At 40.5% G+C, this 72089-nt stretch overlaps 2 protein-coding genes across 5 annotated transcripts; both read left to right on the top strand.

Annotated features, from left to right (window-relative positions):
• Nucleotides 1-13472: 13472 nt before the first annotated feature.
• On the top strand, nucleotides 13473-25635 carry LOC308546952 (short-chain dehydrogenase/reductase family 16C member 6-like; the record flags this gene model as incomplete). The annotated part of the gene is made up of 6 exons (XM_081116494.1): nucleotides 13473-13793; nucleotides 15486-15617; nucleotides 20176-20275; nucleotides 20736-20880; nucleotides 24931-25056; nucleotides 25506-25635. The coding sequence occupies 6 exons, from the start codon at nucleotides 13473-13475 to the stop codon at nucleotides 25633-25635; spliced, it is 954 nt and encodes a 317-aa protein (XP_080972620.1).
• A 10942-nt stretch (nucleotides 25636-36577) lies between these two features.
• Nucleotides 36578-55005, top strand: SDR16C5 (short chain dehydrogenase/reductase family 16C member 5). 4 transcript variants are annotated; one of them, XM_081117021.1, is made up of 7 exons: nucleotides 36578-37212; nucleotides 40951-41297; nucleotides 45497-45628; nucleotides 47756-47855; nucleotides 49872-50016; nucleotides 50802-50927; nucleotides 53886-55005. In XM_081117021.1, the coding sequence occupies exons 2-7, from the start codon at nucleotides 40965-40967 to the stop codon at nucleotides 53974-53976; spliced, it is 927 nt and encodes a 308-aa protein (XP_080973147.1). In that variant the 5' UTR covers nucleotides 36578-37212; nucleotides 40951-40964; the 3' UTR covers nucleotides 53977-55005. The 4 variants fall into 4 exon arrangements, with proteins under 4 accessions (XP_080973147.1, XP_080973148.1, XP_080973150.1 ...); XM_081117022.1 differs by having other exon boundaries at nucleotides 36732-37212; nucleotides 50828-50927; XM_081117024.1 differs by lacking the exon at nucleotides 49872-50016 and having other exon boundaries at nucleotides 36732-37212; nucleotides 50828-50927.
• Nucleotides 55006-72089: the final 17084 nt, after the last annotated feature.

Here is a 72089-nt window from a genome sequence, read left to right as displayed (position 1 = left end):
TAAGATTGAAAATGTTTGCAGGAATATTGGATACCATTGCAGGTAAAATATTAACACAAGAAAGTAAACAAACCTTATATCATTGATATTGATTTTATGTAAGACAAGGAGGTAAAAGGAATTTGGGAATAATGTTCCTTATTAGCTCAGTCAATGAACCGATCCACCAAGTCAACCTTTCATCTAGTACATTAGAACTAAAAATTCAGTATGAAAATATGTGAGGCTTATATATTACAATTTATATCCTAGTCTCTCATTTCTTAAGAGATATTTTGACATTTGTTCAACTTTAAAAGTTCAGAAAGGAGTTCCTGTCCAGAGCTAGAAAATAATATGTACTAAAATGGTCTCAAACGTGTAGGAAAGAGTTAAACATGAGCAACACCATCTGCCACATAAAGACTCATTAACATAATAGCTACATTGAAAATATGCTTCCAAAAGGGAGAATCTGGGGGAGGGTGTAAAAATTCTTAAAAGAATACCCAAAAAAGGTAGAAAAGTCACTCTTTCTAGGACTTAGGTCTTCTCAGGTGTGTCCGTCCAGAAGTTATTTCTTCACCCAGTCAGGATAGATAGGGTGGGAATAAAAACATATAACCCACAGAAGGCAGTGAGAGCCATCAACCAATGAAGAACCCGGGCTACGGGAATCAAAAGTGCTGACCAAACCAGTGACAGGTTGAGCAGATGAGTCAACACAGGGCAAAACTAATTACACCCACTTGTTTCTTTAACAAGTGGTACTTACTGGCCATTCTTCTAGGTCTTGCCTACTTAAAAAGGTATTCAAAGTGGCAATACTAAGTCATGAGACCAAAATCCAGCTTGCTTAGCAAACACTGGGGGAGGGAGGTCAAGGGAGGGCCAGAAGTTAGCCATTTTGAGGAAGCATTCAAGCTTCACCCGAACAGATGGCCACAGTTGCCTCTTAAGTGACCAGGTTTTGTACAGGCTTGTGAGTGACTCTCTGATAAATCGCCTCTGTGCTGAATAATTTTCACTTCCCCTCCATCTTCTCCGCTTTGCTCTGTGCCCCAGTGGGTTACCTAAATGGTTTGCATCAGTGGGATGCACTGATCTCTGGCTTCTTGTTGGGTTTCCCTGAGCAGAAGCACCAGAGGATCAGAGTAAGTGGTGGATTATTTATGCCTCCAGCTTCCTCCCTCCAGGGTTCGACAGGTTAACTGGACCCATAGATGAAAAGGCCTCAGATTCCACAGGGCAGCCCTTCGCATGCTGCCTCTCTACCTTCAATTTGGGTAATTCTCCCGCCTTTACCCCCTTAGTCCTGGAGTGGCAAAGCCTCCTGCTGTTTCCAGCCACTGGATTACTGCACAAGTCTCTAAATAGTCTCTTTATTTAACTCCACTTGAATTATCTTAATTTGCGTGTTTCCTGCTGGGGTCCTAATCATATAGTTGCTGGTACCTATCATGCAATAATGAGAAAATAGAAATCCCTAATACACAGAAGTAAATAAAATATAATAAAATAAAATAATAAAATAAAATGGAAGTGATATATTAAGGAAGGAAGGAAGGAAGGAAGGAAGGAAGGAAGGAAGGAAGGAAGGAAGGAAGGAAGGAAGGAAGGAAGGCCCTTATGTAAATACAAAGCCTGGTATTCTGACCAGGGAGAGCTCCTTTTAAAATTTTGCTAAAATGGGTCAGATGTACATTTCTATTGTCAACTAAAAATATTTCTTGAAAATGAGTTTTATTTAATCTCTGCTACCACTGTTAGTTTAGTCTAACTAGTTCAAGAAAAATACATTTGTTATAATTAATCTTGTACCTATTTTGTTATAAGAATTTTAAAAATTATTTGTGCTATTATAAAAATTTCACAGCAGCCTAAAATATTAATCATTCTATCAAGTGTTCTGTCACTATAACAGCAAATGCTATTTCTTCATGTTCAGCTTCATCTGACTATTGAACTATAATCTGATTGTCACACTTAGAACAAAAGGCCAAATAACTTCAAAAGATCCATCACTGTCCTACAATTTCATTTCAGAATCACAATTGACATATTTCAGTATACTACAGAAGGTAAAAGGAAACCACATAGCTACATAAACTAAACTTTTCTTTAGTATAAGAAACTTTCCAAGTGTTTAATTTTAAATCTATTGTCATTTTTCCTCCATTTGAAAAAAAGAATTTGGTTTTATGTTCTTTATGGATGACATAAATCCTGATTTTCTCATTAATCAATTAATAAATAGCTGTTGAATTATCATATGAAAAATACTACATGGTAACAAAGCACATGCATCTTATTAGGTAACATCTATTTTAGATTCTTTAATTATACTGCATTTTTTCTCCATCCCAGATAATCTAAATTAAATATTTTTGCTTAATCAGTTGTCTTCTATTTGTCTCTCACTAAACTGAAGAAAAAAAATAATCCTTGCTTTGTCATAGCTATATCCTAGGAGCTTATCATACCTGTCTCAACAAAATAGGTATATGAAAAAATATTTGTTGAATAAATAAATAGCTTACAAATGAGTTGGAAGGACAACACACATTTAGAGTTATTTACCAACATAAGGGACAAATGATGGGATCAGACAATAATTCAGAAAACAGTGGTGTCATGTGCACCGTATAAAAGAGATGGAATCGGAGCTGTGATTGAACAGAGAACACCAGGATGTGGTGTTGGAGTGGGGCAGAAGGGGGTGCTAGGAAGGGAATCTGGCCTGGGTCTCATGTACTTGAGTCTTACATATATTCAGTCATAGAAATCTACCAAGAAGATTATGCTCGTTACAGAACACATCGACTGAACAGCACCATCAATTAATATGTTTTAAATAAATCTAGTAGGTATGTCATACTCAAAATTATATTTCAGTGTGTCTTCTGGGTTAAAAATATAACTCATTAATACACTATCTAAAGCTACATTTTGATTCAGGTATGGGATCGCACATAGACATCACCCCAGTTGTTGAGAGTGGTTAGTATCTAGTAAGGGTTGAGAGACCATGTCAGAGTTTAGTAGATACTGGATAACAATATCTGTCGTGGTGTGGGATGGAGAATGGCTGCAAGTGATCCTTGATTTAGATTAAAGATACACCTTTGAAGGTAAGGACTATTGGTAAGTCATTCAATCTAATAGGAAACCACAAAAGGCAGGAACATGGCAGAAATGCTCACTATTACTATTTAACGCTGTCCTGGAGGCGTCAGTCAATGCATTTGACAAGAGAAATCAGAAGTGTGAGGGTTGAAAAAGAGGAGATAAAACTATGTCTATTTATAGGTAATACAAATGCAAGAATATCAATTGAAAAGCTACTGTCAGAAAATTCAGTAATAGGATATAATATTAACATGGAGAAAGTAATACCCTAATATACATAAAAACAACTAGTGAGAAGAGAATACAGCACTAACCGATATCTGTTGCTCACCTTTTTATGGCACACGGGAAAACTCATAGGCCGGCAAGTCCATGTGAATGATGCTAGTGGGATGTCAAACGTGAGGTCGCCTTACTGAAGGTGACACCACAGCGTGGAAGGAGCTCGACTGCTGGACTGCTGAGCCAACTCACAGGCTCGCCTGACTCACACTAGTCTTTGCATGAGTGACAGACAAGCCTTGGTGTATTTTGTAACTGAGCTTTAGGGCCTTACTTTTTATCCTAGCACAGCTTAATTTTCTACATGAGGTGTTTTTAAAAACGATTAAAACATGAGGAATCCATATTAGGAAACTTACAAATATTGCCAAGAGACACAAAATTAGGCCTGAGCATCAAGAAAAACGTACCAGGTTTGTAGATCAGAAGTTCAAACATCTTGAAGGTGTCAGTCCTTCCTATGTTAAAGTATAAGTTTGATCCCAATAAAAACACCAACCAGGTATCTTTCTGGAATTAAACAAGTTGATTCTAAATTTTATATGAAAAAAAAAAAGCAATTAACAAAATAGTGGAAAAGAAGAGCAAATATTGAGGAGTGGGCCTACAAGACAATAAACTAAAATATAAAGCCTCAATATTCAAAATATTATAGATAAACCAAGAGTTTGCCACACCAAAATATGCCTTTTGGGATATTTATTTTAAGCTGGTTGTTAAGGAACAAAAGAAGAAAAAAACCTTTGCTCTCCCTACTGACTGAGTGAAAGGAATTTAGATAGAAGAACTGCTCCAGGTAGGGAGATACCATCACAGATAACTATAGCTTAATACAAGCTAGTGTGTGACAGACTGGGAGGAACCTAGCAAGGCCCATCTATCTGTTCAAAGTCTTTTATGTGTCCCACTGTTAAAGGTGGACCAGCAAAAATTTATTTTCCAAACATTTGCTTTTCCAACTCATGTGAATCGCCTTCTGCCCATTTAAGTTGAAGTCCCAAACCACAACCCCTCTTTCTCATTAGCTCCAGAATGACATATATGCCTTAACTGCCCAATCTGTCCTTGGGTCTCATTTTGTATTACACCCCTGAATGTGCATTTACACAATAAACTTTGGACATTTTTTCCTGTTACTCTTTCTCTGTTAACTTGATTATTAGACCAACTAGGACAATGAATAAAGTAGGAAGAAAATAATTTTTTAAGCCCCCACAGACTGTATGTCAAGAAAACCAAATGAAGGCAGATCTTTATAGAAGAAAACAAGCTGTCGACATAGAAGGAGTGATCAAATTAGAAAATCATCATTCAGTGACACCTAATGAGATTACTGACTCATACAAGGATCATGTCTGTCTTAAATATATTAAGTGTGTGTTCACTGCTCATAAATGGGAAAATGTCACTGTCTAATGAAGTAACCAGATGCTCATTACACTAATCTAGCAATCTCAGCATTACAATCTGAATTAATCACATATTTAAATTTCCTGATGTGATGTAAATGATACATTACTGATTATTTGACTAAATATAAATGTTGACCATGTATACTTAAGCTTTTATATCTAACTTTCAGTTTATAAGAAATATAGACGTTAGAAGAACAACCTAAATTGCACCATGAAGAAGCAACCAGAAACATTTAAAGATGTTACAACCTATAGCACAGCACCTGAGCCTCTTCAACATGCCAATGACAGGAGCTTAAAAATAGAGGAGTTTATAGATGGGACATGATCACTACAATTTTAGGTGCTCCCCTATATTTTTAAAATTCCCTTGCTGTTAGGTTGGGACCATGTAGCCAGTTCTGGCCAAAGGCCTATGAGTGTGTGTCAATCCTGGGCCAAGGCAGTGGCCTTCCTCCATTCCTCTTTTGCAGGCCACCATCCAGATCCAGATGGCCAAACGCAAGGTGGTAGAGAGCCACCCAACTTTTGCTGACTTAAGCAAGTGAAATGTCAGACTTTATCAGCTGCAATACCTAGCATTAATGATTCTTCACCAACTGTGCTAGCTAAAAGGGACTCAAGCGCAAAGCAACAGATGTACGCATGCTTCTGAATTGGATCTCAATTTTGATAAACTGCTAAAACCGATACTTGCAAGTCAATTGGAGAAATTCAATTATAGATCGGGTGTAAAATTTTGACATACAAAGTTGGAGGTTGTTAACTTAAAAACCAAGTTACAAAACACTTTGTAGTAGGATTGTTACGTGTGTATTGAGTGTGTGTGTGTATGTGAGAGAGAGAGAGAGATAATACACATGTCTACATTTATAATACATGGAAGTGTTAACAGTGGGAAATTTTGGGTGTTAAGGATATAGTCGTTTTATTTTATCAGCTTTGCTAATCCACAATGAACAAATAATTGCTTTCCTAAAAGCAGCTTACATTAAAAAATGTTATTTTTTCATTGAAAAAAAAAAATTACTGCCAGACTGAGGCATTATGCTTGGTCACAAGTATGAGTAAGATCTAGTTAAGCTAAGTTTTGGTTAAAGAAAGAACAAATTTGAGAACAGAACAGAGCTAAGCCTGAGAAAAATGCCAGGGGAAAAAAATCCCAAGAAGCCCTGCTGTTGCTAAAATGGCTTAATTTCAGAAGCAGCCTTTTCTCAGGGCCATTACAGTCTTCCCAGTGGCCTCTCCTAACCCATTAGGCAGGTCTTCCGAGGCTTTAAAAGGTTCTAAACCCGTTCTATCTCTGTTACCCATGTGCTACGATCATATGCAGTGATTGAAGATTTTAAATGTGACTGCTGCAACTGAAAACTGAACTTCTTATTTTTTACTTAATTTTATGTAGATTGAAATTTAAATAGCCATTGTTGTAGATCCCAACCCCTCCCTGATGGAGGACACTGGACTCTAACCCAGCCACTGAAAGCCCACTGTGTGGGGTGGAAAGACAGCAGGAGTTCTCAGGGATGGAGGCTCCTCTTCCACAGGGGACAGACTCAGTGGATTTAGACTTATCCCCTCTGGAAACTTTTCTGCCCTTCGATGTTTAGCATCCCTACCCTAGGGCTAGGGCAAGAGTCCTCATAATGAGGCTTTGATAATATTGCTTATAGGATTTTCCTCATTTGTAATCTCTCCTTGTAATGATACCGTTATAGTAGCCTGGTTATTATTAACAGGAAAGGAATAAAGGGAAGACTAGATAATATAAGCATGCCATTTATACAGCTTTGCCAGGAAGCTGCAATTAACATTCTCCAAGTCTGTTCCCCACGGATCTCTGGAGGAAGGGACTAGACAATAGACGCATATCCAGTAAGGTCTGGGTGACAGTGGGAAGGTGCTTATCTGTCAGTCACACCTGGGAACAAGTCAGTGGCCAGAATAGGCACAGTCACTGCAAGGGACGGAAGATTTGATATTTAAGCTCCTGAACAAAGGAGCCACCTTCCCCCTACTGTTGGAGCCTGACTCCTGTTGCAGGGGGCATGCTCCCCTGCATTCACCCACGTGGCCCACAGCCATATGGGACCCACACAATGAACTAATGGACGTGATTAGTTTAATGCTGTACTGGACTCAGTTTCACCATGGAACAGACACTTTGGATACCTGCCTTACTTTTGGCTCTGCTGGACCCACAGCTGCACATTTTCCAGGACTGGTTTAAAGACAATGGGACTTTACAATCCGAGAAATGTAACTCCACACCAATAAAAATCATTCACTCTCCTGTGTGAGTCTTAAAAAATTCATTTTTCTCAAGATATCACAAGAACCACCCCACTCTCACTAGTATCAAGGAAATTGGACCCACTGATTTCTCTGGCAACAGTAAGGCCTTGCTTCTGTAATATCATTTTCCAGTAACAACTGAAAGGTAACAGTTAAAGCTGAGAGGCATCCTCCCTTCTGCCCTCTGAGTCACCAGCCTTGGCTCACTGCTACTCCCTGAGCCCAGCAGCTGGACCAGAAGCCTCGCTCAAGGCAGTATTCCTGCGTGGGCGATTCCACGCCTCCAGGGTTATTGTTCAAGCCAAGGAAGAGGAAAGATTGCTTCCCCATCTAATTCAGGGCTTTGAGTTGCAAAATAGGCCTTTGAGGGCTGATGTCTTTTTTTTTTTTTTTAATTTTATTTTTGTTTAAAATATTACAGATGTCCCTTTTTTTCCCCAATGACCTGTTCCACCCCATCCCATCCCCCTCCCCAGTCCCTCTCCCCACCATTGTCCATGTCCTTGGGTTGTGCAGATATGCATATAAATTCTTTGGTTACTCTCTCCCCCTCCACCCACCGCCCTCCTCCATCCCTCTGACATTCGTCAGTCTCATCTATGTTTCCATGTCATTGAATCTATTCTGTTCATCAGTTTATTAAGTTCTTTAGATTCCACGTATAAGCGAGATCATGTGATGTTTGTCTTTCGCTGCCTGGCTTATTTCATTTAGCATAATATTCTCCAGGTCCATCCATGCTGTCCCAAAGGGTAAGAAATCCTTCTTCTTTACAGCTGCGTAGTATTCCACGGTGTAAATGTCCCACAGCTTTTTATCCACTCATCTACTGATGGGCACTTGGACTGTTTCCAGATCTTAGCTATTGTAAACTGTGCTGCTATGAACATTGGGGTACGTAAACTCAAAATGGATAAAAGACTTAAATGTAAGTCATGAAACCATAAAAATCCGGAAGAAAACATAGGCAGTAAAGTCACAGACATCCCACGTAGTGGAATTTTCACTAATACATCTCCTAGGGCAAGAGAAACAAAAGAAAAAATAAACATATGGGACTACATCAAACTAAAAAGCTTCTGCACAACAGAAGAAAACAGCCTCAAAATACAAAGGAACCCCACGGTCTGGGAAAACATATTTGCCAAGGATGAATCTGAGAAGGGGCTAATTTCCAAAGTGTACAAAGAACTCATAGCACTCAGCAAGAGAAAGACAAACAACCCAATCAAGAAATGGGCAAAGGACCTGAATAGACACTTCTCCAAAGAGGACATACAGATGGCCAAGAGACACATGAGAAAATGCTCAATGTTGCTAATCATCAGAAAGATGCAAATTAAAACCACAATGAGGTATCACTTCACACCTGTCAGAATGGCTCCATCAACAAATCAACAAACGACATGTGCTGGTGAGGGTGTGGAGACAGGGGAACCCTGGTGCACTGCTGGTGGGAATGCAGACTGGTGCAGCCACTATGGAAAACAGGATGGACTTTCCTCAAAAAATTAAAAATGAAGCTGCCTTTTGACCCAGTGATCCCACTTCTAGGAATATAGTCTAAGAATCCTGAAACATAAATCAGAAAGAATATATGAAGGCTGATTTCTTGAGACATGAACTCAGGGGTAAAAGTTTGAGCTTCTCAAAATTGAGCCTGGAGGACTTTGCATAAAAAAGAAGCTTAGGGTGATGCAAGGACAGTAAGCCCACTACAGGGCAGGACATGACAGCTACTTTTTGAGGAAAAGACTACAGCAGCTCGGAGAAGACAGTGAGTCAGGAAACCGCTGATGGGCAACAGGAGAGTGACAAGCGTGACCTGGCCCCTGGGATGGGGAGTGCAGAACCTAGGAGAGAAACTAGCAGGAGACAGGGTGGGTGATGCTCACAAAAATAAAGAGAGGAGGTGCATCCACAGCAAAAGCTGTGGAGACACTTACCCACGGGGGGACCTATGCCCCTGCAGTGCCTTGGTGCTGCCCAAAGATGTGAGGCAGGGTACAGTATTTGAATTGACAATTCTGTTAATCAAAAATCTCCACGGCCAAAAGTTTTTCTAAAAGAAAGGGTTTATTGAGCCATATGCTATCCAGAAAAAGGTCCAGGTCCTGGGACATGCACTCTGGGCTAGATGCAAACATGTCCCCCCATCTGAGGGCAGATGGGCCTCTTTGATGCAAACAGTTTGGGGAAGAAAAATGTAAGTTGTTTTGTAAGAACTAGTTCTGGGATAGGTGCAGAGTCCATAAGGAACAGGGAATGGTATGGGTGCGCTCCCCTGGGGTCTTAAAGGCTGGGCATTTAGGGGAGGTCTTAAGGGATGATCTGAATAGAATATTCATCCACTTTATGCTGATGTACCAAAATGAGGTTATTTCTTTTAACTTCAGCTGTCCTTGGGTGTGGTTGGCAAATGGCACTATTGGAATTCTGCTGTCTCCCTGAGAAGGGTGATTTAAGCTATTTACCCTCTGGTTGGGAAGGAGAAGTGCAAACCATTTACTCTTACATGTCCCTGGCTTAAGGAAGACAGGATTTACTGGGTGGCTGCAAAATTGTTTGGCATCTAGATTTTCTTGATGGCTACAAACTGCTGTTTAACATCTCAGTTTCCCTATTTCGCTCATCCTGGCTTACCTGCCTGTCTCAACACCATGAGAAAAGTAAGTCAGACAAATAAAGAATATAGAGCATTCTATAAGACACCTTGCCTGGGCATTTTAAACAGTGACGTACTTTTTTTTTTAATGTTTTTGAGATGGACAAAGCTATTCTAGGCAGAACGTTATTAAAGAGATATAACAGTCAAATAAAATACATGAAACTTGATTGGACCTTTGGGACAAATGGGGAAATTTGGATATGGATTAATATTAGATGGTATTATAGAGCTACTGTTAATTTTATTGGATATGGTACTTTTCTTTTGGTTATGTATGATAACTTCCTTCTTCAAAAGTGAGTGCTGGGTACATGCAGTGTGTCAAATCTACAAACTTACTTTTAAGTGGTACTCCAAAAGAAAGGAGAAAATAGAAAGTAAATATGGTGAAATGTGAACAATTTTGTTTGGTCTAAGCATAGGTCCCTCGAACACTTGTGTACTATTTCTTCAAGTTCTATTGTGTTGGAAATTTTTCATAATAAAACTTTGAGGAAAATAATGTATCCCAGTCATCAAGTTTAGATGGGTCAGCAACCAAGTTTCACATTTTCCTAACTGAGCTAAAAATAAAAAATAAAAGTATTTCTGTTCTCATGTAGATTTCAGTATACCCACAGGAGGGCTGACGGTAATGGCAGCTTTATGCCTGTAAATTACTTTACACACCTGCTTCACAGTCACACCTTTACTCCAGGCCAGTGTGGGTGTTGAAAATACAGGATTCATTTCACATGTCGCAGTAATGTTGGGTGAAAGCCACGAACTTTTCATGGCTGACACCCACAGAGATAACTTAAGATGTGGGAGGACACATGGAACTGAAATCATACAAAAGCCAGCTTCTAGCAACCAGCATGACCTATTTGCTTCATCCCGTCTGAGGACTCTTGAGCCCTGGGAGTGCAACATTTCTGAAGGTAAGATTGAGAGTGAAAGGCAAGAAGGGGCAGGGGGGAGGAGACATGCTTGTGGGTCCCACTGGGCACCGGTGAACGCATGGATTTGGCCTAGAGGCAGGGACCTGCACTCACCAACAGCTCACAAGAAGAATGGGACTGAGGTAAACTCCTGAGCAAACTACTCTCCCAAGGTCTCCTCAGCAATCCCACAGTTGAGGAAAGCTCTAAAAAGCAGAAAAAAGCCTTCTGACTGGCTGCAAACTCAATGTCATTATCAGAGTTTCTTGTGCCAATGATAGAAATCAAAATTTGCAATTTACGAAGTGCATTATTATATTTGTTGTTTTGATATTTTTAACATTCCTAAGAGTCAGATATTTCTACAACACGCTCACAGCCATCCTTTAACCTGAAGTGCACAGGGCACGCTTGCAAATGAAAGGAGGTCCTTGTGATTTGAAGCCCAGTGTACTCAGGGTTCTTCATGTGTAGTGGTCAACAGAGCAGGAGTTCAGGAATCCCACTTCTGCCTAAGTACTGTGCACCCCTTGACAAATTTTGTACCTACCTGAATCTCATACTTACCCCACAGGGCAATTTTGAGGATTAAATAAAACAAGGCATGGAAGTCACGTCCTTCAATTGAGTACTTAATAAATGCTTGCTTAATAATGCATAGTGATGTTTTTCTACCTGCCTGGTTTCCATAACTGCCCAAGAACCCACCTGGGAGCCATGTCTTTTCTGGCCAGCACTTTCTATATCCAGGGCTTACATGTACCTTTCTCCTCTGTTCCACAATTGAATGCTTTCAGCAGCCTGAGCCATAAGTCTCTTAATTCAGGGAACCTTTAAACAATGAATGGCTGGGGAAATATCAAACTCCTGTCCTCAGAATAGTCCCAAAATGGAACAATGTATTGCTAAAATTTAATAATTTTTATAGAAAGCTACTTAAATTTCTTTCAAGATAAATCATCTCCTTTGAGAATAAACATTCTCTATAAAAAAAAAAGAGGAAATTCACAGTCTTCTCTTGTTCTTCACATAAAAAGCCTAAAACCCTAAATACCTTCTCCACCACACTTGTATTTATTTTTAATAGATGATAAGATATCATTTGTTTTCATAAAGACAATACACTACATGTTGCCAGGATTGTGCTTGAGCCAGAAACATGTACATAAGCTTGGAGAAGAGAGTGAATTTTCCATCACTTGATGTCTTTTTTACAAACTGGAAATGTGCATTAACTCTTAATGGAAGTCCCTAAAATTTTCCAAGGAGAATACCATTAAGGATATGGTCAATATTCTTTTTTCTTTTTTTTTTTAATATGTATAATTTTTATTTTTGTTTAAAGTGGTTAATATTTTTAATGAATCCAAATAAATTCATGAAAGAGATCTGTAATGCCCTTTTTCCTTGCTCTGTCCTGGAGTCACGTTTCCCCAGGATTTTTCTTCCCTCCTGAAATCCAGTTAAATATTTATAATGGTGTTCTGGCAATAATACTCTTTTTCTATCTATCTCAGTTAGGATTCCTGGCAGGTCAGGACTAACAGCAAGATGAAGGCAGCCTGGGTCCTTTGGTGTCTTCACTTTAGTCTTCAGGACGTCTCAAAATTAACTCCTGACTAATATGAAATACATAATGCAAAGATCATTCTTTTTATCAGACTCACTGTTTGCCTTTTTTCTTTCTTTCTTTTTGCTATATATCTTAGCATTTGAGAGCTTTGAAAGTGAAGTCACCATGTGGGTTCAAATTCTATCCTCACTGTTATTAACCTTGTGACCATGGGCTAGTTTGCTTAGCTTCTTAGTAACTCTGTTCTTATCTATAGAACAGGGCAAACCTTGCAAGAGTCAAATGCACACAAAGCATTTAGAACCTGCCTGATTTGGAGCAAGTTTCCATATGTATTGCTGTATTATTATTATTATTTCCTCAAGCAGCTGTGGTCTGTTTTAATGTGGGTTCTATGGATATCAGCATCTAATTTCTATATGAAACGATTGTGTAGGAATGTTCAAGTGTAACAGAATATGATTATCGAAAATCAAGGATGTGTCACCAGAAACAAAAAATGCTGTATTATTTTTTGTTAAAGGTAGGTCTGGGAAAAGTACACATTAGCTTCGAGAAAAGCCTATTCTAATGGTAAAGGCCTGGACTACAATCAGGAGACCTCCACCCTTGATCCTAATGTTACTTTGAATAAAGCTATTCAGTACTTCTTGCCTCAGGTCTCCACTATAAAATAGTAATAATCGTACCTGGCTTGACTCTCTCAGAGGCACATTGTAAGGTGAAGACATACAAAAGCTTTTGTTATGTTGTGATGTTATTTTATATTATTGAACATCTGCTGATGAAAAGCAAATTTCTAGTAGATATGAGGTCATCAAATGAGATCATATAATAGAAAAATGACTAGACTGAGAATCCAAAATCTTGGTTTACTAGTCACATAATGTTTGGCAAGTCAAGACTCAAAGGCCCTATGTCTTTAACTATAAAGCTGACCTACCTATAGGTCAGGTTAGATTATGTGTAAGAAAGTGCCCTATAGATTGAAAAGACTCTTGTTAACATAAAATATTTTATACTCATTATTTATATAATTTTAAAATTCAGTGATTTTAGCAGTTGTTAAAATACTTATTTTAGATAATTAATGTCTCAAGGGTAAATCCCCTTGTACTAAATAAGTCATGTATATTGCAATTGTGATAATGTAATGACTTTATTAGTTACTTTTTTTCTTATTAGGACATTCCTTTCTTCAGTGAATCAACATGGATGTAATTTTGGACACCATGATTTTTTGTGGAAAATTTTTATATTATTTTTTAGAAACCGCAGTTTACAAGATAATTCCTAAGAAGAAAAAAGATGTTGCTGGAGAGATTGTACTTATAACAGGAGCTGGAAGTGGAATTGGGAGGCTAATGGCCATAAAATTTGCCAGCCTTGGAGCCATTTTAGTTCTATGGGACATTAATGAAGAAGGCAATATGGAAACATGTAGACTGGCCAAAGAAAAGGGTGGTGAGAAAGTATTTCCCTATAAGTGTGACTGCAGCAACAGGGAAGAGGTCTACAGAGTTGCTGATCAGGTAAGCTAATTGGTGTCCTTAGATTGCATGGCCTGGAAAAAATAATGCTTTTAATACGTGCTTTTACAAAGAAGTGAGGAGAAAAGTTTGTCGTGGACTTCTCCCAAGATCTCTGTGTGCCTCTTGCATGTTAGGAATCTGACTTTGTAGCCTCCACAAAGGAGCATAGAATAAAACAATACACGTGGGAATTTTTTTTTTTTTACACGTGGGAATTTAATGAGCCTTCTGAGTTGTTGCCCACTGAGTTTTTTTTGGCAACTCATTTACCATCAGGGGTTAGCAGAAACTAGGACTAGTCCTGGCTCTGTTGCTCATTGGTTGTGCAATGTTTACCAACTTACCTGCCCTCTCTAGGTCTTGGACAGGATGACAGTGACCATTAGGTTTTTCTTAAATATCCAAGAATATCTTACATCAAAGGTTCCATCTCCTTCTCAGGCCCATGTTCCTTCCCCTCAATTAGTCTAAAACAAAGCACTTGCTCCCTTTGATCCTCTCATCAAGTCAATGGGATGTTCTTCTCTAAAAGTTAGGCTCTCCTGGATGTTTTACTCTGTCTGGCTTCTTCCCAAAGTAAGGGAGTCTGATCCCTCAGCCCAAGGTCAGCTCAGCAATATTAACCTGTCTTTCAAAACTTGTCCAACTTAACTACATCAGGAGCAACATTTACCTACTATCTCCCAATTATATAATTGGGAAGGCTCAACATGAAGCAGTGCATGGCCCAGGACTTAGAAAACCAAGCCAAGGCAGGCAGTGCTTTCTGTTCAAAAACAAAGAAACAGATTGCTGTGTCAGCACAAAAGAACCAGTTCAGGGCAAAAAGTAAGTCTTCAAATGGTTGTTTAAACATGCATCATGCTTTGCCCCTGGGCCAGCTTTATCGTTGTCACCTACAAAGCCATAATTTGAGACAAAACTGTGAAAGAGAGAAAACTAGTCCCTGTGGTGTTTCTGGAACACACTTGCCTGAGTAGGAGGGTGGTATATTGTGGATTGCGCAAGCAGGTGAGGTGGGCAATGCAGAAGGGAAGGCTGAAGGAAAATGCTGTAGCACAGCTGTGGACCTCAGGGAAACATCAGCCACAGGCAGGAATTAGATCTGGGGAGGTCTTTTGGACAGAAGTGCACAGGCTCACAGAGGTCTCTGGGCAGTAGGCCAAACACATCTGTGTTTGGGATGTCTTCGTGCCAAGCACTGGCCAGGCTCTAGGAGGATGGGATATGTTTCTGCTACCCAGCTCACAGAAGAGTCAGGAAGAAGACACGTACAGAAGTAACTATCAGACACATCATGCTGAGGGGAAACCTAACTGCCAACTAAAGGAAGGCATTTGGAAGCATTCAGAAAGACAGAATCAGGCATCACTCATACAACACTCTCAGCAGTAACAACCGCAGGAAAGGGCTAGTAGCATGACAGAAATAGGAAGTAGAGAATAGATGTAATATTAGGTCATCTCTACACAAAAAAGCAAGGCTCTTTAAGCAAAATCGATAAACCACAGTGGTTTTGTTAATATAATTGATCATAAAGTTACTTTAAAATTGCTGGTGTTCCATGTGCAAGATCAAACACTTAGTTTTAAAGAAACTACCTGAATAAAATGAGAAAAAAAATTACCTGGAAAAATAAACATGACAATGTAACACCTCAAATGAATTAATGTTTGCCCTACTTCTGTCCAGGTTAAAGAAGAAGTTGGTGATGTAACCATCCTCATTAACAATGCTGGAGTCGTGACAGGGAAACTGTTTCTCAACACTCCAGATGAAATGGTGGAAAGATCATTTCTTGTAAATGCCTTATCTCATTTCTGGGTAAATCTTCATTCTTTTTTGTTTTCTTTTGTTTATAAGTATGAAAACTCCATGTATTTCCGTAAACAACTATTCATTTATCTGTAAATACTCCTTCTGTGAACTTCCCATTCATAGACTATGGTTCTTTTTCTGTGCTTCCCAAAATGGTAGCCACCAGTCGCCCACAACTATTGAGCACTTGAAATATGGTTGGTGGGACTTAGGAACTAAATTCTTAATTTTGTGTAATTTGATGTATTTAAATGCATACTTAAATAGCTACATAGGCCTAGAGGCTACCATCTTGGACAATATGACTCTAAAGAATGAATAGGAGGCTGAAGGAGATTTGCGTTACCAAGGGCGTTTCCACTGAGAGGGCTTATACTTGAGGCTGTGATAAATGTACACATACCAGCAGGGGTGGGGCATGTAGGAGGCACAGGTGGCTGGAACTGGGCCTTAGCAGTCATGGGGAAGGGAGGGAGAGGCAGGGCCTCAGTCCTCTGTAACTCTGAGGATAGAGCCTTGGAATGGGTTTGTTTTAGCGTCCCAGGCTACCCTTTCTTTCCACTCAATGTTTGTATACTCACTATCTAAGGTCCTCAGAATTAATCCCTTAACCTTCTTTCTTGATCACTGGAAAGCCCCATGGAGCCCAGCAGGCCTTTGTCAACCAATATTTAGTGAGAACCTAGCACAGTGCTTAACACACAATAATTATTGCATAAATATTTGGGAAACCGCTGATATCTTTCCCTCTCCCACCCCACCTAAAATTTCTTTGGGAAGAGGAACTATCATCTTGGCGAATGGAGCTATGGGGTACCCATATCTAATCATACCACAAATATAGAAGCCATCCTTGATTCCTCCATTGCCTTAATGCCAACATCCTTGGCTCTCCCTACCAAACATGCTCAAGTGCACTCATTTTTCTCTTCTGCTGCTAGCCCTGGCCCAAGACATTGTTATCTTTTGCCATCAGCTCAACATGGCCTCCATCCTCCACACTGTGCTTTCTAACCTGTCTTCAGGCAGGAACAAAGTGATCTTTAACCAGTTCATCTCACTCCCCTGCTCCAAATGTTCAGAGCACTTGGAATAACATACAGTTACCTATTACGGCCTGAAGGCCCCCACACGATGTGGCAATATCCTCCCACATCTGTCGCCCACTTCTCGTTTTCTCTACTTTCTGCTCACTTTCTCTACTCCAACGATCCTGAAAAGACCCTGAGCACATCAAGCTCTTATATATCTGAGGGTCTTTGTCAAGCTGTTCTCTCTGACAAGAAGGTGGCTCCTTCTCATCCTTCAGCCCTCATGTAGTCTCTGAACTTTATATTGTGTGTTTTAGTCTGTTTGGCTTAATTCACTTACATAGTTACCAAAAATGTATTAATAAACATATACATTTATTTTGCTTATTAATTTTAATATGCATTAATATATATGATCTGAAACATAAAATATACATATAGCTATGTGACAATATCATGGCTAGCTTTCAATCATAACTTTAAAATATTATTAACTTTATCATCATATTAGAAGATATAGTATATACCATGTTAAGCTTGCCTTCTCAATTCAAGCGTTATAAAAACAAGCAAAAATTGTGCTAGCTTACTCCATACCTGTGTTCCATGAATTTTAATTTTTAAAAAAATTTTACGATAACCAAAGATTTCTCATAAATTTACCCAAATTGATATTATCCTAAAGTCTTAAAGTTACTTAACTTGATATACAGAGTGGCAAAGTCACTAGAAATATTAAAAGGTTGTCAAACAGATGACATGGAAAAATTGTAAAAGACAGTGCAAGTGGAGTAACTAAGTCCAAACAACTGACAGAATTGTCTGAAGTTCAAAAACACCAATCCTTTCTTTTTACAATGAAGTTATCACTTATTGTAATTCAATTTAACTAAACACATATTTATATTCATCATAAACTGAAATATTTTATGGAAACTAACTTATTTGACCCATAACCAATGTGAAAAAAAATTAGGAAGTTCACTAATTAGGCTTTTCCATGAGAAAAGCCAAGTCTTACATCAAATTCAATAAAATAAAGCAAATCTGATGCTTTTTTGCATTACATTCACATGTGATAAAATCAGGGAAAATAGATATAGTTGTTTATCTAAAAAGTCTCATTAGTTCACAGATTTACTTTGATTATGAATAATGTATAAGCCTGGATTGATATATATAATTCCCTATTAAATTCCCTGTTTAAAAACGTGTTTTACAAATTTCATTAATCGCTCACTGAACAATTAATGCCTGTATAGTGAGAACAAATGATGGGTTTCTACGATGAATTCATCTTCTAGAATGTCCTAAAATGTCCTCACTGGTACACAGTGCAACAAACAGAAACAGACCTTGAAATACCTAGTCACTTTTTCTCTGTGAAGGAAAACTTTTCTCAGTTGGACACAGAAAACTGGTACTAGCCTTAGCTCAAACGCAAATAAGCATACAGATACATTTGGAGGAGCTGGGGGCAGGGGGGAGAAGGGACACCTTGAGGGAAAAAACAAACAAAACTGAACTCTTGCAAGTGATTAGATCCCTGTGAGTAGATAACTGCTTACCCTGATCCTTTTACATTTCTCCACTGTTCAGCCATGTGACAGACTGCTATGAGCCACTATTTTCTCTCCCTTTCATCTAGGGAGTTTCATTGCCTCAACTCATGAAATTTCTTATTAAAAGTAACACTGAGCCCTGGCCTGTTTGGCTCAGTGGTTAGAGCATCAGCCTGCAGACCAAAGGGTAGCAGGTTCAATCCCTGGCCCTGTGGGAGGCAACCAGTCACATCGATGTTTCTCTCTCTCCCTTCGCCACCCCCCCCAAAATAAATGGAAAAAATATTCTCGGGTGAGGTTAACCAAAAAAGGTAACACTGACACACACCTTCAAGGCTATTGCTCAGCTTCACCTTAATTGAAAGTTTACAAACTCTCACACGTTTCTAATGATTCTGCACCTGAACCTCCAGTCCTTCAAGTCCCAGCTAACCACTCTGGAGATGCCCTCTGAAGCCCAGGCTGGATTTTTCACACGCTTGTGCTGAAAGACAATAATAACCAGCTCTTGGCATTTCCAACTGGTCTGTAGTAGTGACTGATGTAACAATATTTTTAATTTTTAATTTTTGAAAAAGAGGTCGTCACCACAAGAGAAAGACATATAAAATGTTACAGCACTCGAAGATGAAATGTCAAAAAAGGCCAATTGTCTGCATCTAAGCAGAAACTCAACCAATCAATTCAATAATTCTGGAACAAGGTTAGTCAGACACAAAGACCTTGAAAGCAAAGGTAACATTCTTTGAACTAGTAGCTGCTACCGGCTCTATTGGGTCCTTGTAGGTAAACACATCTCAGCAGACTCTGCAAAACACTTAACACCAAATTCTGACATCATTAAAATTATAAATCTCATAGAAATAGATGGTGAGCATTGTCTGTCAAGGTTTAACTTAATTCATTTATGGGAGAATCAGCAGAATAACACAGCTGGTAAGTTGATGATATGAGGAATTTGAATTTGTATAGTCAATGACAAAGAATGCTGAAATGAGATCACTGAACTCTTACTTCTGGGATTATCTTTTATATTAGACCAAAAAATTATACCTATTAGTTTTCTACAAGTTACAGGATTTTACAGGATTGTGAAACATCTGGGTCCCAATAATTAGTCCAAGTTACGTTGCCAAGAGAGTTAGATAAACCTCAGGCAAGATTATTAGAAAATGTTCTACTATGCTGAAAATCACACAATCATCTCTTTGTTTTATTTCCAAGTTTTGGATTATTGTTTCTAAACAGAGGTTTGATTAAAAAGTCCCAGTATCAGAGGTAACGAGAATGGAGAAGTTCCTTGAGAGAACCTAAGGAGCACAGAGTAAGAGAATTGGAACTTTTTCATGGCATGGTATCTCAGGACACTGAATTAATATCTTAGTTGAAGATGAATAAGTGAACTTTACCAAAATAGCTAAACATATATCTAAGTCATAGTAGACAATTGCAAAGCACTTTATTTACCAGACTGTGTTTTCCTTGCATTGAAATTCACCTCCAAGCAGTTTTTCCCATGCTGTCAATCCATCAGCCTGAAGAGGAATCTTGTTTATTGTAAAGCCAGGAAGGTGAAGGTGATTAAATTTTAATTCAAATTGTGGAAAACAACACAGAAGGGCTCAGCATATTAGAAAAATTAGGTTTTAAGGAGGTTTTTTAAAGAAAATTATAAATGTAAAATGTTGATTTAATTTAATTGGCATAGTTAACTTAAAAGGAAAAACAAGTCAAATAGTATTTCTTATAGATTAACACATAACAAATTTTAAGATCCTTAAGAAAGGTGAGTACATGGTACCAGTGGCTATTTTGCACTGCCACAGGATTTAACACATCATAAGTGTTAAATAAATATTTATTAAGCGAATCTGTAAATTCATCAAATACATAAATACATTCATTTATTTTATTTGCTCAAAAAAATAATAAATGAATGAAATATTGACACAGTATATTTATATCTTCCAGACATGTAAGGCCTTCCTTCCTGCCATGATTAAAGCTGACCATGGTCACTTGGTCTGTATTTCAAGTGCAGCAGGATTAGTTGGCATTAATGGACTATCAGGTGAGTGCTTTATTTAACCATGCATCTTCTTTATATTACCCAGTCCATAGCACCCAGAAATTAGGACTCTTTCAAAGTATAAACCTGCACCAAGGGGAAATCTCTGGTACATTTATCTCTATTTATAACACCAGCATTACTTGCTATTTTCCTGTTTTAAATGGCAGAGATAAGGGGAGATATTTTCTTCTTTAAAAAAAGAGAGAGAGAGAGAGAAGAGTGTGCCTCTTGGCTTATTAGTCTTCTTGGGTTAAGAGAAACTGAAATAATTTCCATCTTGTTTTGAGGTATAGAGTATGGAGATACAGGAGTAGAGTGGCCACACACACACACACACAAACAGTGATGCTTTATCCCCAAGGCTAAATCATAGAAGAGATAAAAGAGTTTCAATTTTTAAAATAATTATAAAAATTAACTTGTCAAATTTTATTACTAACAGCTCTTTACTTTGTTTTAGATTATTGTTCAAGCAAATTTGCAGCTTTTGGCCTTGCAGAGTCTCTCTACTATGAATTAAAACTAATAAACAAAAGTAAAGTTAAAACCACCATTGTTTGCCCATATTTCATCAAAACTGGAATGTTTGATGGTGCTACAACCAAGTAAGTGATCCCTTAAAGTAATCTTTGCTCTTATAATAATCTTCCAGTGTATGTCAATTATTTTTCCATTTTGAAGCTTTGAAGTATGGACAGTAAAACACAAGAAATAATTTGAATGCCTGATTTTGTAGGAGAAAAAAATTCAATATGTATTAAGTTAATGCATTTATTTAATTTAAAGATTTTATGGTTATAAAATTTCTGGTATAGTGAAAACTTAAACCTAAATTGCTAATCAGAATAATATAACAAAAAATTGGTAGTGAGAAGTAGGCCAAAACATTGAGACACCCACGCTTGGAGACAGAGAAAGGCTTATTCAATTTGGCTAAAGTGAGAGGACAGGAGAGCAAGATCTCTCAAATCCATCTCTCTCAAAAAGAGAAAGTATGGAGTTTTTATGGCACTGGGGAGTAAGGGAGGGAGAGTTCCAGAGATCTGAGAGAGAAGCCTGTGTTTCTTGAGTCACAGAGAACACTTTCGTATCAGACTCCCGGGTTTCAGCAGCCAACACAGCTACCTTGAAGACGTCCTTTCCTTCTGCAAAACAAACTCACAAATTCTCCTGGAGGCCCTGAAGTTATCCTCTTGCTTGACAAAGAGATGCCACATTAGCAACTTATGACTGCATTCATCAAAACAGAAGGAGCTGAACAGGAAGATGGGTTACCATGTAAACAAAGGCCTAATTAAGAATTAACTTATTTAATTCTAAAAAATAGTAGGGGCATTCAAATCACAAAGGGCTTGGCTGGGAGCAAACTGGAGAGTAAAGTCAGATATAAAGTCAGATGATGTTAGAAACTATAGGTACGTTTTTCTTCCCAGAGGAACCATTTAACCTCAAAATAAAAAGGGCCTTTCAAAGTGAGAGGGGACAAGCATTCACTTGAGATCAAAGAAGAGCAGGCACTGATTAAGGCAGAAGATCTCATAGTGTTCTGATTAGGGGACAACGCAAAGGGCATTCGTGAGAAGGGGAAGGGGAACATTACATCAATAGGAGGAAGGCGTTTCTATTGGTGCAGAAAACATACCATAGTGATGTTTATTCTAAAGAATGTTTTTAATTTTCAGTCCAGTAGCAATCAGTACAGTAGTCATAATATCTGCTTTCTTGTTGTCTTTCAAACAGTTCCTTGGGACATAAGGCGCCTGTAGGCCTTGTCCGAAGGTTATTTTGCCCTGTTTTAACTTTCCAAAGGTTTGAAGCATGAGATGTGCAAGGCAGGTCCTCTGGGATGGCAGCTTTGGCTCCATTTTAAAGTGGCTCCAGTTTTTATTTTTTTACATTGTTAGCCATTTGCCAGGACTGTTTATCATACACTTCTACTTTTGTTTCATCAAAATTCTTCATAATAAATATTGTTAAATAAAAATAAGAAATCTATATGAGCTGAAGGAATGGCCGTAAAGGAAAAATATGGTATTAATGGGAATAAACTTCTAGAAAATTTGAAAGAAGGGTATCTACTACAGAAATTTAAACAGGAGAGTTAGAAAGCTCTGGAATCAAGCAGATAAGACAGTATATCTGTTCAGAAAGGACAGCCGTAAATGGCAGAAAGAATTTCAAGTGATGAAAGCAAAATGAGATCTTCGCATTTGTGTTACGGAACTAAAGGGGTTTGTCACCTGCGTGAATCAAAGCCCAATCAGATGTGAACAGGATTTTGCAGCCAAAAAGTAAAGGTTTATTTTTAAGGACATAGCACCAAATCTGGAATCACAGGTGAGCTTATACTCAGAGACCTGGCTTCCCCTATGGCTTCTAGGGGGTGGGTTATCTAGGGGGAAAATCATTAATCATGGTGGAGTTCGGGTTGTGATCTCTATTAATTAGCCGATGCTAGGGTAGGGAATAGTTGATTATTGCATCTGGGCCTGATGTCAGCCATGGTGTCACTCTGTCTGGTTTTGTGAGGGTGTGGTCTTTGTGGTCGTTCCCCATTCCTGGGTCTCGAGCTGCACCACAGCTGAGGCCTAGATGTTCCCTAGTTTGACTGAAACTCTGTCTCTGGTCAACAGACCTGAGGCTTTGTTCCTAAAATGATCTGATGGTGACCCTCATTGTCCTGAGGGCTTAATGATTAAGGGAGTGGATGTGCAAGGGATGAGGCAGGGTGCTGGATAAGGCCAGTTTTCATCAAAAGAAAAGAGAAGAGGGAAGGTCGTATCAAAGAAATGAAGTTTCTGTGCAGTTACATTTGCTAAGAATATTTTCTGATAACATGACATTAGCTTCTCCTGAACAGTAAAAATTGTCAAGACTACAGAACGAATGTGACCAGCCAAGAGGAGGTAGTGTGGTAGCCAAGGAAGGCAGTGATGTTAAATGATGACTTGTAAACTTGGAGTTTTTACGTATATAAAAGCTAAAAGCAAAATCTCAGGAAAAGAAAGCTTTACTAGTAATGCTAAAATGGCAGGGGGTGAAAGAAACAATGATGTATAGATTATATTTTTCCATCCTTATTGAGATATAATTGACATGTAACATTGTGTAAATTTAAGATTTACAAACGTATTGATTTGATGCATTTATATATCGCAAAGTGATCACCACCATAGCTTTAGCTGACACCTAATTACAATTTCTTTTTTGTGGTGAGAACATTTAAGATCTACTCCCTTAGCAACATTCAAGTATATAAACCATGCTGTACATTAGATTCCCCAGAACTTGGTAATCTTATAATTGGAAGTTTATACCCTTTAATCAACATCTCCCCATTTCCCCCACCCCCAGCCTCTGTTTCTCTGACTTTGGCTTTTTTAGATTCCACATATAAGTGATATCATACAGTATCCACCCTTCTCTGTCTGATTATTTCACTTTGCATAATGTCATAAGGTTCACCTGAGTTGTCACAAACAGCAAGATTTCCTTCTTTCCCATGGCTGATATATATACCTATACCTCTATCTTTATCTATTCATCAGTTGATAGACAGTTGGCTCTTCCCATATCTTGACTAGTGTAAATAGCACTACAATGAACATGGAAAGCATAGATCTCTATGAGATCCTGATTTTTATTCTTTTGGATATATACCCAGAAATGGGATTCCTGGATCATATGGTAGTTCTATTTTTAATTTTTTGAGGAACCTCCATATAGTTTTCCATAGTGGTTGAACCAATTACAGCCCCACCAGAAGTACACAAGGGCTCCCTTTTTCTCCGCAACCTTTCTAACACTTGTTATCCCTGGTCTTTTTTGTAATAGCCATTCTAACAGCTGTGAGGTGATATCTCATTGTGGTTTTGCTTTGTATTTCCCTAATGATTAGTGATGTTGAGCACTTTTTCATGTACATGTTGGTCGTTTGTATGTTTTCTTTGGAAAACAGTCTTTTAATAAGTGGTAGAGCCCTTTAGGACACAGTTCTAGGGAACTTTTAGGAGTATAAAATATAAAGACTAATTACCAACATTCAATTATGGGTAGCTGATCAGATTTCAAGAATCAGCTGAGATAACAGAATTTCTTAAGGAAGTGCAGTTCAAGTAATAAACATAATATAAAAGTATAAAAATGTCAAAGTCATTTCAACTTAAATAAAAGTATAAAAATGTCAAATCCCATTTCAACTTAAATCAATTTCACCAACATCTAAATTTGCTTAATGTTATAAAATGCTCTGCCTGAAATAGACATATTACACACGCTCAAGATTTTTTTTATTATTATTAAGAAGCAATTTTGCTTTTTAATAATAACAATTACTTGATGTTTAGAGCAAGGAAGAGGGAAGAAAAATACCAAAAATAAAAATAAAAAATCTAAAAGCCATTTCTTTTATAAGTCCAGACTATAATAGAGCAGAAATCAATAAAGGCAGTGATTTCATTCTAGGAAATTAAACATATTATCACTGGTCCCGGTATTGGTCATGAGAGAAAAGACAGGGCAGTTCCTAACATTTATGTTGTTTGAATATTTATAGCTATTGTTATAACTCCATATCAGAAATTTAATAATTAGTGCTCATGATGACAACAAAAAAATAACAGTCTGATTATACAGCTCTTTTATTTTCATTACAGGTATCCATTTCTGTTCCCTCTACTGGAGCAGGAGTATGTGGCCCAAAAAATTATAACTGCTATTTTAGAGGAACAGCTTTACTTAATGCTGCCTAAAATGTTGTATGTTGCATTGCTTTTAAAACAGTAAGTTAACAATGATGTCTCTATCCTTTTGGTTATTTGTGAACAAATTGTCCTCTGTCTTCAAGGAACTAAAGCCATCAATGGTTCTCAGCCTCAGGTGTACACTGGAATCACCTGGGGAACATTTAAAACTGATGCCTGCGCCCTATCCCAAGGAATTCTGCTTTAATCTGTGTGTGTGTTTTCTCGCTTCTGCTACCATTTGTTAGCCTAGTAAGTAAGGATGTAAGAGCCCTTCCACAGAGCTCAGAGAGTATAATACATGGATAAACCGTGGCCTGAGCGTTGGGGTTTTTCCAGGCTCTCAGGACGTAGGATGGTGCGCAGAGCGGTGACACAGCAGGCCTCAGGACAGCATACTTTGTGCAATTCAAAAGTAATCTTTGCAAAGAAATCTCTTTGACGCCTCTAAAAGGATTATGACTTTTTTTTCCTCTGCTTTTTCCTAGAATATCATCTCCAAACATGACAACTGCCTTTGCTGAGTACATTGGCCTGAATACTTGCATGGCCAATTTCAGAGGGAAACAGAAAGCAAATGAAGTTCAGACTGAAACTGAGAAGGAACACCAAAGCTGAAGCCTCAGATGTGATAATAAAATAAAATGTTATGGGAATAGACTATCCAGAACTCCTCCTAATGCTTAAATCATTCCAGGTTACCAAGGATTACTAATACACTTAAAAGTGCCACCTTATGCCCAGGACATGGTTTACACACTCACAATTTTTCTAGCCATTCAAATTATGTATGCAGTTTTTCCTATCATTTTTAAATTTGGTAAGTAATGTATTTATAAAAGCATATTAATGCAACTTGACCCTAATTTAATTTTTTTATTGGTGACACAGATGTCCCTCATTTTCCCCTAATTTAATTTTTAAAGACAGTGTAATACTTTTAGAAAAGGGGTAATTATAAGTAATGATCTTGTAAATCTGTGTTTTAGGCTGATAATTTTTCAACATCAGATTTAAAGAAACATACTAGTTTTGTAATTAAGGAAAATAATGTTTACCTCACAAAGTGTAGGTTTATTGTGTTGCTTATTAATTGCTGCTGGAGTTGGATGATCATATCAGTTCTGTAGGAGGATTGGATCTGCTTATTCAATAAAATAAATCTGTAACTAATCATATTTGCTTGCATCTGAATTTACCAAACAATTCATAACTTCTTTACTGCATAAGAAAAAATAGTACACATTAAACTCCTATTTATATTACAGGTTTGAGAAGGAAACTTATTTTCATAATTAATAAAATATTCCTAACATCGATATACTCGAAAACACAATATAAACTCCCCCTTTTAAAAAAGTGTATACTCATTCGAATGTGCACCACACTTGCCAGCCATTTGGCAAGCATTTCTAACAATGAGTTTGGAATTCATTAGGTTTGGAATGTTCTTGAGTTTCTGGGTTTGGAAAGGTTCTTTAGCTGCAATCACTAAGCATCAATCTAGCTTTGCCTTTGTCTGGTTTAAGAGCTAGTGAGTATGAAGGCCTAAGGGGGGCGAAGAGGAGCATGGCCTGGGCAGAGGGGTGCAATGGGAGACATCTGTAATACTGTCAACAATAAAAATATGTATTAAAAAACACATAAAATAAAAATAATAGCTAGTGAGTAATGGTAAAACCAAAAAATAAAATTTCAAGTAAACTGAAGTATATATTTTGTTACCCAGACTGCACACTCAATACATAAGATCTATCCCATTATTTAGGACATAATATTTTTACATTCAGGCAAAGAAACCATAGTTTTACTTGAGATGAAAAAACTAGAGAAATATTTTTGAATAGAGGAATAAAACATTCTAAAATGAAATATTTTTTAGGAAATGAGTTATCTTTTAACAGGCTTGTTAGTACAAATTTTATAAAATATTGATAACCTCTTTACCTTCCTAAACCAAACATTCAAAGAACTACTGAAATGTTCCTTAACGCCTCCAGAGCATAAACATATTTTGGTCTAAGTTGACAAACTAGCAGTGGCTTTTGAGGGATCATTTATCTCTAAGTAAACTGGTCCACACCCCTTCACTGGGGTATCAGAAGATCTCTCAGCTTTCACTGCACTCGGTCAAGAACGCATCCTGCTCCCTGCAGGTTAGGCCTGCCTCACTTTTCAATTGTCTAGCCTAAGGACCGTCTTTTATTCATTCACTGTTCATTCATTCAACACACATTTCCTGACTGCCTTCTACGTATGGCACTAGAAAGACAGCAGTGAACGAGATGGTCGCTAAGGTCGGTCCAAGACCTTTGTGAGAGCTAGGAGCAACACAAGGGCTTTGATTTGGTTTTGCCCATGTCCTGGTTAATGTTGTAAGTCTGGCTTCTCAGCAGTTGAGCATTAGGTTTACAATGGTTAGAGACCGCATAGTCTGCTCCTCTGTTATCTTTCATGTGTATGAACATATTGTGGGTAAAGGGCTAACAAAACCTTTTGCTTTTCTGTAAGAGAATTTTGTCTTAGATTAACTTCCTAGCTCTGTTCCCCTGGTAACCTGGCAAGAGTCAAATGTCAAATATGTTTCTAGGCAGCATTGCTTATGAGAAAAAGAATCACTAAATGGTAACTTGCATCAGACTGAGAGGAGTTATAAATAAATTTTAAATACTTGATGGGGAGGGATGTCATACTTTGGGCTTCCCTGAGCTGGAGGATCCCAGTAACTGGGCTCTTATAGGCTATGCCCATGGAGTTGTATATAGGCTGTGTAGGGTATGAGGCTTTTAAGCCTAGGCAAGTCCCTCACTTGCTCTCTGTGTGCCTCTTTGCTCCAGAGCTGGCACTTGAGAAGTTTCCTGCATGTCTGTTGAGTGCTGCATGGACACAGGCCAGAAGAATGACAGCACTGCCCACTGGCACCTGTGGCCCCTCACACTTTCTGAGTGGACTCCTGCCCATGGCTGTCTCCTGAGTCTGAATGTTGAGTTGTGCCTAAAGAGATTTATCACTGGGCATTGTTCTTTTTCTTCTTATTGAGGTATCTTTGACTTTCAGAATATATAATAGTTGTCCTTGGCCCGGCCGGGCGTGGCTCAGCAGTTGAGCATCGACCTAAGATCCAGGCGATTGGGGCTCGATTCCCGGTCAGGGCACATGCCCGGGTTGCCGGCTGCAGCCGATCATTGACTCTCCCATCATTGATGTTTCCATCTCTCTCTCTCCCTCTCCTTTCCTCTCTCTGAAATCAATAAAGATATATTTTAAAAAAAAAAAAGTTGTCTGTGTAACTCTGTTTCAAATCTTCACATATCATCATGAAATCTGTTCAATAAAAACAACAAAACTGAATTAATTGTGTCCCAAATTTGCTCATGTCTATTACTTTTCTCCACCAAGTTTTCAAAAAGCACCCCAGTTACTATAACACTTCCTATGTGAAATTTCACCCACCCGCTCACTGTACTTAAAACCCTTCACGGACATGTCAGTTTGGGGATGTGAAGATTCATTTTTGCAACAGAATAAAATTGTAACTGGTAGTTACTCTCATCCTACAACAGTTTTCCAAATCTAATGCAATAACAAATAGTCAAAAATGTTAAAAATTAAAATATGTGAACAGTATTTAATAATGAGTTAGACAGTTTAAAGGCTGAGGAGATAGAAGCTTGTGACGACTCTGAAAGGATCTTCCAAGAGCTTCGGAAAATGAGAGCTCTTTCTTTTGCATAAGTTTTACTTTTTAAAGTAGCCCTTTTCTTTTCCTTGATACTGCAAAGGGAGCATATTTTGGTTTAACAAAAGAACTTTCTAATAATAACAGCTGCGGAGATAAAAATGACTCTTGAAAAATGGAGTTTTCCATTTCTGAAAATCAAAAGAGGCTAAATTACTAAATTATCTGGATCCCTTCCAATCCTGAACATCTATATTTAGGATTCATTCTTGCAATAAATCTTTATTGAGAACCTATGCACAAAGCATAAATTTGTGAAATTACCCAATGTAATTTTGAATAGATTTTGACTCATAAACAGAACTCAGGAAAAGGCTGATAGAGTCTAAAGGTAACTTTGCAGTATTTGGAAGAAAAACAAGGAAAGGTAAGTGGAGAAGCCAAAAAAAAAAAAAAAAATGGAAAAGAATTATTCCTTACGATGAAACATGCTTTTGCTGGAAGAAGTTTTAGAAACTTCTTGGAATGAGGAATGAGCCACCCCTCAACCCAGAGGCAAGTCTGAGAGCAGCAGGTTCTCACAGCCAGGCTCACCACTGGCCTTCGGTTCATGTGGGGGTCCAAGCTTAGGGCGAGATCTGAATCATTTAGGCCATTAGAAGGGTTCTTGAGAGACCACGTGGAGAGAGAAAATTGTGATAAGCTGGTTAGAGAGAGAAGGAACTTTCAGGGCAAGGACAAACCACTGAAATGGGAGCTTTATTGTTTCTCCTGTGTGTTACGTGGCAGGAATTACCTGTTCCATCTATTCACACTGTGTTTCACTTATTCCCCTGTGGAGGTGGCTGTGTCCTGAGTAATGCTGTTAATATAAAGTGTTAAGTACGGCCTTCAAGTGCATTCAGGATGGAAGCAGAGTCAGCCCAGGAAAGCCTCCCTCCCATACCTGGATCACATGGCTGAAAGGGGAAAAAAAATACTGGAGAGGAATCAAAGAAAATGGTAAGGAAAATGCACACTAATTAATTAAAATCAACATTTTATAATACCAATTATTAATAATATTCATCATTGTATTATTAAATATTATAATGATTAAAAATAATAATGATTACTTAAAATAGTCTTAAAAATGAAGAGATGTATCCAGAAGTCACCCCAGGTTCAAATTCAACTCTCAACTTACCAACTTGCTGACCTTCATGCATGTCATTAAAATTAGGTTGGCCTAAACCATTAAGTGTTCTTTCACATTAAAGCTAATTTCCAACCATGACTCTACCATAGTTGATAACTGGATATTCCCTCTATTTTTCGCATTGTTTCTAGCTAGGTGAAACAGGTTTTACAAGTTTTGCAAATTAATAACTATTATCAAATTTATTAATTAAAAATTAATAACTACTGATTATAAAATACTAAAGTGGTAGTTAAAAAAGCAATACAAAAATATTAAAGAAAAGTTGATATGTCAAACTAATGAGCCAAAACAAAGTTAAACTTACTATTATAAAAAAAAATCTGACTTTAATTTGAAAATGAGAGTGTTCACACGCGTTCCTGTGCAAATCTCACTTCTAAATTCTCATTCTAATATAGAATGAGGGCATGAAACCTGAATGGAGCCTATCACCTGGTGAAAGAAGGCCCTTACAGCGTGCACTGTGGCTGGCTCTGTGCTCATGATTCACCTCAGGAGCTATCCATTTCAGAGTCCAGTCATTACCCAAGAGGTTTCCACCGCAGGGTAAAACATGAGTAAGAGTCAGAAAGATGAGAGGTACTCCCACTTTGTGTACAATAGGACAAAGTTGATTATGGGGAAAGGTGAGAAAGAAGAACCAGCAGGCCACAGGCCAGTTTCTGACAGATAGTTTTGGGAAAGAGTGCATGTGGGGTTTAAAGTCTTGGAACATATTCCCTTAAAATTGTCCCACTCTGTGTACCTCCTCAAAGGTCTTCATGTACACCAAACTTGAAAACGGGAATATTCTGAATACAGTAGTCCCCACCTTACCCACGGGGGATATGTTCAACACCCTCAGTGGATGCCTGAGCCTACAAGTAGCACTAAACCCTATATATACTGTTTTTTTCCTATGTATACATTCCTATGATAAAGTTTTATTTATAAATTAGGCACAGTAAGAGATTAATAATAACATAATAAAATAGAACAATTATACAAAGTAATGTGAATGTAGTCTCTCTCTCTTTCAAAATCTTATTGTGCTATATTCACCCTTCTTGTGATAATTGAGATGATACAATACTTTATTAAGTTGAGAATTTTCGCTTTTCCTCTTTGGCAAAGCTGAATTGCCAGCATCACTACTCTTGCACTTTGGGGCCATTTTTAAGTAAAATAAGGGACAAGCACAAGCACTATGATACCAAAACAGTGTATCTGATAACTGAGAGGGCTACTAAGTGACGAATGGGCAGGAACTGTATACAGCATAAAAGGGGTGATTCACATCCTGGCAGGATAGAGCAAGATAACTCCAGATTTCCTCATGCTACTCAGAACCGCAGGCAATTTAAAACTTATAGATTGTTTATTTCTAGAATTTTCCACTTAATATTTTCAAACCACAGTTGGCCACAGGTAACTGAAAATAGGAAGCAAAACCATGGATAAGATGGGATGACAGTGTTATTTCAAAACAAAAAAAAGGAGGCTTTTAAGAATGAAGATGATGACTTCCATTTCTGATTATACGGGGGACTAAAAGTTCAGAGAAAGTTTTCCAGTGTGGATCAAAAAATTCTGGATTTAAAAATTTTTTAATCTTTTAAAATAATTGTCAGAACTGCTCAGAAAAGGACATAGATAATAACAAAGTAAAAATCCTGAGTGTTAAACCTATCTTGTGCTGGTGTTTGTCAGGAGGTTGGGGAGAAAGATGTATCTGCCTATCCTAGGTGCTCTTATACTGGGCAGAATAGACAAAAACATGAGGCCTGTAAAAGCCACTAGGGTGGGCTGGGAAACATCCACATGAACCCAAAGTCCCAGAAAGGTTACACTGCCTGAGGGGTGAACTGGGGAGAGAGGAGTGTGCCCTAGAGATGGACTGTGTTTGGGACTAGAGTTTAACCCATCTGTGTTACCTCCACTTCCCAGTAAATTCAAGCCAAACTGTTAGTTTAAAATCTCCCAGGAGAACTTGCTGGGGTGACGGAATGTACCCCAATAATGCACAACTTATGGTACAACTCTGTAAATTTATTAAATAAAATATAAACTGTACACTCAAAATGGATGAATTTTATAGCATGTAAATTACACCCAGTAAAACTTTATCTAGTGGGAGGTGAGGGGCAGATGGCCTGTCTCGTTCCTCATTCTGATCACATATCCCTTAGCAACTTTTTTTCTAGCTAATACAGATAGTTAATGCCCTTTGCTAGTAGGATTTCCAATGATCAAAGATAGAATCAAAGGAAAAAAGAAATCCAAAAGGAGAAAGGCAAAATAAAAAGAGGAGGAAATTTAACCTGTGCTATGAGACACTGGCTGTGTATGAATTGTCTTCCAAATGATTTAAGCAAGCCTGGCATAACAAACCAGGTCAAATCTCCATAATCTCATTACCATGCCACTCACGCTATGATTGCTCAGAAATGTTTTTTTAAAAGTTCTTAGAGGTGATAATGATCTTGGAATTAAGAGAGGAATAAAAACAAACTTATTACAATATGTCCTTTGGTCCTGTTCCTTGAGAGGGGACTGAGGAGTGTTTGGCTGAGTGACCAGCCCCCTGAGAAATGCTGTACACAGGAATTCCAGTCATGTGCCCAGTGCTATCGCTGCCTTCCCTGGGTCTTACCTTTCTGAAACTTTTGAGTTTCTTTGGTTTATGGTTACTTTGCCCAACAAGGTGGCAGCACAACTGTGGCCTGCCTCCTTCAACTCTTGCATAATTTATTCTTATGTACTGTTTCTCCTACCTTCAGGGGAGTCAGGTATGTTTGTTTCCTCCTGTCACAGCTGACACTGCTTTCCTCCCATCACCGGACAAATAAACGTAGCTTTAAACGCATTCTGTTCTCTGAGAATTTTATAGCCCCTACCAAAATCAAGACACTACTCCAAAATAATACATTTCAGTAAACCTAATACATTTTGAATGTTTTGTAAAGTAATCCCCAAAGACAATATGTTCTTTAAATAAGTGTTTTTAAAACAGAAAGTATGTACATTTTAATCACTATTTTGGGTTTTTTTTATTATTATCTAATAATGCATGACATTAATAAAAAGCCAGTATACAGAAACATCTCTCATAACACAGGAAGCCTCCCTTCATGCACCTCACTCAATTCTGTTGCCCTCCAGGGGTAACCACTGGGAACAGTGTGGTGTGTATGCATCAGATCCATTCCTCTCTGCATTTCCGTCTGTATTTCCCCCCCACACAGATGCACACACAAACAATATAAACATAAATTTAACTTCAATGAAGTAATTCTGTACTATTTTTCACTTAACACACCCTGGAGACCTTTCCCTGTCAGTAAATATAATTCTAAATTCGTCCTTTTTGTGAACTTCATAAAATTCTGTTATATAACTACAACATGGTTAATGGAATAAATGTGCATTTAAGTAGTTTCCATTTTTTTTATTTTTTATTTTTGGCATTGCAGAAAAGCTCCAATGAGAATTCTCTCTGCACAAATGTCAATATTCCTGTGCTGGAGCCCTAGATATGAAAGAGCAGAGTCAAAAGGCTCGATAGCTACAGCCCAACTACCTTCCCTGAAGGATACACCTATTTACACCCCCACTCACAATGCCTGAGAACGCCTGTGTTCCCACACCTCCACCACTCCTGGGTTTATATCGAACTTTTTAATATCTCAGTACCGATGGGTAAGAAAACAAACATCTGCCTGTTCAATTTGTATTTACCTGAAAACCAGTGAAATTTAGCACCTTTTCAGTCATTCGTGTTTATTTGCCTATGAGTTGCCTGTGCATTTCTTCACCCATTCTTCCTATGGCCTCATTCAAACTGGTTTATAGAAATGCCATAAATTATGGGTAATTGCCGATTTCAATTCTTTAGTGAAGATATTTCTTCCTAGTCTGTTGTTCATCATTTTACTTTGCTTATGCTTTTTTTTTTTCTTTTTGCTGTATAGAAGGTGACATTTTTATGTAGTCAAATGAATAATTGCTTGGGGGGGGTCCTTGACTAGCTCCAAATTACAAAATAATTTTCCTACATTTTATTTCAATACTTCCATTGTTTTGTCTTTTTATGTCAAGACTCTTACTCCATCTAGATGCCCCATGTCCTGTTTCCACTCCTTGTGTTTGTTTACTGAATGGGAGTTACTCTGGGCTTCTGTCGGGAAGATTGACCTATTTCTGTAGTGCCTTCCCGGGGTGTGTTTTGGGTTAAGGTATCTTTTGCTCCGGTTTCTGGAAATGGGATCCATCTGCTTACAAACCTCTAGTCATTCCTCACTGGTAGTCCCTTTCTTTCTAGCACTATTATGTTTTTATTCACATTTTTATATCTTCTCTTTCGTTTCAGTGGAATTTTGGAAAAAATAGGATATAAATGCCTATGCTCAGTCTGCCATCTTAAGTGGAAATGTCTTTGTGGGTTCTAAAAAATATTTTTTATGAAATAAAAATATGTACATAATAGACAATTTGGAAAATACAAAAAGGCAAAGAAAAAGAAAAATCAACCAAAATTCTACTATTCGATAATTAAAAATGCTAAAATGTTGGTGAATTCACTTCCAGCATTTCTACTGCAAGTAAATAAAATTGTCATAAAAATGTAGTATCATATTATATAGTTAGTTTTATACTATGCTTTTTAAACTCACATTATTTGCAGAGTATTTTCCTATATCCTTGAAAAACACAATTTCATAAAAAATGGTTGTAGAGCACTATCTGCACATATTTCTTAGACATTAACAATCAATTTATTTTTATTAATATACTTATTTCTAGAAAGAGTAATACATTTCCATGATTTGAAACAGTGAAAAAAATCTCCTTTCCAAGCTCTGACTCCTGGTGACCAGTTTCCCTTCCTGAAGTCAACACGATCCCTAATTATGCTGCAAAGACAAAGTCTCGGAGGTGGAATTGGGCGAGAGGGCATATATCTTTATAGCTCCTGATAAATACTTGCTCCCTGGGAATGTATAATTTACACCATCCCTGTATGAAGCCATCCTCTTTCTTTTAACATTTATCAGTTTGGAAGGCAAGAAATGTTTTCTCTAACTAAGAATGAAGTTTGAGCATCTGTTTCATAATTCGCTAGCCCATTCTGCATCTTCCATCATATATTAATTGTCTATTCCTAGCCTTTACCACAAAGGACCCTTTAAAAATACTTTCTTAGCTTCCAGGATCATAGCCAATCCACTGAGTTTCCCCCATGTCAAGTTAAAGTGAGGCCTTCTCAAGCAACAGGATTCTAGTTCAGTTCCCTTAATCATATCATCAGTGAAACCCCACTGCTTTCCACTCATACTTTGTTTTAATGAGATTTCTAATAATGCTCAAGATTTCTTTCTTGAGGTCTGCTCTGAACTTCTGACCAGAAAGTAGACTGACAGCCCAGGATTTTGCTCAGAGGAGCCATGAAGGTGATGTAAGGCTGGTGTTCTCCAGTGTCCTCCCATCTGATTCTTGCAGGCAGGTTGTACAGCCCGGAGTCTATTACCCAACTTTTCTGTGCCTTAGTCACTTTTCACTCCCAGGTGTTGCTCACCTCCACACCTTGGCCCATGCTGCCTCTGAGGTCTGGAAGGCTCTTCCAGCCCAGCCAAGTGGGCCAGGTGCCCCTCTTCTATGCACAGGAGCACCTGGGGTGCATGGCTATCATCCGCACATGTGCAGTTCATGAATGTTTCCTCCTCCCGCCCCCAAACTCTCTAGCTCCCCAGAGCCATGCACAGAGCCCTACAGAGCAGCACAGCACATGCCACTGGGTGATTATTGCTGATCTGAAACCAGTGCACACACACCTGCCCCACTCGCTGTCCAACGGCATAGCTTCTCAAACGCTTTCCACAGCTGGCCGCAGCTCACCACTGCCTACAGAATACAAGTAACCTCCTAAACACCGAAACGACATTCAGAGGCCCCCTGCACCTATTTTTCCAGGCTTAGACAACCTACGTGCTTCTTCTCACAGCAAAATAAAGAACAAAGTGCAGTCCTCACAGAGCCAGTCCTGGCCAACACTGCTCTCCTCTGAGCCTTCATCACTTTTCACTTTTATGCATCTTCCCTACCCCTGGGTGAGTTCCAAATGCAATCTTGTCCCGACTCCCCGTTTTTTCTTCCATACCCCATAATTTGACATTTCTGTTCGTGATGCCACTCATCAAACTCCACCCTCTATTACAAGCATTCAGTGTCTTATGAGGTATGCTTATATTAGATGATTAGCTAATGTTAAGTGGTTTTTATCTTTCTTTTCTTGGTGGATGTGGCATTGCTGCATTTTCTGGATCACTGTACACAGAGAAGATGAATAACTACTGATTGGATGGGAGTGCACTGTTGACTTTTTCTCTTCTTCTCACCTTCACCTTGTTAAAACAAGTTTTTCCCTCCCTCTCCCTCTCCCCTCCCCTCCCCCTTCTCCCTCTCCCTCTCCCCCTCCCCCTCCCCCTCCCTCTCTCCCTCTCCCTTCCCCTCCCCTCCCCCCTTTCCCCCTCCCCTCCTGCTAGCACCCCACGGCTGCCCGCAGCTCTCCCACTCCCACACTGCTTACCACAGCGGGACCAAGGAGGCTGTTAATCTTGATCCCAGGCGGCAGAGCCGGAAGCTGCTGGACAGCCCCCGCTGGCTGCGCAGCCAAGACCAGCCCCCACCCCCGCACCGACTCCGCACCTGCCTCCTGCGTGTTCTCTGACACAACGGTTCCCAGCTTCGGTGCTGCCAGTGGAAACACCTGGGGCCCTTCCCACTCAGAAATTCTGATTTAATAATCCAGGGGGCAGCCTGTATCTTTATTGATTTCAGAGAGAGGAAGGGAGAGGGGAGAGAGAGAAACATCAAGGACGAGAGGGTCACTGATCCGCTGCCTCCTGCACCGCACGGCCCCTGCTGGGGGTGGAGCGCGCACCCCGCGCGAGCCCCCACGGGGACTGGAACCGCGCCCTCCTGGCTCCCGGGCGACGCTCACGCTCCGGGCCTCGCGCCCGAGGCGCCTGCCCACGGGGATTTTTAAACGCCCAGGGGTGCTTACGTTTGAACTGCTGGAGCGCGCATCTGGTCCTGGCGACCTAACTTCCAGCTTCTAAATCTGGCAGCTGGGGAAAAGGAAAGGAGCGCTGCCCACTTGGCACTGGGTCCCCAGACTGGCCCCACCCCTGGCGCGGCGCGGCCGACCCGCCTTCCCAAGTGGCCTGGAGCAGGTGTGGGGACAAACCCTGAGCCTCGTCGGGCCGCGAAGCAGTGCCGGGGTGCCAGCGGCCAACCAGGCGGCTTCTCCGCGGGTGACGAGGGCAGCGTGTCCGGGGTGAGTGGGCGAAGTCCGGGGCCAGGGGTGGGCACGACCTCCGGGAGCGGCCGCTCGTGGAGACCCGAGCGCCAGGGGGCGTCAGCGCTGGGCCGGGGGCGCCGAGGGAGCGGGGGCGGGGGCGAGGCCGAGGAGCGGCGCCCCGAGAGCGCGCAGGCGGCTCGGTCCCGGAGGCCCGAGCCCGGGGCGGGGAGCGGCTGGCCGCCCTCCCAGCGCGGAGCAGGGGCTGATGACTCCCTGGCCTCCTCTCCGGTGCATTCTGCCCAGGTCCCCTGCTCCGGGCTGCTGAGTGCGTCTACCTCTCCCTCCCCGGCGCCCCAGTCCTTCCCCCTACCCCTCACTGCCCCCCTACCAGGACCAACTTGCCCGGGCCGGGGAAGCGTCAGTCACCGGTTTATATTGATTGCACCAGGTTGGTTCAGCTTTAGGACTAGGAGGCTAGGACATGGGATGGAGACGTCAAAGAAATCTTCAACCTGATTCCATTTAAATTTTCTTTTAAAATATGTTTGTATGGATTTTGAGAGAGAGAGAGAGAGAGGAGAGAGGAAGGGACAGGGAGAGGGAGAAACACCAATCGTCCGTTGGCCGCCTCTGGCGCGCCCCCTACCGGGGATGGAGCCTGAAAACCCACGGGCCTGTGCCCACTGGGAATCCAACTGGGGACCTTTCAGTGCCCAGGACGACGCCCAGCCAGCTGAGCCACTCCGTCCAGGGCCAGCCTGAGTAAATTTAATATGCTGTCATTTCCTAAGTAAGGCAGAGTCTTTACACTAAAATGGAACTTTACATTTGCTTTCGTTTGTAAGTATACTTACTATAACCATCTTTAACTGGCATAGCCAGGGATCATTAACTTATACGCCAGCAGTAACACTAGCTGATATTTATTTTGCTGTCATATGTGCCTAGCAAGGCCTGTAACCGGGCAGCCCCTGAAATCCAGCCCAAATCCTCTTGCCCCACCCCACCCCACCCTATGCACCTGGAGATGGCTGGGGAAGTTGGGCAATGAGGATCTCTTTTTTCCCCGAAAGTTTCATATGTGGTAGCATTGACCATATAACCATATAGCACTCCTTAATATTTTACCTTCATTGACTCATTTAATTCCCACAGCTTCCCTATTTCACAAGGAATGGTACGTACTGGTAGCATCCCCTATTTAGAGGCGGAAACTGAGGCACAGGAGGTGAAATAATTTTTGCAAAGGTTGCAGAGAAGTGATTGGCAAATCCAGAATTCCAACCCAAACTTTAATCTCTAAACTCATTGCCTGTGCAGATCCCCAACAGACACCCTAAACCCCAAAGAAGTATGACACCCTCAGGATGTCATACTCTTAAGAAACTCGTAAGCCTCTGCCAGGACAGGGACAAACAGTGAACCTGTTTTAGGTCTTGTACTGAAGACCTACACACACATTGAGACTGGAGTACTGGAGCCTAGAACCCCTGGCAGTAGGAACTATGATGTCACCCAAGTCAGTGGTAAGACTCCTAGCCACCTGCCTCATGAGAGAAGTAGACCTTTGTCCTTCTGGCTTGGACTTATATAGCACTGATCCTAAAGGGCGCATGGTCACCTGGTGTTGGCCTCCTCATGGAAGGAGTATTGGCAGTGCCCAGACTGCTACCTGGGGAGGGTGCCCAGAGTATCACAGTACTGTGAGAAGTCTGACCCTCATCCTTACAGGTCTGCAGGTACACACCCCATGACTATTTAAAGTAAGAGTCCAAATATCACTGTTCACCCTTCAGGGCACATTCTTTCCAAGTCCTGGAGGGCCTGGGATGCTCAAGCAATTATCCAAGCTACTCTGTGAAAATAAATTTGAACAAAGATGCCAGAGAGTTTAAAGGCCATTTCATCCCAAGTATGGTAAAAACCCAGTGCTCCACAGCAGAAAACACTCTTTGTTTAACTAGAATGTCCATGCCTCCTACTCCAGCGTTCTTAGTCCCTGGACAGTACTGCACACACAGGTCAAACCTATCTTAAGGTTCTTCTGTCCCTCTACTGGGCAAGGTACTCCCAGATCTGTCTACCTCTCACCATTCATCATATTGATATCCCCTCAAATGTTGATTCCCAGCAAATCTCTCCTGTTGCTTCCGACCTTGACCATAATTTAAATTACATCTCCTTTCTATTCTCTATAGCTCCCTGCACTTTTCTTTATAATACCATGGCTTGGCATGATGTATTTATTAATTTAATACTTGTCTTTTCAACTAAATCCTTAGCTCACCAGGCCCGAGAATATGGGAGGCTGCTATCCCTTCAACCCTGGTGCCCAGCATCAATGCTCAATAAACATAATCAGGGCTCAATAAACTGGCCGTGCACTAGCTAGCACAGGGACCTTGGAGAAACCGCATACAAATTCTTTCTGATCCTCATCTGAAGAATGAGCCAAGAAACAGCAGTGTAGGTCACAACAATTTCCGAAGGATCTGACCATGCCCCAAACCCTCCTATAGATGAATCTATCCACCCATAGTCATTAATAGTAACTGGTCTGTCCTCAACCAGACTGCAAAGTGAGGACCTGTTGTTCTTTAATGAATATCGCCAGCCCTCCTCTGTGTCTCTCAATTGGACACCCCACTCAGGGAAACCTCCCACCCTCATTACAGTATGCCCCCTGATGAACATGTCTTCTCCTCCTGGAAGAAATAAGACCTTCCCTTTTTTCTCAGCAGGTTGTCAGTAAAGCATGTTATAAACTCATTCCACTGAAGTATGAGTGACTGATAATAGCATATAGCATGGAGCCCAGTCTGAGCTTGTCAAGAGATTTGTTAATCATTCACCTTGTTGGTGAGCAGCACCAGGAATCAGAGAAACACAGTAACATTTGTAAAGCACTGTGAGCCAGCATGTGGTCAAGCACATCACATATATTCTTATTTTCTGCAAAACCACTCTGTGTCACAGAACCAGCAAGTAGAGATGAGGAGACCTCGGTGCAGAGTGGCTGTGGAGCCTACCCCAGGTTTCACAGTCATGCAGGGGCAGGACAGGACAGGACAGGACAAGACAGGAACGCAGACCTGTCTCTCACTGATATCTGACAATCACAGGTGCCATTGGTAAGTGATATGGCACAGGGGCTCAGAGTTGGGGAAAGGGTATCCAGAGCTGACAGTGAACTCGTCAGAAATGGTTTAGAACATCTAATTACTCTTCTTAAAATACATTTTGCAAATAGGATTTTACATTTTTCTCTTGAATCTCAGATTTGAAATAGTGACAGATAATTAAACAACAGTGCAAAGAAGAAAGCACAAACCTAAAAGGAGACAGAAAGAAAACCAAAGGCATAGCCGTTGTCATGAACATTATGGTATGGTCAAGACTTTGAACATAAATCAGCCAACAGGACTCACAATTATTAGGAAGAAAGATTAACTCTGAGAAATAATGAACGTCTTCTTTGGGTTAAATTCGGGCATGGTTACAGTTCCTGGTTAATGAACATTTGTCACCTACAAAGTTTAGCAGACACGCAGATATGTGCTGATCTTGAGCTTGGTGCTGTGCATGAAAGTTGGCCAAGATACAGTCCTGCGGGGAGGTCCCTTCTTCTCCCTAAGGTCAGAGTCTGCGACCAGGAGCGATGTTTCAATCACGTTCCTCAGTTTCTTTCACTGTCCCGGGAAGTGTGAGCTCTTTGTGGTTGGCAAACTCGGAGCAGACACCTAGGTTTTTACATGAGTCTGCCTTTTTTTATAGGTGTCAGTCAGAATATGGCCCCCAACCTGAACTCAGCGAAGAATGCATTCGTTTTCTTGGGAAAATCAGTGTTTATTCTTCTGGAGACTATGATTTTCACCTTAATCTCCAAGCCACGGAAGAGCGTTGCGGGTGAAATCGTGCTCATAACGGGCGCCGGGAGCGGGATCGGAAGGCTCTTGGCCCTGATGTTTGCCCGCCTGGGAGCCGTGCTCGTGCTCTGGGACATCAACCAGGACAGGAACGAGGAGACGTGCAGCATGGCGCGGGACGCCGGGGCCACGCGGGCCTGTGCCTACACCTGTGACTGCAGCCGAAGGGAGGATGTGTATAGAGTGGCCCACCAGGTAAATACTGGGTCCTTACTCTTGGCTCTGGGGAGGAAGAACTCTGTCGTTTCTTTATCTGTTTCCCTTTCTCGGTGCCAATTTTCCTGTCTCCAACATTCCTTTAATTTAAAATTTTTAGGGGAAGTGGGAATTAGGATTTTTGAGTTCTCACTGTATGCAATACACCACGCTAAGCACCCTGTACGTATTGTATCATAATCCTGTAAAGTAAGGCCTGTTAGTATCCCTATTTCACAAATGAGAAAACCAAGACTTAGGGCAGGTAAATAGCTTACCTAAGAAACAGCTAATAAGCAAAGCTACAGCTGGGTCATGAGTCTGTGGACTCCTGAGTAGGTACTCTAACCACCACTCCAAACTGACTGTGCTGGCCCTTATCATAATATAAGGTAGGTGAGAGCAGCCTTCTTTGAGGATAAAGAAACTGAGGCAGAGATATTACCTATTCAGGGTCCCAGAGCCAGTGCGTGGCTAAGCCAGGATATAAGCCTAAAATCAGTCTAATTTTAAATCCAGCTATTTCCACTCCACCACAATGCCTTTCATTTGAAAGTGTATGTCTCTTAAGTTGTCATGAGAAATCAGAATATTTTGTAAAGACTGTTAACCTCAGTCATTCCTTTGGTGATGATAAAGATGCTCGTACAAAGAACGCTTTTGGGAAACCAAAGCTCCAATATGCCAATGGTAAGGGTTTTCTTATTTTGTAGAGGCACATACTTGTTTGCTGGCTGTCTCCTTTCCTTATTAAGGATTTCTCTGCCTTCATGTTGGCACAAGCATTCCATACATGACTTCCCAGGGCCACTTTTTTTGTGTGGCTCCCGGAGTTCCCCCATTTAGTGAGAAGGGAGGAACCAGACCAACCTGTGACAAGCAGGCAACCACATTGGAAAGTTCTTGTACAGCTTCTCTGCTCTAACTGAAATCTCCTGCCACTTCCCACCTCACTTCCTAGTGGAAAGGTTTGCAGGTCACTGGCCAGTGAGTTTTTAACTTTTGTCTTTACATTTCACACATCTTTTCTACCATCTCCAATCAGACGCTGCCCAGAACAATCTGGAGATCCAAACTTGACAAACTAGCATGGGCTCACACTGGGACCACCTTGCAAGGTACAGTTGTGTCTTTGCCTGAGCCAACCTCATACATTCAGCTTTTTGCATTTGAAGTACCAATCACCTGGCAGGTTGACTTAGACTGACTACAAACAACTTCTCTGGCCATTCTTAAGCAATAACTGGCTCATATTCAAACACTTAACACCTTCAGATACGGAGCAAGCTAATATGAGGTGCTCCACAAATAATTAGTTCCCTCTTCATATCCATAATTTAGTTCTGCCCAAGATGCTCAGCATCAGAAATGGTCAAACATGGCACATTACTAGCCTGTTGTTCAACTTTTCTTACTTCTGGGTCTTGCACACAATTAATTATATGCTCTTCTGAATTCAGGAGAAGCGAACTACTTTCCACCCTTATAAACCAAGCATTTACTCTTCTTATTCTGGATAGAGGGATGGTACCAGAGAATTTTTAAGAAGTATGCCATAGAGGAGTAATTGAGGTGAAAATTGTTGGAGTAGTAGACAGTGTTTTATCTCCACTCAGACCCCAATAACCTTGACAGCTTGTGTCCCTAGCTCATAGTTAGCACTGAAAGTCCAACCTTGATACCTGCCATCCTGGATGAGAGGTCATTTTGAACAATAAACACAAGACCAAGCTAGAGCTATGTAGTCACTTATCCTTAATGTGGCATGTGGATATATATTTACCTATATATTTAATGACTGTGATCTCTTGGACAAGCCAAATCATAATCAATTTTGCTGGGAATACTTCTAATTGGCTGCACTGGTTCAACAGAAAAAAACACCACCTTATTAGAGGCATACCTCTAAGATATTGAGGATACAGTTCCAGACCACGGCAATAAAGCGAGTTGGTGGAGGGTCTTGCCTTATTTGTAAAAATGAGGTAAGTTTGTATCTGTAGTGTCTATGAAAATTTTTTAAGGTTTATTACTGATTCCTGATATCCAAGATCAAACTTCAGGATTGCTTCATCTTTTAAACCACATGGCCACTGGTAGAAGTAGACTTTGACCTGTTGCCCACTATGACTCATAAATAGTGGTGGGGACAGTCAAATTGGCCACCCGGGGCAGTGTGGAGTTGACACACACAGCCTTCCTGTGGGTCCTTGTTGTCGCAGTGTGGATGTTCATAGGTGGGCACAGCTTATGTGCAGGTCTTCCTAAAGTTGTCACCCAGGTCTGGATAGACTGTTGTCACATTCTTACAACAAGGGGAACAATGAATGCAAATAGCGGAAAGAAAGAAAACTAGTAAAACTAGAATCTGTTGCATTTTCCCTTAGATGTTACCCCCCAAGCCCCTTATAAAACAACACAATACCAACAAACTTACTCTCATCCCAGGATGACAGTTTATTGTGTTATGATTAGTCAGCAGTATTAACTATGTTGTTAAGTCACACACAGTTAAACCTGATCCCTTTTCTCCCTAGCGTAGCAGAGGCTGAATACTTGTGATACCTTTTCATGCTTAAAGGAAAAAAAATAGACTTGGGAGCAAGATAATCTTATATATGAAATAGATAAATCAATAGAGAAGAAGATTATTCACATGAAAAATCCTGTCACAAGTGCTTAGTCTAGTACGTTTCAAAACTTGTGTCCCTAGCTTTTTTTATGAATCATAAATATACAATTTTTATATACTGCAAAGATGTGAACCATGGCTAACAAAACCCCCAGTGCCTACTTTGAAATTAAAATCTGATGTTTTTCTCATCAAGTGTTTGATAACATGCTCTATTCATCTGAGAGGTGGGGGTGGAACACACATCCCTATTTACTTCTCTTAGATGTAACTTCTAGCTTTGCCATTCTCACTCTGAGCTCAGACATCAGCCTCTAATGCTAGTGCTGTCTCCCAGTCCACACACCTCTCCAGCTTTTGATTCTGCCTCAGGTAGGGCTTACCTCATGGTTTCTAGCCTTGCTGTTCAGTTTGGATTTGACAACATATATCTACCCACTCTCCAAATCAGACTTTGTTAGACTGTTTCAAGTGCTTTTATCTGAAAACTCTAACATAGAATGAGATTTCCTTCATCTCTATTTCACTCTGAATTTTCTCTAGACTACAGACCTAGTTGACTAGTAAATGCCTAACACATGTCATCCTCATTGCTGGGACCCATCCTCCCCTGTACCACACTGCACCGTCCACCCAGGCAGGTGCATACATATGCACACACACATGCAGGTGTGCACATATGTACACACACAGAGCTAGAGATGTAGGTGGTACTGCTGTGAGCCTCCCATGCAGCACATGGCAACTGCAACCAGTGGTTTCCTCGGATTTGGGGGACAGGCTCCTGGTGTGTGATATAAATTACAGTAATGAAATTCAAAACACAAAGAGGAGCAAAGGGACAGCACTGTCTCCTGTCATCAATCCTGGCAAATCTTGTGCTCATGTCTGACACAACAGCCAGGGCTACACACTAAAGATGTGCTCTAAGGGGAAGGCTCCAGTGTCCCACCCAGAATTTTTATTTCTTAAATAAAAGTTACTGAATATCTACAGAGTTATAGCGGCCAATAGGACCTATTCTGTTCCTCCCTTCAAAGATCTTATGCCTAAAAATTTGGGGAGGGAGAAGAAAACCAGCCAGTTGATGAAAACAGGACAGACAGGTTCTGAACTATGCTGTGTGTTTAAAGCATGGATAGGAGTATCACACTTCTTCCATTTACTCCCTACGCCACCCCATCTCCATGTCTGCTAGGGCTTAATTTATATGACATGACTATAACGGCGTATGTCCTATCACATTGATTAAAATGATATGCTGCTTAGAGCATAGAACAAAGTTACTATTCACCAAGTATAAGAGTAGCTCTAAATGTAGAAGGAAAGCAGCATTGCAGTGTTGGAACTATCATAAGGAGGGGAGGAATCAGAAGAAAAACATCAGACTTGGATCGCCGATACACTGTACACTCAGCAAAGGAAATAAAACGTGCTTTGTTTTCAGACTGCATAGACTCAGTCTGTGTTAACAAGGATAAGAGGTGTATAAAACTGGGGGAAAGTAAAACCTAGGTCACATAAGAAATTACTACATTGATGGTGTTGCTCTTGTTACTCAATGCAGGTTAAAAAAGAAGTTGGTGACGTTTCCATCCTAATCAACAATGCCGGCATCGTAACAGGCAAAAAGTTCCTCGACTGCCCAGATGAGCTTATGGAAAAGAGTCTCGATGTGAATTTCAAAGCGCATTTATGGGTAATTATATTTTTCTTCTCATAATAAAGATTAGCCTCTAAATAAAGCACAGGCTTCTCAATTTTAGATTATCCTGGTCCACCCAGTCATCTCCTAATCCAACTCAACCCACACCTCCTAGAGGTCCTGCCCAGAGATCCTACAAAGACACACTGTCCTCATGGCACTAATATTGTTTATTCATTGCCAGGCACTATCGTAGGCACCTCGGGAATGAGCCTTAAAACAGCTCAGTGAGATAAGGAGTCACAGAAGTTAAAAAGTTTGCTCAAGGCTACACAGCAAGTGACAGCACTTAGACATGACCAGGGCGACCTTATCATTGGCCTAAGCTGGAACCCTTTGAAAGTGAAAGGGGGCATTCTTAATAAGCATTAATCAGGTCTGTTCTGGGCCAACCAAGCCATTCGGTCACCTGACTCAGTACCTGGTGACTACATGCTGTGGGCATTAAGGGACACAGCCATGTGCCTACTTGCAGACATTTCGTTTTCCTGGCCGTTGCTGAGCCTGGCCATGCTGGGCCTCTCCGGGCCGCGCTCCCTCGTCTGCCTCTCCCAGCCCTTGAGCTCATTTCCCTCCCACCCGCTCACAGCTCGCCCTTCCCTGGGCCAGCTGTGCTCCGGGAGTGCGATTCATGAGATCCCCTCCATTCTCCTCACACCTCTCCATGTGGACTTTCCGCCCAACTCTCCTTTCACAGTCTTCAAATGTTTTCTGGAGTCTGTAGGTTCTCTGTCCCCTCATTTCACCAAAAATGTCATGGTGCTGGAGGTACTCTTGGTGTTCTCTTTGGTCTTCAGGAAAAAGATGGAAAGATTCAGAACTAAGTGGCCACCATGCTCCTTCAAGAACTACTGCAAGTGATTTATGCTGTCTTGTTGCAAATGCCCCTCTGCTTCATTAGAATGAAGCTGGAACATACCGTCGGAATGAAGACAATCTCCTTGAAAGTCTCCACTCCCGTGGCTTTCGTGTTCTTTTCCCACCGCTCGGCCTCCCTGGTCTCTTTCATGGTCTCCTCTATCTCTTCTTTCTCTCACTCTTCTTCTAGATGTTCCTGAAATACTGATGTTTCCCTGGCCCCTGCCCTCCCCTCACATCCCCTCGCTCTGTATACTTTTTCCGGGCAAGTCCAAGTACATTCTTTGAGTACTTGCACAGAGTAGGCACTTACTTGCCAGAGGGAGAGAGAGCTCATGGTGACAAGGCTCCTGAGGGGAGTGTCCCTGGGGAGAAGCCAGGGTGTTTCACTATGCTGCTTGTTTTGATTTTCTCTCTGCGTGTGTTAGGTTCCCTCTGTAACTCTTTATGATGCAGACAAAAGTTGGTTGACTTTTATAAGAGATCCCTTTTCTCATATTTATTCATATTAGGAAACAAATATGAACTATAAATGTATGAAATAATATGCAGTTATCCATATTTTGTTAATTATGTCTCTGTTGCAGAATACATCTTCTCCCAAAGCTCATTGCTCTCCTTTATCTTCTTTCTCCAAATCCCACATCAAAGGTAAAGGAGCTCTGTAGTCCTCAAACACAGCATACAACATCCCCCTCTTCCTAACAGATATTCTCTTTAATGACAGGGAATAAAATTAAGAAACCATTATTCAAAGAAGTAGAGATAAATTTAAAAACTAAGTGATATTTTTCAACTGACGCCAACAGCAGGATGTCCTGTGAACACTCTTCAGAAAAATTTGAAATTTAAATATGATCCCGGAGGGAAAGAAGGCAATGTAAATCTAAATAATCTCATTCTTGATTATAATCTAAATAATCAGATCTTTGTCTTTTTGGATTGTGGCTGCCACAACTAAGATTCTCCTGTACTGCTTCAATTATTGTCTTAATACTGTGGTTTTTTAAGTCAAATATGAGCAAAAATAAGTCTGAATAAATTATTTGTAATAATATTGGTATGCCATGAGGAAAATGTTGGTTTAATAGGTTAAACAAGTTAAGATGGTTACTTTCCAGATGTTTAAGTTTTTATATCCCAGTGCCTTCAGGTATTTTTATGAGCTTAAAAAAAATTTTTTAATCACAATGACCACATAAACATCTGAAAAAGTGTAAAATGTGGTATAAAATATTAAAAGTTTTACTTTGTTCTTCTTAGACTTATAAAGCCTTTCTACCTGCTATGATTGCTAATGCCCATGGACATTTGGTTTGCATTTCAAGTTCAGCTGGATTAATCGGAGTAAATGGGATGGCAGGTAAGAAAAGTGTGGTATTTCACATTTGCACATTTTTTCTAACTTTAACTTACATAATATCTCTGAGTAACCAGCATTGACTTGATGCACCAATAATAAATTAAGAAGTCTATTCAATAAGAAAAGTGGGTGAGAACTACATATTGCATCAAAACTGCCATCAGATATACTTACCGGAAGTTGAAGTACGCCCTTGGAATCATTAGGTCTTATGCAATCCCCTGGGTTTAAGAAAAAACAGAGACCTTGTTGAATGTTTTTACACAAGTGATTAGCAAAGTCACCATCCCTCCCAAGTTCCTCTGGCACTGTCATCAGAATGGTAAAGGTGACCACTCTGCCTTCTGAAGTCTCCCCCTGCTGTCAGTTTGGAGATAATTTCTCCACCCCAAGAAACTTAAACTTCACCTCTTTGTTTTCCCACTGGTTGGAAGACTTGCAGGAAGTGGTTGTCATTTTCACCTCTCTTGCAACTGACTTCACATTAGCAGTGGGGAGGGGGCAAAGAGATACACCAGGATCCTCAGTGAAGGTGGCCCAACTCAGGAGCTGGGAGCAGCAGAAATCTTCTCCTTCCCTAGCAGGGCATCCCCTGGAGCAACATTCTGAGTACTGGTTGACACAGATCCCTGAGACTTGGGCATGAGAAACCCTAGCTAGCTGCAACTTTGCCATGCTTACCCATTGGGCACTTCCTTATGCTTCTGAGCTAAGCAGCATAGTTCAAGATTCACAATCCTAGTCTAAGCACAGTTCATCTCAGTTATGTGAATAGGTTTTTCAGAACCACAAGTCACTCAAAATATTACAGGTCTGTACATATCTCCCTGTACCTTGGACTTGCCTTCTTCTGTCATTCTCAGAAATCATCACATATTAGTATTACTTCTCTCTTATATGTCTGATAAATGATGAAACTCTGAAATAATACAGGTATATTTATAGCTCCTATTAATCCTTTCTCTGACACTGTATATCTTCAGATGGATTCTTCCACCCCCAGCTGACCTTAGAAACAAGTGTAAGCCTTTTGTAACTCCCCTGCATCAGAACCACCAAGGGTGTTATTTATAATGCAGATTCTCTGGTCCTGGGCCATATCTGCTCATCCTAATCTCAGGGGTTGAGGGACTCAGTGAGCTGCAGTTATACCAGATGATTCAGATGATTCTAGAAGCTGGTCAGGGTTTCTCCCCCCTCCCTCCTTCTATGGGCTTAGCCGCCCTCTTGGACAGCAGTGGGCCTGACAGCACCATGCCTGACAGTTATACCCTGGTTCTTGCCAGTTGTGGTAGCTGCTTCTCAACAGGGCAAGTACATATACCTCGCTTGACTGTGTGAGGCAAAGGGAGGGAGAAGCACACCTAAATGCTTTTCTACTCCAAACTTTTCCAAATTCAGTGAACTGAAAATTCAGGTGTTTACTTGAAGTGAGAGTGATTGAAGACAGCAAGCTCAAAACTGACATAAATGCCACTTTCCACTCTCCCTGCATTTTCAAGATATTTAAGAGGTTGAATTTTAAGCTACAGAGGCCTTTGTTTTTCTTCTGGAAGTGGAAGAAAGAGTTATAGTTGGAAGAAAATTCAATCTGAGTATCATGACCCATGCCGCCCTCTCTTGCCTAGCCTACTACATCACTTACTGTATTTCCTCTTTTGTGTGTCTTCCTGCCCCAGCTGAGTTGAAGTTCTTTGGGACAGGGACCGGACACACACACCATGTGCCCCACATAACAGCTAGCATGTGTCTGACCATTCATTAATGTGGAAGTCAAGTCTAGCAGGGCGACTATAGGAGGCTCCCAGCAGCAGCCATTGGGTCATTACCAACTGAACTTTATGCGACCTTGTCTCTCCCCACTCACCCCACACATCTCCCAGTGGGAATGGACCAAGATCACACAAAATAAGAACTATGACATTGTTGTCCAATTCTCTGCTAGTGTTATGAGGAGACCTTAATGTAATGCCATTTTTAAAACTTCAGAATATCCATCAGCATTGTCTTTTTCAGATTATTGCGCAAGTAAATTTGCAGCCTGCGGATTTGCGGAATCTATTTTTGTAGAACTATTTGCCCAGAAAATAAAGGGTATTAAAACCACTATTGTGTGCCCATATTTAATAAGTACTGGAATGTTTGAAGGTTGTACTACTGGGTAAGTATGTGCTATAATTTCAAAGAAACTGCATTTTAAAAAATGATCGGCTATCTATTTGATTTTTTTTCTATCTGTTTTTTATTTTTATTTTTTATTTTTATTTCACCTGAGGACATGCTTAAAGAGGGAATTGAGCCAGCAACCTTTCCGTGCACAGGATGACATTCAACCAACTGAGCCTCTCTGGCTGGGCTTTTCTAACTGTGTTTTAAACTTGTTTAAAAAGATGTTTCTTTAGGATTCAGTCTGATTTATAAATGGTTTCAGAATTTCTTATTTCCTCAAATGTGTTTGTATTTCAGATGTTGAGTTTAATGTGAATGGTTTATCAAAGCCATGTCCCACTCGTAGCCACTTTGTAGCCTGGATCTGCTCATTTGTCTACCCAGGACTCAACATTCCCTTTCTGCCATCCAACTCCCTCCTCCCTGATTCCACAGAAGAACTGGAAATCATTGCAGGGACACAAGGGCCCCATTCTGCATCTCATGGAGATGACAGGAAATTAGTTTTCAAAGACTTGCTTTATACTAGTAGACCATTTGTTTAATATGGTTTTACATGTATGCATATTGTACATCAGTGTATTAATCAGAATCATTTTCTATTTCAAATTCTAATTATTACTATGTTGATAATCAGGGAATAAATATAGAAGTAGATCAAATCTGGAAGGGAAAGAAGCAAATGAATGATAATGTCTTACAGCCTTTTTATTCTTAATTTGTAAGAATTGTTTTTATTAATTTGTTCATTTTTGATTTTGTTTTTTTACCTCCTAGCTGTCCTTTTCTGTTACCAATTATAGAACCAGAATATGCAGCCAGGAAGATAGTAGATGCTATCCTGCAAGAAAAGGTGTACTTGTATATACCAAAGTTTCTATACATTGCTATGTTTTTAAAAAGGTAACTATCTGCTTCTATGACTTCTCTAATGTACCAACTAACAACTTTTCCAAATCCTACCAGGAGAAGTGACTAAAAAATATCTGTTAATGAATTCTGATTCCTTCCTTGTGCCCATTTGCTGACATAATCTCAAATGTGCATAGTTGCAGTGCCTCCCAGGGATCTAGAAAATGGAGCTGGATCCTGCCAGCTTAGCATTATTGTCAAAAAGAAGTGGATTCATGCATGTGGAAAGAAAAAAGGCCATGAAGCTAGAAGTCAGGAGAACTGAGACTTAGTTCTGGTTTGGCTACTAACTTCTGTTTGACCTTGAAGGAGTCATTAATGTCTTTGTTCCTCAATTTCCTCACAATATCTGTAAGGATCAAGTAAGATATTATAGAAACTCTTTAAATATCAGCAAACCTATTTATTTGGAAGGCAATTTATTTGGGAAGGTATCACACAATTCTAACATCACAAATTCCCAACTGCAACAAAAATCAGAAAAATGTGTGTGACCTATGGTTCTTTTATGGAAACATTTTTTTAAAAATAAAAAGCCTAGGTGAGTATAAAGTTTTCATTTTAAAGGAAGGAGCTGCCATGATTTAGAGAGATTTCTGAGGACAAATAGAAAATTCTTTGAAGACTTGGAATTTAAATTGGCACCACTCTATTTGAATTCAAATTTCTAATGCCAGAGATTCTGTGAATACCTAAGTAGCATTAGGAAAAAATGCACATCTATTGTCTCTATCTTCTCATCTTTTAAAGACAAAAGTTGAAAGCTTTTTAAATCCTTTTTTTTACAGGTTTCCATTTTTCTTCACTGGGGGTATGTATGTGCGGGCATCCTAAGGACACAAAATGTATATCTGAATGTGTCATCCCTGCTAACAATTCGTTTCCCAGCCCTCAGAATAAGCATCAGTCAACCTAGGTTAATGATTCTCAACCCTGGCTGCTTTATCTGGGAGACTTGTAAAACATACCTATATCTAGTCCCTTCTCCTCTAACTGAATCAGAATCTTTGTGGGTGAGGCCTGGGTTATAATTTTATAAAAGCCATATGGCCTGACACTGGCTTCTCCAGTCTCCTCTGCTACCACCCTCCCTCAGTCCTTGGTATTGGAAACAGCCCCAGGCATTTGCACGTGCTATGCCCCCTCTTAGCTTAAGCATTCCTTCCCTGGCCTCCCAGAATATCCCAGATGGCTCCAATGCACACTCTCCTAGCATCTGACCCTGGCCTCCTTAGAACATCTCACAGCTGCATTGACCACGTATTTTTGAGATCCTTGGATGATCATCTGCCTCCCCACTGGGCTGTGGGTTCCTAAGATCAGAGGCCATTTGGTTTCTGCTCACTGTTTTGTACCTTCAGCTCCAGGGAAGGGCCTGACAAGAAAGAGATGCCCTGCCTGCTTAAGCAAAAGTCTTTTCTCTTTAGCTAATTGTATCCACTTTGTACAATTAACCAAAAATCATTCTTACACCCCTTTACTTCATCAGGCTTCACCTAGCACAGGACTGGTGATTGATATGGCTGCTAAAGTCGTGTGGGATAGGGCAAAGGGTCTTTGACAAGGAGATTGAAATCTGGAGTTATAATCCTGCCGTGTACTAAGCCTGTGACTCTGAACTTGACCTTTATTCTCCAGGTCCAATTTCATTTATGATGTAGAAATCCATGCTTGTAAGCTTGTGAATGAGTGAATATAATGACTCTATTGGGCAGTGTGCATGTTCACAGTACAGTGGCTACACTTGCCTAATAGAGGTTAGAAATGTGAATTGTAAAGAACATGAGACTTCATTTTTCTAATTTTTAAAATAATTATAGAGTTGCTATTTACTTTGATAGGCCCCAATTGAGGGTGATCTGCATAGTTCCTGAGAAGGCTTTGAAAACATTAAATTAAGTGAAGGGATCACATCACACACTCCTTCCAATACTCATCCCACAAGCATTAGAGAGTGCCTAGAGTGTGCCATGCATCCATGCTTTGCTGACCACCCTAGGATTGGGGGTGACAGCAAAGAACAAGAGAGACAAGAGTCCTTGCCCTTGTGGAAATTACCTTCCTAGGGGGTCAGGAGCAGGGAACAAACAAAACATAATAAAGTAAAAGAAAAGGTATGCTGGGTGGTCATAAGAGCTACAAAGAAATACAAAGCAGGAAAAGGAACTCCCAGAGTGGAATGAGCAAGGGTACAGGTTGAGATTTAATTTTCAGTATGGTACTCAGGGAAGATCTCTTGGAAAAGGTAACATTTACCAGAGACCTGAAGCTGGGGAGGACAGGAACCACCTGGATTTCTTGGGGTGCCCCCAGAGGAACAGCGAGCACAGGTCCTTTACTTTACCCCCCCCCCCACTACAAGCCTCAGGTGTACTGTGCCTGCTCTGTTTCCTGTGCCTCTCGCTCTGCAGTGTGAACATCAGAATCCACGTGGTCAGAGTGCTCTGTCAGGAGGGGCACTTGGGGTGGAGACGATGAACGGTCTTAGTTGGGTCTTGCCAAAGATCTGAGAAGCTATTGCATCTAATCTTCACAGTCATCCCAGAAAGAAAGACCATGACCTCATTTTACACGGGAAGAAACTGAGGCTCACACGCTAACTAACTTGCCTGAGATGACATTGTAAATGACAACTAGGTTTCAAGCCAGGTCATCAGACTCCACAAGACATCGCTGCTTCCTGCCAATCATTACATAGTGTAGGGAAGCTTTGGAAATGGACATGAGAAGTGAGTTGAATCATGTAAATAAAACAAGGAGAGATATAGAGACCCTGGGCTGGTGTCCTCCCACATGGTAGACTAGCCCAGGGTGACTCTGAGGCATGCACATCAATTGTGCATGTGCGAATTCATCTGCAACAGGTTGATGGCGCTGCTTTTCAGCTGCATGGGTAAAGATGCTCTTATGAATGATAACTGAGAACATTTACTCTTCTTTTCTCTTTAGTATCCTTCCCGTTAAGTTGACAATGCTCATAAATGAATATCTGGGCTCCCTCAATATAATGGATAACTTCATTGAAAAAAAGAAGAGCTAAAGACCAACTCTATGGCTGATGTCATCTGATACTTAACACTACATATTGCTTATTTCAGTGAAGACGGGGATTTTTGTCTGATGGAATATATCTGGAGACTATAAGTACCATTCTTGTTCTTCTATCTGGATTAGTATTTTCAACCAATACTTTTGAAATAATGTTGCTATCTGCTTTTTTGTTGAGTTTTTTTTTAATTAATAAAAAGAGCTCATTTTTGTCATCTCTGCTGGCCATAAAAGGAAGGAAGAGAGAGAGAACCACCCACATGATGAGTGTTTAACTGGAGTGTCCTCTTTCCAGAGGACACAGAGCTCTGGATTTCCTGTCACCTTGCTCTCAGCCTTAGCCTTTTTGAACCTCTGTGTGCCCCCTGCTATAGAAAAAGCCAGCCTCCTGTGTCCATCTATCCAAAGAAGCCACACAAATGCTTACTTGTACATGGCCTGGATGCTCACAGAGTAAGTGCCAATCCTACTGAAGGCACATCAGGTGCCACTGTGAGGGAGCCTTACTGTCCATTCCCTGAAATCGCTAGTAGACTGTGACCCTACATCCAACTCTAAAAAGAAATCAAAGAAAATGACATTCTACTGAATTAGATGAACTGCTACATATTAATCCAGAAAACACACTCATGTAGTTAATTTCAGGTGTTTAGTATTTCACGTTGAGAGTCATGTTGAGGTGTTTATCCCCACGATGGACAGTTTTATGCATTGGTAGTGATCAGTGCTGCCTCCATTTCAGATCGATTGTATTCTTACAGTTTAATCAACTAGCCAACTGCTCTCATGCCTTGGAGATTCACCATAAAAGGAAGATTAAGAAAAATGTGTTAGCCCAGCCGGGTGTGGCTCAGCGGTTGAGCATTGACCAAGGATCCAGGAGATCAGGGTTCGATTCCCAGTCAGGGCACATGCCCAGGTTGCGGGCTAGGCAGCCGATCAATAACTCTCTCATCATTAATGTTTCTCTCTCTCTCTCCCTCCTTTCCTCTCTCTGAAATCAATAAAGATATATTTTTTTAAAAAAGAAAAATGTGTTAATGACCGTACCCTGGAACTCCTTCCCAGGCTGGGCGGGGCACCTGCCTTCCCAAAGAAACAGTAGCCTTTGTCTCTTACCTTCTTTTGTGTGGGGAGCAGGAAAGGATGAGAGGTATCTTGGAAGACCCTGTGAGAGTCAAAAGAAAAGAGTTTAAAAATCTTGAGGGTAAGTGGCTCTCAAGGGGTAACAGGAATGTGGAGTCTGGAATTCACTGTGGACTGGTTTGTCTTGATCTGTCTGTATGGTTCTGACAACTCTGCCCTTATATTTCCTTTCCATTCAGAATTTTTTTTAAAAAAAACTTGTTATGATAATAAAAATGATAGCTAATATTTATTGTGCCTGGCACAAAGCTAAGCACTTTATACACGATTTCATTAAATGAGAATATTACATCATTACTCAAAGGATAATAAAGCTATTTGGTATATGCCTAAGAATAAAAGGCATCTTATTTCACAAGAGTGATATCCTACTCAACTGTAGATGTGTACTAAGAAGATCAAAAGGCCCTCTGACTAACCAACTGATGTTCTAAATCCTTGGTTAACAAGGTTAATTAACAGAGAGGCACAATATTGCTCCTATATTACAATTCCAAAAGCGTATATTGTAGGGGCCTGTCTATTTTGTTGAAGAATAAAGTAGAGACTCTTAGGGGATTTAGTAGAACAAAGGTCTAGGCGTAGTGGGCACCCACCACTCATAACAGCATTAACAGCAATTAATTCTAATTGGAGAGCATCTTGGCTAGAGTACTACAAAGTCCCAAAATTCAATTGTGGTTTTATAGTACCCATAAAATTGTATAAACAAATTCAGATTTACTTGAAGTACTCATATGAGAAGAGACCACATGTAAATTAGAGGATTCTAAAAGGTAATAAATAACAAGGAGATTTAATACCACTGAGAGCAAGTGTTCTCGGCATGTGTCTCATACAATTTCCCATCCAAAATTTAACCCTAATGATACCAAGATTAAGAGTCTAAGTAAGCCTTAAGAAAGGGAAGGCTAAAGAACAAGGGCTATATGCCAGGATTGGGCACTCCACCCTCCAGAACGGCATCATATAGCATCCTGTGGTCACCATGCTGCTCAAGAACTAAGATGACTTCTTAGTACTGGAAGGAGTTTGGCTGGGTAAAAATGTGTGACCATGCTCTTCCTTTTTTGTTTGTTTAGTTGGTTGGTTAGTTTTTACATTGTGATGCTATATTCGTCAGCTCCAGCTGCCATTACAAGTTACCACAGACTGGGCAACTTAAACAACAGAAATGTATTTTCTCACAGTTCTGGAGGCTGGAAGTCCAACATCAAGGTGCCAGCTGATTCAGTTTCTGGAGAGAGCTCATGGCAGATGGCCCTCTTCCCACTGTCTTCACATGGCCTTTCCTCAGTGTGTGGGCATGGAGAGAGAGATCTGACTCTTCCCTTTTCTATGAGGCCACTAATCCCATCATGAGGACCCCATTCTCCTGATCTAATCTAACCCTAATTACTTCCCCAAGGCTCTTCCTCCAAATACCATCACACTGAGGAGCAGGGCTTCAATATACTAATTTAGGGTAGGGGGCTACAAACTTTCCATCCATACTGATGCCAAGAGAGAAAAGGAAATCCAGGCCACAGATGATCCATATACTCTGCAGTGTCCTAATGCTGAGGTGGTCACAGTTTGTCAAATAAAATAGTTTAGAATCCTGCAGGTAGGACAAATTGGAGAGGCTTAAAAAAAACCTAATTCCAACTAAGAGTCAGCACTTGATAGAAACATGATGGAATTTGGACCACCAAGCAAAAGCTGATGTGAAGCAAGATGCCCCATGCAAAATGAAGAGAGACAATGGCAGTCTAAGCATCTGCAACATTTCCAGGCAGTGACCTATTTGGGGTTTATCCAAGTGTCTCCCAGTATCACTTTCCTTCGAAGCTGCTGAACAGTTTCCCTTTGCTGTCAGTGAATAGGCCACAACTCGACCACTGAAGAGACCTGGAGGGTCTGTAGCCTGGGTTCCTTTGTTTATGTATATAAGCTTGCTATCGAATTGGAAAGCAATCCAATAACAAGTGCCCCAGTCATTGGTGCTCGTCCCTTGGGAAGGCTGCTTGCAGGGTGGTAATGGTAAAGCCTGTCACCTGTGCCCATGCGGTACACAGGCACCAAGATGTCCTTACTGTGGATCAGCACTAACTAAAGCTGTGATGACAGAGGTAAGAAAGCTCCGCTCAGCGTCACCAGTTATTGCTTCAAGGCCTAGAACCTCACTGGTTTCCCTCACATTGGTCTTGATCATTGCATTTTATAAAAGCTACCGCTGAACTCACACTGGCCCTCCATGCAAAGCCAGGTAGACCTGTCACCGCTTGGCTCCTCCTTTTTCCCGTGGTGGCCTTTCAGACCTCCTTCTCAAGCCCACCACAGTCTCTTCATCTACGCTTTCCCAAGGCTAACCTTCTCTTCTTCCTCGCCAAAAAACTGAAGCTGAAAAATATAAACTCCCTCAGTTCCCCAAACCAATATCTTCAAAGTACTTATTTCTGCCTCCACCTGCCTTCTTTTTCTCAGCCTCAGGAGAAGCAGTGAACCTGCTCAGACCAATCCTGCACCTGTGCCCCCCACTCAGGGCCTCCCCGGCCCCTTCAGAGGCCTGCTCTCCCATATCTCAACCTCTCCACCATGAGCTGCTCCCTGCATCCTATAAGCATACTACAGACCATATGAAACTTAAAAATGATAAAAATAAACTTTACAAAAACCTCCATCCCACTCTGGCAACAACTCTCCTCTCCATGAGTAACAGCACTTCAAGTGCAGCCTGGAGTAATGTGTCCATTTCCTCACCTCACATTGGCTCCTAAGCCACCTGGCTTCCACATCCATCACATCACAGCAATTTTTATGAAAATGTCCCTGAGATTTCATTTTTCATCTTAATTTACTGCTCATGACTGCTATTATTAACCTCTCTGCCCTTGGTCCTGGTGTCATCTGCCTACCGGCCTCTCCTTAAATTATTAGTGTTCTTAAACATTCTCTCCTCAGATTTCTCACTTCTTAGGTTCCTTTGGGGGCTCCCAATGATGCCATGGCTCTTTTTCCATGCCCCTTCCAAGGTGTCCAAGCCAGAAACCCAGGTATAAAGCTCTACTTCTGCTCTCACTTCATCTCTGACCTGCCCTCCCATTAGTAATCAAGTCCAGTCCACTCAGCCTCTCAACCATCACTAGCAGGTTTTCCTCACCGTGCCCGCTGCGCTGCCTTAGTTCAGGTTCTTGTCATCTGTTGCCGGCCTCTGCAATGGTTTCCTAGCTGGTCTTTCTGCATCGAGGCTTGTTCACTCTACCATCGAGAATTACATCCAGCTGGGATATCTGAAAACCCCGATATAATAAGTGCTTAGAGAAAGTGGAAGTGTATTTCTCTCTGAGGTTTAAAAAAGCTGTGGTACACACAGGAGCGGGCAAAGTGGGTTTACAGTTATGAGTACACAAAACACAGAGTTTATTCTTATATTATTATTTATTAATTATTGTATTATTTTCCATATGAACAACTGTAAACCTACTTTTGCCCACCCCTGTATATACAATGGAATATTACTCAGCCAAAAATGAGAATGAAATTTTACCATTTTTAAGAGCATGGATGAACCTAGAGGGTGTTATGCTAAGTGAAATAAGTCAGTCCAAGAAAGACAAATACTATATGATCTCACTTATATGTGGAATCTAAAGAGTAATATAAATGAACAAATAAAACCAAAACAGACTCACAGATACAGAGAACAAACTGATGGTTGCCAGAGGGGAGGTGGAAAAGGTGAAGGGATTGAAAAGTACAGATTGGTAGTTACAAATAGTCATGGGGACGTGAAGTACAGCATAGGAAATATAGTCAATAATACTGTAATAACTATGTATGGTGCCGGGTGGGTACTGGAAATATCAGGGGGAATACTTTGTAAAGTATATAATTGTCCAACCACTATGCTACAGACCCGAAGCTAACATAAGATAATGTTGAATGTAAACTGTAATTGAAAATTTTTCATTAAAAAAAAATAAATTTAAAAAATAAAAATAAAAAGCCTGGAGGTAGCTGTGCAGGCTAATAGGGGTGTCACAGTGTCAGCAACCCAAACTCCTCTGTGCATTTGCGATGAGTGGCTTACAGCCCAAACACCAGTCTCTACTATGTCCCCTATCTACACTCTGACCTTCAATTTCTACTTTGTGTCAATTCACTGGCCCTGGTAAAACTTGAAATCTCTTTATGTCACATTTTTATTGATGTTTTTAACCTCAATATTTTTAACCTGTTAAGGGTATTTTAATATTTCACTCTGAGAAGTAGAAGTCTTTAGAGCTATGGATTTTTATAGAATAAATATTCTTTTAATTCTTTGTAGGCTAAAAAATTTGCCTAACTGCCTCTGAGAGTGTTAGGAAAAAGGAAAAACATGATGCTCCACTTTGAATTTCTACTATGCTACTGTTCAGTATACACTGCGTAGGCCGTTTATATGGATATAATTTTAGATAAACTTTGGACCCTGGCTCTTTTCTCCTACTGTTTCTATTTGTTTTTTCTTTCCTCCTTACTTTCTCCTTTCTAACCTCTCTGTCTCTCTATTTCTTTCTTTCAGCATTATATACTGAGTGTCCGTTATGTTTCAGTCACTTGGCAAAGTACCACGTGCTAGGTATATGAATATATGTCATAGGCTGATAAACTGAACATTATCTTGATGTCTTGAAATTTTGGCAGAAGCCACAAAGCTGAGAATATGGGTGGTATTTTTATGTTAAAAAAGAAAAAAAGAGTGCTAGACTTATCTATGCAAGACTAGTTAATAGAGAACAACTTCAGGTTTCAGGCTTCGTCTTCCAAACTTCAGGTTTCATCTCACACGTGAAGTCATTATTTCCATCTTTAACAACAAAAATCTGGATAAACTTGGCTTATCGGGGTGATCTCTTTATAAGTCATGTAAATGTCAGATCACTATGTTGTACACCTAAAACCAATAAAATATTGTATATGAACTGTAATGGAAGTTTTTAAAATTATTAAATAAACAACTTTTCATTGACCCATCAGAGAACTGAGGGCAAACTGCGCTCCCACAATCTGGAGATACAAGATCATTAAAGGGACACAGTAAAGATCTGCTTACCTGGAGCAGAAGCCACCAGAGCTATAAACTGTCAGGAACACTTAAATGGCAAGTTTTGACAAATTGCTAGAGCCTGAGTATCATTTACCCTAAGAGTGAGAAACTCTTGGGATCCAAGTCCTCGAAGGGACCCCACACTTCAGTGGGCTTTACCTCCAGAAATCCCAGCAGATTCTCACAGCAAAGCTCTAAGGAAGATCCCTCCTGGCTCTGGCAAAAAGGAACCATTGAGAAATAAGCTCAGAGCCTTCCCTGTACAAGTGCCTTCTCTCCAGGACAAAGGATTTTTGCCAAAGTTTTATTCCAACTGGGGGAAAACCAATCCTCTCTACCCTATTGTCTTGCCTAAGGAGAAAAAGGGCCCATCCCCATGGGTCAAGGGTTCAAGGAAATATATCGGGAATACTGCAGCCAGGTAAGAGAAAATGGGCAGGGAAAAATCTACACCCCTGGACAAACATTTCTGAAGGCTATAGCTCTGAGAAGCAGGTCCACTAGAAGACTATGTTTTAATAAGAAGTTTATAGCATGTGACCCTTCTCTCAACACCTTATCACACACCAACACAACTCCAGTAGAACAAGAGTGGATTACAGGCTCTCTCTCTCTAAAGAAATACTCAAAACCCAAAGACAGTAGGGAAGTCAGAAACAAGGGCCCTGGTGGGACAGAGAGCCTCTGACACAGCTACGGCAAACATAAATATAGCTCAGCTCCTAGCCAAATTAACATCAATTCTCACACCAACAGCCTATTTACCCCAGTTCCTATATCCCAATGAAACATGTTGTTTTTGACAAAAGATTGCAAAGCATGCCAACAAGAAAAATAAACATAGTCTAAAGAGACAGTCATTATCAGAAACAGACTCACATATGAAAACAAAAAGGGGGCTATGTAATAAATCTGACAAAGTTTGGTGACCAAAAGTAACCTTATAGGATGATCTGATCATAGATTCCTAACTGGGCAGGAGACGGTGGGTAGTCACACCCAGGCCTACAACTTCTTTAGTTAAAGGTTTATCTTTGCCTTAAGTAGATCCTATCCATTGTTCTTGTGAATTTAGATTAGTTAACACAGCTTTGAAATGCCTCTTTCTCAGGCCTTTGAGGAGTATAACTACCCTTAAGAGAGCACATAATTTTATTAACTATCCTACAACCCAATCATAGAGATTTCCCTGTCCTGCCTTCTTCCATCTTCATTCAATCTTTCTTAAGTTTCCTCCTTAATTCCAAATGTATAAAACAGACTGCAAAACTATAATGTGCTAAAGCATTTGAGATCTTGCTCCCAGCATGTCATCAGTTTGGCCCAAATAAACTCAAGTAAACTCTTATAAAAATTCTCTACAGTTCTGACATTCTTACATCAACAGATATGACATAGATGTTCAAATTATCAGGCAGAGAATTTAAAATAACTATGATTAACATATTAAGAGCTCTAATGGAAAAAATATAAGGTGTCCCAAAAAATGTATGCACACACTTATTAAAATACATTTCATTTTCAAAATTGAGCTATCAGCTGTAAAAGTGTATACATTTTTGGGGACACCCTATAGATAACATGCACAGACAAATGGGTAATTGTGATATTGTGATTTATATTAAGAAATATATGTTGCCTGGCCAGCATGGCTCAGTGGCTCAGCATCCATCTATAAACCAGAAGGTCACGGTTCAATTCCTGGTCAGGGTACATTCCTGGGTTGCAGGCTTGATCCCCAGTAGGGGGCATGCAAGAAGCAGCCAATCAATAACTCTCTGTCATCATTGATGTTTCTCTCTCTCTCCCTTCCACTCTCTGAAATCAATAAAAAAAGAAAAAGAAAAAAGAAATATACGTTCATAAGAGAGGACGTTCGGAAAGCCCCTATGGAAGGGGTTGGCTGTCAGGGGAACCAACCCTAATTAGAGGGTTGGAACTTTAAGCTCCACCTCCCAACCCAAGGGGAGGCAAAGAGAAGCTGAAGGTGAATCAGTCACCAATGGCCAATGATGCAATCAACCCTGCCTTTATAATGAAACCTCCATAAAAAAACAAAAGGACAGGCTTCAGAGAGCTTTCATGTTGGTGAATGCATCCACATGTCTAGAGGGTGGTGTAGCTCAGTTCCATGGGGACAGAAGCTCCTGCACTCAAGACACTGTTGGACTCTACCTTATGTGCCTCTTTATCTGGACATACACTGGAATCTTTTATAATATCCTTTTTAATAAACCTCTAAGTTGATGCAATTGTTTCTCTGAGTTCTGTAAGCCATTCTAACAAATTAATCAAACTGGAAGAAAGGTTTATGGGAACCTTTAATTTTTATCTAGTTGGTCAAAATCACACAGAACAACCTGCACTTGTAATTGGCATCCAAAGTGGGGAAAGCCTTGTGGGTCTGGGCCCTTAACATGTGAGATCTGATGCTGTCTCCAGGTAGATAGTGTCAGAATGGAGACAAATTGTAGGACATCCAGTAATTGTCTGCTGAGAACTGAAAATAGCTTGATGTGGGAGATAGGGGGAATCTCAAACATCTGGTGTGAGACGTGTTGCACGGTAATAGTGTGAGAGTAAAGGAGAAACACAGAGGAATGTTTCTTTCCAACTCAATTGATGGTGTTGGAAAACACACATCAGAGTAATGTAAACAGAGAGACAAACTCCAAGAAATAATCAAAAGAAATACAACAAAAAAACCACACCATAACAGAAATGAAGAATGCCTTTGATGAGCTCATCAGTAGACTAGACACAGCCAAGGAAAGAATCAATGAGGTTGAAAATAGATCAATAGAAACTTCCCAAATTGGAATGCAAAGAGAGAAAAAGAATGGGGGGAGGGGGGGAACCCAGAACATCCAAGAATAGTCGAGCAATTCCAAAAGGTGTATCTTATGTTTAATTGAAATACCAGAAGGAAAAGAAAATCAGTAGAAAGGAGAAAAAATATTTGAAGTAATAATGGTTGAGAACTTTCCAAAATTAATGGCAAACATCAAACTACAGACTCAGGAAGTTCAGAGGAGAGCAAGCAAGATAAATTGCAAACACACACACACGAATATGATATTAAAACTGCAAAACATCAAAGACAAAAAGAAAAATCCTTAAAAAAGGCAAAAAATACCTTACATAAAGAGGAACAAAGATAAGAATTTCATGGGGCCTTTCATCAAAGACTGTGAGAAAGAAGAGAAGTTAAATATTTAAAGTATTGAAGGAAAAAAATATATCAACCTAGAACTCTATATCTAGCAAAATTATCCCTCAAAAGTAACAGAGAAATAAAGACCATCACAGGAAACAAAAACTGAAGAAATTCATCACTAGGAGACCTACTCTGTGAGCAAGAAATGTTAAAATAAAAACTTTTTCAGAGACAAAAATTATATATAGGTCTGAAACTTGAATCTATATAAAGAAAGAGTGTTGAGAATAAACAAAGGTAAAGTAAAACCTCTTATTTTTATTATTTTTAACTGGCCCAAAAGATAACTGTGTTTAAAATAATAATGACAATAATGTCTTGTATAAAAACCATAACATATACATAAGTTAAATGAATACCAGCAATATTACAAAGAACAGAATTTGGTAATACTGTAAGATGGAAGTAATGGTAGTATTTACCCTATGAAGTTGCTATTAAGTAAGTTAACATAGCGTCAGTGAACATTTTTTAAGCCTGTTATTTGGTAAATCGTCATCACCCGCACTGACACCTGGCCCCCGGTTAAAAAATTCCTTCCACCTCACTGATATTTCTCTTTGTTTTCTTTCTCACCTTTCTTTACCGCCTCTGAAGTGTAGTGATCCCCAGCATTTCTTCCTTATGTCACTGTGCTTTCATTCCTGCCACCCTCCTTGGTTAGATAGTCAAATCTATTTCATAAAATAAAAATAATCAGCCCCTCTTATTCTTTTAGCAACCACAAATACGCCCATGGCTCCCCTATCAGCATTGGAGGTGCTGCTCTTGCCCCTAAGCTCTTTTCCAAAAGTCTGATGGGCCTCTCCACTAACCCATCCCTGCAAATAAAACAACCCTCCTCCCCTTGTATTCTCTGTGTCAGCTGGTGGAACCACTAGCCACCTAGGCACCCTAAAATTAATTCTTCATTCCCTCTCAGCAGGACTGAATTTCCCAATGTTAGGCATATCTAGTTGGTGTTCAAGGCACCAGCAACTGAGAGGCATCTAAAAAAATATTTGAAAAAAGTTTAATATTTGGAATTGCACACACACACACAAAAACGTACTACAGGAAAAAATTTAAAAACAGAACTTGGCTGAATTTTCTTATTATATGGTCCATTATAGCTTTTAAAAAATGTGTGTAATGAGGCACCATAATCATTTCTAATACTTAGCGTCCCTAAGGATCTCAACCTAGTCCTGTCCTTCTCTTTTTATCCCTATTAATCACCACGTCCTGACAATCTGTCATTCTAAATATCTCTGGCATCCCCACTGTCCCACCCCCCCCAACCCTTGTCCTTAACTGCCACCACCCTAGGTCAGCCTCTTCTCCTCTCACCTGGAAGTTTACAAGAGCTTTCTTTGTTATCTCCCTGGCCCCTGTCATGCCATCCTTCCCACAGGGCCCCTGGAGTGGCTCCTCTCAAAAGCAATTCCAACGCCATCTCTGTCCCCTGCAAACAAACAATGAAACAAAAAATAAATAAATAAAACCTCTTTAATGAATGGCACCACACTGACAACTGGGCCCAGCACCTAAGCATGACTCTCAAGGTTTCCCCGATTTATTCTGGTGTTTCTCAAACATGGCTTTCCGACCACGTCACCAGAGTCATTTGAAAATTCCTATATTTCCTGGGAGGGGCCCAGGAGCTCCATATTTAACAAGCATCTCAAATGTAAAATGTGGAGACTGCTGTCTCCCTCCTGAGCTCGCTTGTCATCATTCACTCCCTCACCAGCAAAAGCAGGGTTTCCCACTCCTGGGAGCTCGTTAAAATCACCAGAAAAAAATTTTTAGACACCAGTGCCCAGGCATCTCCAGATGAATTAAAGAGGACTATCCAGAAATGAAGCCCAAGAATTGGCACTTTTTTAGAAGGTGCCCAAGTGAATCTAATATGCAGCCAGGATTGAGAACTATTAGTAGCACGAAGGGTGAGCTGCTCGGAAAAGTCACTACACACCTCTGATATGTCTCACCTCCATTCCTTTGCTCATAATACTCCCACCTGGAATGAAGCTCAGCCCTGATCTCTGCTGAACTAATTTTAATTTATCCCTTAAGGCTTGGCTTAGGTAATCTAATTCCGAGGACCTCTCCCACACTCCCACCCGTAGGCTAGGTGTGGTCCACTTTCTCTGGGCTCCCATGGCACCGAGTACATATCTCTAACATTATATGAAGTATAATTGTGTACATAACACAATTGTTTCTCTCTGTTTTCTCCCAGTAAGTTTTGAGTTCTTTAAAGGCAAAAACCATAACTCATGCATCTTCTGCATCCTTTGAGCTTAGCAGGGCCTAGCATATAGTAGATACTAATGAATGATTGTTGACTGAATGATAAATGAATGAAAAAGTGAATGACTCGATCTTCTTGTTAAAAATAGTAGATGGGCCCTGGCTGACATGGTTCAGTGGTTAAAACGTCGGCCTGTCCACTGGAGGGTATCGGGTTTGATTCCCCGTCACAGGCCTGAACCTGGGTTGCAGGCCCCATCCCCACCCTAGCCGGGGTATGTGTGGGAAGCAACCAATCGATGTGTCTCTGTCACATCGCTGTTTCTCTCTCTCTCTCCTCCCCTCCCCCCTCCCTTCCATTCTCTCTAAAATCAATGAAAAAAATATCCTCACTCCTTGGGTGAGGATTTAAAAAAAAAATAGTATATGGGTCACCTGGCTAGAGTAAGAGGCCTAAGGTAAAGTTAAAATGTTGGAAAGAGCGCAATATTTGGGACTATGGTTGTAAATCAGCAAGAGATAAATGAAAAATTGAATTTTGCAAATACATTGAAATAAAATATAGGAGTCAATTTCTTACTGTAGTTAAATATTGAGTTAACCATGAAATCCATTCTATGTGCCAGGCAGTGTAGGTGCCACAGGGCTGTATGCATATAATTAACCAAGACCCAAAGAGGATTTAGTAAGTGTTTTAATGGATTGTCAGCCCTTTACACCTTAGTGTAAATAAAAGCTTTGAAGGTAGGAGAAGGGTGCCATCTACTGAGAAAATGCAGCATAGCAGAGAAGTGAAAGCGGAGATTTCTCATTTTTCAATTGTTCCTAGAAATTGTCCTATCTAATTTCGTGCTCTGTCCACTGCATATTTTATCAAGTATTTTTCTAGATTATTTTAAACACATTAATATTTAAAGAAACTTTACATCTCCTCAATAAATATTCCATTCCCATTTTTAAATACATCACACTTTATTCACTTTTTTTCCCTTAAAACTTGTACTGTTTTTTCCTAAACATCTTTAATTAAAATTTTAAAAATAAAAATCAGTGGATAGCACAGCTCCAAAGACCATACTATTATTCATACACAAACAAAAAACCTACCGCTTGTTTCATTAATAAACTCAGGGGGTAAACAATTTGCAATTCACATTGTGTAGCCGGTGAAATCACCTAGATGACAAACGAGAGAGGACCACCTGAAGCCCACTCTTTAGTTCCCATGGGCATCGGATGGATAACACTGTTAATGGCTTAAGATATTTTCTCAAGATCTTTCCTTGTATACAAGAGACTCTGCTACTATCCAGATAGGAGGCTGAACAAAACAGAGTTGGTTCCTTGACATTCCTGCTGAGATCCCCTGGATATTCAAACATAAGTAGAAATAGCATTTATTGAATAGTTTCTGTATGTTGGTCACCAGCTCTTTGCCTTATAGATGGAGTATAATTTAATCAAAATATTCATATGAGATAGATTTTATATTGACTTTAATGATGAAGAAAAAGAGACTCAAAGAAACTGGAACACAACTAACCTGAGATCACTCATCTACTAAATAGTTGAAATTTCGAGGCCAATCTTTTTTACTCTCAAGGTTAATTTTTCCTCATGTGCCCAGGCTGTGTTGCAAGGGGAAAGTAGGCAATCCAGCCAAGAAAAAGAGTTGTGGGTAGCATCAAAATAGAAACTAATTCTTAGGTTGGGGATAGACAGTGAAATGCATTTCCCATGAATCTGAATTTTTAGCAATGTCTACAGGGGGTGTTTCTCGAAAAGTTTGACGGGAATACAAACCACTCACAGTGTCCCCATGAAAAAAGGGTGCTGCATGTTCAGTTGGATTTGGGAAGTGCTGCATTCTGTATTTCCTCTTAATGAGTCAAAAAGTTCATTTGTATGTTAATTACAGAGCCCTGAGAGGTAAAGAACTATGTTTAAACTGGTTTGTCCAACATTTCATGCAGAATTTTCCTTTCAGCACATCTAACATCCCAGTGAACACCCGTTAGAAAACGCTGCCCTGGCCAGTGGGGAGTCATCAATGGATTTTTAGCAAGACAGTGACATGGTTAGATTTGTATTTTTGACCCAAGATTCTTGAAGGTGGGGTTTGGGACTGGAAGAGACCCAATATGAAGGTCAGCTGGAACCTGAAATAGGATATTTGGGGTACTAGGGATTGAGAGAGAGGGGAAAAAATGGAAAAATATTTAGGAAGTTAAACTAATGACTTGGAGATGCATTCAATGCAGGAGAGAACTAATAATAAATAATTCACAGATTTCTAGCTTGAGTGACTGGATAGGTGTTGTACCATGAGAAAGAGAAATTGGTTCAACATTTTAAACTCAGTGCTTTCCAAATGTAGTTGTTCCTAACTTTTTTTTTTAGATATCCAGTGGAACTGATGTCCTGCAGACCACACTTTCAGAAATACTTCCGCGGGGGCCTTATGCAGCAGAAAGGGTTGCAAACTACAGCTCTCAGGTCAACGCCTGTCCACCGCCTGTTTTGTAAACGAACATGGCTACACTCCTCATCTCTTCACATGTCATTAATTGCTGCTTTCATGCAACAGAGATCGAATGGGCTGCAGAGCCTAAAATGTTTACTATCTGGCCCTTTACAGAGAAGTTTGCAAAAACGTTGATCCAGTGAACTATTAAGCACATGGTAGATGCAGAATGATATACACTGCAACCCGCGAATGTCTAGGCCAATACATCTGCAACCCACGTTTCCTCAGGCTGCACCGGCTGATGAGCACAAAGGGTCACAGCGCAGAAACCCACCGTGTCCTTCCCTGGTTCAGCCTCTACCCCACTTGCAGAAACTGAGGAACCCAGGCCCAGCACAAACCTACCAAAGCCTGTGTGCACTTGCATCTGCCAGCTCAGCCAACACCGGCCCTGACACTGCCTCCCACGCCCCCGGCTGCCACTCCCCAGAGCGGGCCGCTGACACCACCTTGGTGGCCATCAGCTGGCACGTGTGGGTCAGTTCGGAAGACGTCCAGCGGCAAGTGACAGAGATTCCTGCGATACAGGGGTTTGGTGTTTCCTAAAACACACTCAGAGATACAGACAAGACATCTAGCAGTGGGTGTCCAGGGCTGGTCCCGAGCAGGAAAGATAAAGGGGGTGGAAGGGCAATGAGCTGAGGAAACGCTCCAGGCAAAAAGTCTTTTTCAACTGCTTTCCTGGTGGCCCAACCTGCTGACATCTCATTATCCGGGATTAGCTCGCCTGGCAGCCTCTTGCTGCTCGGGACCCCGGGAAGGTAAGCGTGTGAGCTTCCCAGCCCATTTGCCAGGGAGAGGAAAGGACATTGGGGATGGCTTTCGAAGCAGTCACACTGCAGCATGTGACTCAGTGCCTTTGCTCTGTCCCGTTCTCCCCGACACACTCCCGCCACTGTTCGTTTGAGTGAAGACGATGCCCCCACATCGATGCTGGCCGTGCTCACCAGCTCAAGGACTTGCGGCAGCAGTGGCCTGTGTGCATGTCACACCCCCGTCCTCATAACAGCGGGCACGGGGGAGAGCCTGCTGTGCAACATTCTGAGCAATCCCACCTTCCTATACCGGCTTTACCAGGCCCCCCCTTCTTATTCTAAAGCTTGAAGAAACTTGCAAGTTGAAGGCCCCTTCAAGAAAAGTCTTTCTGATGCCCTCCTCAGCATCTCATGTTCGTTAGTCTCTGGGAGGCCTTCCAGACATCTCCAGACATGGCTGAATCTATAGGGTGTGTACAGCTTGGGATCCCACTCTGGGATCCTCACAAATCAAAAAGGCAAAGCGAGAGTGGGTGGAAATAGGTTTTCAGGCATACCAGTGCCCAGGGCTTTTAAGCAGGGCTACAGAGGGAGAGTTTATGGAGTAACTACCACTTGCCACAAGCTTAAAATCTATATTTTATTTATGAAATATTAAATTTATTTTTTCCAGATTGGCCCAGCCACCTCAGAAATATGGCTCCCTTAATTACAGGCAAATTTAAGGGCCCCTAGTTAAGGGCTCACCCCAAATATTTTTGCATCCTGCTCCCGGCTACTTGACATTTTTTTCATAAGATGTGAATGTTTCTCTTCACAATTAGAAATAAGACCAAACAAAATGTCCATTTGACAGGTAATATTTTATTGCATTTCACACACAGGTGTGGAAGCAATGATTCAGAGTGCAGGCTCTAGATAGGCCAATGATCCAACATGGGCTCTGCTACAATGTTTTCTCACCTGTACAATGGAATAATAATTCTCTCTATCTCATGTTGGGTTTTCCAGGTTTAAATAAAGTAACATTAACGAAGCACTTAGTGAGCCTTGGATCTAGGAAGGACTCAGTATTAACTTGTTTTTGCTCTTGGTCTTGGGCTGATGGGAAAAGGAGAGATACGAAGGGCACCAAGTTATCTAAGGGGCGGAGAGACGTATTCCACAGAGGACAAAAGAACAGCAAAAGAATAGAGAAGTTCCTGTGCCACGTAATGGACAAAACAGGCCAAACTGCGATTTTGCACATTAGCAGGTGGCCCAGCCCAGGGCCCACGGGCAGGAAGTCTGTGACTCACCGGGAGAGGCAGTGCAGCGTTTTGCCACCAGATGGCAGCATAGAGCCGCTGCCATTTTCACCGTTGGGCAGCATTGCGGCTTCAGCATCCTGAGCTACACAGTGCGATGCTCCAAAGAACTGAGTTCACAGCAGCGGGACAGGAATTCCCCCAGACTCCCTCTACTGTGGCATCTAAGCCCCGAGCACTGGTCTCCCTGAAATCCTATTGCCATCCACTTTTGCTCCCTTCAGCTTTTCTTCTTGCCATTCTTGGGAATGTAGAATAACTAGTAAATCTGATTTACTTCAAAAGAGAATCATTCTACACCCAAAGCAAAGAATTTCAGGGCCCACTCTGCAGCAAGCATTTAGTTGTTCTTTCTGAGCTTATAGTGGTTCATGTATGGCTAAAACTTTCAGTAAAACAAAACACCTTTGCCATGCTTAACAGCACCACCAGTGATAGGCAAATCACATTTTGAAATTCAAGTGCTTTTTCACAGAAAAGTCAAACATTATTCCAACATCTTTTTTTTTAATTGAGGTAACATTGGTTAATAACATTATATAAGTTTCAGATGTATGACATTATAATTCCATATCTGCTCTCCTCTGGTGGGATAGAATTAGGTAATTTAAGACTGGTCATTGTAGAATGAGATGATAAATTACTTAATAAAAAGTCGATCATGACTCATACCAGCTATGGAGGAATGACACATCTTCAAATGCTGTAATTAAATAGAATCTGAAACCCAATTCTAGCAGTGAGTAAGATTTCCTTCCTTTATACTTTGAATAGCTTGGGAAGTAAAATAGTCAGTTTTTTAGGTTACTAGATCAATGGCTTTCAAAGCCTGCTCTGCAAGTCTAGGCTAGAGATCAGAGCATTTCACAGTGAGGAGGAAGTGTTGATGAACAAGTCCAACTATTTACTTAGTACACAGGATAGTAAAGACCAGGCTAGTTGAGTGACTTGTGAAAGGTCACACAGAATGTTGGTTCACTCGAAAACACCTGACTGGTGTCTCACTGCTCTGCATCTTCATCTGTGAAACACTTCTAACCAGTTGGTATTGGGCTGGTCTCTGGTCTCTTACAGACGCCATGGTCATACTTCACTTCTGGAATTGATTCACACCCTTCATCACTATTCATGCTTCTGAGGCTGCCTGTCAGCTTAGGTGGGTCATGTACAAGGAGGCCTTTTGCAGTATTGGAGTCATTCCACCTCCCCGATGTGGGTCCCTCTCTAAAGTGGACCCAGTGGGCACAATCACAGGCAACTCTTCAGACACAATCATTCAGGTGTTTTTTATTTGCAATGGCAGTGGGAGAGCCAGCTACATACTTCTCCAAGGGTTTCTATCTCCACCAAAGTGTCCTCTAGGAATTTGGGAAGTTAGAAGAATGCCATTGCATTACAGACCTCATATATGTTCTGAATTCCAACTAACGTGTCAAAGAAGAAAGCCAACCCACTTATAGGAACACTCAACAGCATGTCCCTTCTCTGGATCTGCCTTTAGAGAGAAGATAAAGTTGAGGGAAACTCCATGATAGAAGATAATTCCCTTCATTATGGCTATTGTTAATAATAAAGATGGCCTTTGTCACTTGATATGGTGATGGTGGTTTCCATTTACCATGTGATGCAGCTAAACAAACAAACATCATGTCTTGTGTCAGCCTTGCAGGGAGTCTTCTACGGCACCTCTGGTGTAACCCCCAGATCCTGCCAAGGCTAGAGGAGAGAGACGTTTTTGCAGCTCACCTCACTCTCCCTAAAGCCTTGGGATCCAGAGAGAGAGCAGCAGAACCTGCTATCACACATCCTCTTGCAATATTTTCTCATGAAAAAAGAAATAACATTTT

The sequence above is a fragment of the Miniopterus schreibersii genome (genome assembly GCF_964146895.1).
Source record: "Miniopterus schreibersii genome assembly, chromosome: 17".
Lineage (NCBI taxonomy): Eukaryota > Metazoa > Chordata > Mammalia > Chiroptera > Miniopteridae > Miniopterus > Miniopterus schreibersii.
Note: the sequence above shows the minus strand (reverse complement) of the source record. Positions and strands in the feature narration are given on the sequence as shown.

Excerpts from the sequence above, each read along its gene's own strand:
- SDR16C5 (XM_081117021.1), top strand. The coding sequence starts at position 40,965 with ATGGCCCCCAACCTGAACTCAGCGAAGAATGCATTCGTTTTCTTGGGA. Across the intron at positions 41,298-45,496 it reads TGTATAGAGTGGCCCACCAG|GTTAAAAAAGAAGTTGGTGA; the intron begins GTAAATACTGGG and ends TACTCAATGCAG. Across the intron at positions 50,017-50,801 it reads TTTGAAGGTTGTACTACTGG|CTGTCCTTTTCTGTTACCAA; the intron begins GTAAGTATGTGC and ends TTTACCTCCTAG.